Genomic DNA, 72,089 nt, shown 5'->3' with positions numbered 1-72,089 from the left:
GATACCAGGTGACCATGATTGATTAAAAACAATTCCATAACATTTGTCATTGTTTCTATCTCATAGATGGAAAAGTTTAGTATTTGTCTTCTTTTTTTTCTCTACTCTCTGTATCATAGCCATGTGCCAATACCACCAACTTTTGGCAACACTATCCAGCCTCATTTACTTACTCCTGTGAAGTTACTGGAGACAAACCAAATTTGCATCTTCTTTTTGATTTGGAAACATGACTAATTTTTATTAGGTGGGTTGCAGTTCAAATTTGGTGCAGTCTTTTATGTTCAAAACAATTCAAATTTGAATTTGATTTCTTTCATGACCAAACACTTGCAAAGCTAAAGACATTTGCCTCAGCTGCACTTTTTGTCAGCATGCTAGCATGCTAAGCTAAAACGAGTAACATTGTAAACTAGGTCTGCAAATCAAGGTTATTTTCCCTGTCTATTCATCCTTCAGGTATTTTCTTGATTACCAGATTAGTTGTTTGGTTTGTACAATGTCAGAAAATGTTAAAAAGTTAGTGTTTCCCAAAGCACAAGGTGATAAATGTCTTGTTTAGTCCACAACATAATCAGTTTACTGTCATGAAGGAAAACTGGAATATTTTCAAATTTAACAAGCTACAACCTGAGAATCTAGATTGTTTTCTTAAAAATTACTTAAACCAATTAATTGTTTATCAAAGTAGCTGCCAATTAATTGAACAGTTGACTCCTGAGTGATGAATCGATTAGTCACTGTGCAGATGTCTTTTTTTCCAATGCGTAGTTTGCTGGGTTTCTTTTGCACTAAATCAGTATTTCTGACATATTACCATTTGTACTTTTTGCTCTCACTGACCTCATGCCAACATTTCTGTGGCTTTACAGTTTGAATTACAGACAATAAGCACAATTCAATACTCACATTTAAAAAAAAATATGTGACAGTGAAATGACTTTTGCATTTTTTCTTGTACAAAAAGTAAGCGTGACCCCGAATTATGGATTTTGTGTCTTATTACACCCTGATCTTATCCCTAAGGCCTAGTTTGATGTGCAGTGGTATTTAGCTGTCAACAAGTTATGTCTGAGAAACATTTCCTTCTCCTTTCCCTGCTTCTTCTGTGAACCGCACTTTTAAATTCATCATCTGCGCTGCTGGATTGTAGGTTGATGTAACAACAGCATTGGACATGTCTGGATGTCTTATTGAAGTAATTAGCCTGTCTTAACCTTTAATCTCACTAAATTCCTCTGCCTCACCAGACGAGATGCCCCTGGCCTTGCTCAAAATTGTCAATTACGCCTGTCACATGGAGAATGGTAACCAAGCCAATTTCCTCTCTCCCTCTCTTTCTTCTCTTGGATTGCTTTGTCTTTCCTTTCACACTGATGTTTTTCTGCCCTCTTTTCATTCTCTCACTGCAAAAGCCGATAGCTGAAAGGGCATAGAAGTCTGCTGCTTTTGTGTGACTATAATTGCACATTTCATAATGACACTAAGCAGACATAGACACAGATAAATAGAAAGGGATAAGAGAGGGAGAGCTACCGAGTGGGAGATTGTGTCTCCGGAGTACCCTGTGTTTCCAGCTTAATTGATGACAACCACAAGTGAAGTTTGGAACATCTGAGCTCTATTCTGTCAACATTTCTAGGAAGTGAGACAGCATGGGCTCACTTGTACTGGGATGATGTTAAAGTAGAAGCTATGTTTTGTCCAAATCCCTGCAGTTGTGGGGATGGACTGTTTCATGCACATAGCAATCTGCAGGAGGCTAATTTAAAGACGTCTGTTTCCCATAGTAAACAAAGCATTTACAGCTTGTGTGGTAGCCTTCAACAAGTTTGCAGTGGAGTTGAGCTCTGTGCCAGTGACAATGCTTAACATTTAAAGGCATCACTTTTAAGTTATTATAATAAGGCAGCAGGTTCCCGGCCTTTTTATATGGTCAGAAGTCGAGGGTGAAGTGAAAAGCGACAGCAAGTGCTCCCAGCTATGAATTAAAAAAGGGAAGGGAAAAAAATGTGTCTCCTTATACTGCATGTTGCTTAATTCTCTCTCTGGGCTCTGGCAAGCCAAGCCCGATGTTAAGTGGCTTCTTGAGTTTATCCAGCGAGGTCAGAGGGAAAATAAAAACATCACGCGAGAGCTACAATTACAGCCCTCGAACATGACAAGCGTCTGTTTTTGTGCTTTTGACTGAGGGCCCACTTTTAATGGTCGGTTCTGGCTGCAAGATAAACAAACAGTCATAGGGTTAGCACAACCCCCGTCTACAAGCGCTAGCCAGCCCCAGCCAGCGAGACAGCCAGAGAAGCTAAACTCTGCTGCAGCGTTAGGCAGCAACAGCAGAAGCAGCGGCGGTTTTGGCGGCAGGGTAAATTACAGCATGGAGCAAAGCTGTGGTTTGTATACAGCATACTCACACACTCACTCGCCTTTCCTTTCACTCTTTTTCTCTCACACGCGCTCAGGCCCGCTCTGCTCTCGCCTCTCCTCTCAGGATTTGACTAAACCTTTCAGGTCAGACGCATAAATGCACAGACACATATATACCGTATGCACACATGCAGTCACTTGGGTGGGCTCTTCCCACAGGTGTCTCCAAAACAAGGCCAGCAATCATCATCGCCTCTGGCAAGACTTCCAACCTACAAACCTACTGACCTCATCAAGAGACCAGTAATCTCATAAATTATTGGTTCCAAATCCTGCGGGAAAGTCTAAGCTAATGGGATCTCATTATACGGAGCATAAAAAGAGTCCCATCAGGTGACATTTACATGTTGCATCAGTCTGTATTCTCATCCGGTTGGGCCCGAGGGGCTAATCAGAGATCAGTTCAGCTAGATATCCTCTTGAACCGACACCCTATTTGGAACGATGAGATAAAGCGTGATGAATGCTGATTGTAGGGTTACGGTAGTTGTGTCGTAATGGCACAAGTTCTGTGTGATCACATATTGTGAATAACAGACTGATGTACCCAGTAGTTATGGCCAGCTGCACCTATTAATGTTGATAATGTGCATGTCACGGATCACGTTCAGAGACTTGGATGCAGACAACAACACAGTAGACCAGGCGTTCAAACAAACAATTTATGATATTTACAATGTATACATACAGGAACTGGAAATCAGGTAACAAGTAAAGCAAACACAACAACGGGGACGCCAAACGACAATCTAACGGAAAGACAAAAAATACAAACCCACACTTGGTAATAGGAATGTAGCAGGATATTTAATGGAGAAATACAAGAAACTACAGGATGCAAATTAGCAACAGTGTGAAAGCTACAACATAATGAAGCCAAACAGGACCTGGCAGAAGGTCGCAGGTTTACGGACAGCAGGGAGGAATGGGATGGGTGGCTGGCGAGGCTGAGGTGGGGTGGTCACGGAGGTGGACAGGTGCAGCCGAACCGTGGATATGGTCCGGAAGGTTTTCTTCAGACTGTGGCAGGAGTGCAGTGGTGGATGACGGAGGCACAGATCAGGAGTTCGGGCGGCGGAGCGGGTCCCAAGCTAAGACACAAGAGAACGGATTAATACAAGTTTCACGGGCACAGAACAAAGCAGAGCAGAGCCAGGGTCAACTAGCTGTGAGTAGTTTACGATCTGGCGTCGAGTTGTTGTCTGTTGTGTGGCTTTTAAGGAGAAAGGAGGTGAGTAGTTTGCTGCAGATCACCCCCCCCCTCAGGTGGAGGCACTCAGGTGATCAGCTGATGTTCTGCACCTGTCCACACCTCATTTAGCCACGCCCACTAAGGAAGGAGAGGGAGAGAAACTGCAGCTAGGCAGGGTCAGAGGAGGAGGCCATGGCAGTCAACATTACGCTAATGCTAATTGTTGGAATAATGTCTTCTTCTGTGTGTTTTAAAAAATGGTTAGATTCAGTACTTTCTACCAAATGTTCCCTCAATATGTCCTCTGGTGTTCGAGTCAGTGTTTGTCTGAAGGAGGGCATCAAATGGGTGCATTTGGACATTACCCAAAGTGGGATTGAAACAGCAACAATGTAAAAACTAAACCTTTGGAGGGGAATAAAATAGTATCGAAATAACCTGAGGGTTGATAGAAGACATTTTGTATCAGATGTACCAATTTAGCTTTTTTATTATTATACAGCGAAAGTCTTTCTTATTTATCACTGTCTAGTTATCTGTCCAGAGTATGATCCTTTCTTGTACTGGACAATTGTTCTCTGTTCTTCTCTCATAACAATATATTTTTAGGGATCCTAAAAAGTACCTGCAGTAGGTTCTCTTTTTGCCCCTAAAATGACCTTTAACAGGGATGGTTCAGGTCGGCCGATAAACAGCCCACAAGTTCCTAAAGTGAAAAGTGGCCGACTGTAATTTCACTGACTGACTGGACATACTACAGCTGAATGCTCTGGAAATCCAGGTCAAGTTTATTAAAATATAAATGTTTTGTCCTTGAAAGTACAACTAAGAGATCCAAGCTATTGTTTATGATCAACTATCAGTCGCTGTAAGCCAGACTGCTATGCGGCTGTACTGCAAAAGGCCGCTAATGTTTTTTTTTTTGAGCAGCAGAAAGTTGTAATCTTCACTAGCTTTTCAATATCAAAACTAGACAGAGTAGTGCTTCTGTCTTTTATAAATGATCGGCAGAGTGTGCAGACATCACAGTGTGATTCATGTTTTCCAGCTACTTTCAGAGGATTGTTCTTGACTTTAATCGACAACAGCTGAAAAACTGAGCAGCCTTCTAACAGCATTGATCGTGCTCTTGATTTTTCAGGGAACAATTGAGCGCAGGTACATTTCATGTTTAAAGGGAGGCCATTGTTGCTGTGCTGCACTCTGTGAGTCATATTCTATATGTATCCATTTACATTTAATTTGACTTGAACTAGTGAGATTACATCGTTAGGCAGCAGTGCTACACCAGACATCATTTATTTAGGATTCTGGTTTATTTGTGTGAAGATGGTGAAGAAAGCGAACTCACAGCACACCGAGGAAACACTGCAGTTTGAGCTTTTCCTCTTCTGTGCCTCATTGACTTTGAATGTGTAAACAAACTCGTCTTTGAACATGGTTTCTCGTACTTTGCGCCGTGTTCACACCTGCTGCTGAGTTCCTGTAACAGATGCATCCATACTTTAGGGTCACCGTGCACACTTCTGCACAGTGTCTCGTTAGCACGGAGCTGCACATTCACACGCAGGCTGCACGGACACACAAACTCGCCACAATTAACAATGTATTTGTGCATCATTATTATGTGCATGCACACTCGGGAAAAACACAGACGTACACAAATACACACTGGCAGAAACACACCCTACACCCACACACCTGCTGCTCATCCTCCTCCACAGCCCCTTGTGTTAATGGATGGGAGTCTAATTACTACTCTCACACTGGGACTACTTTCTCCACACGTGTCTCCCAGGACATGTGTGCATGTTATTGTGTGTGTGCATGTGCGAGTGTGTCTGGGAGTGGTGGGGTTAGCTGCTGTCAGCACACAGCTCACACACACTGCTCATTAGCAGACTTTCTCTCTTCCTCTCATTTCGCCTACTGCTCGACACATTCGCCCAGAAACACGTTTGACTTCACACAAAACCCTGTTAAACACGACGCGGTGCTCAGCTGAGCATCAAAACTCGTAGTAGCAGCTAAGCTTTGCGTATACATTTTATTTTAAGATACAGTTTATTTCCTCTCTCTTTCTGACTTTTCTCTCACAGAGATATCTGGAGAAAGAAACAGAAAGAGATGATTGATGCGCCTAAAGCAAGACGCAAAACCAGACACACTTCCCCATTCAGCCACCACAGTGCTGGTTTAAAAATAACGACAGGGAACTGTGAGCTACTGACTTCTTCTCTCACGGTACTAATGCACACATCTGCATGCACATTCACAAACACAGCGCCGGTGGTGGCTGAGGTATTCCGAGTCTGTGTTTTGACACGGTCTCGTCTGTGACGCAGCCTGTGTTGTACCATAAACTGTCTCTGTACTAGAGTGACCTCCCCCACCACTTCCTCTGTGTCTGTGTGTGTGTTTCATCTCCCCTGTGGCTTTAAGACTCGAGGTCTAAGTGGAGCAGATAGGTCTTCAGAGGAAAGAGTGCTGTTGAGAACGTCTGTAGCTCACAAACAAAAGCCACCTGGCTCCTAGCAGCGGGACGGAAATGTGCTCTCCTCGGTGCTACAGTGACAAGTGTGTGCTAATAACAGGGTCCACACTCTCAAGGCCTAATGAGCCCTTCCGCTAATGTGTTGCTAATCAATCATAAATGCTGAAAAAACTTTGATGTTTGTATTTTCGGTAAACAAGTCTGTCCTCATCTGTCCAACTCATGTTTTCTGTCTGGCGGTGAGGGATGGAGCGGACATTTATTTTTATTGATACAACTGTAGTTATTCTTGTGGTTGTAGCAAGCTTGACTCTTAAGTGAAATATTTTTAAAAGTTATTATTACATGAGACTGACTTTCACTTTCAAATGCTCATTGTTTGTATGCTGCAACTTTTTTTCATTTTCATGCCAAATGCTTAATAAGTCATATTTCTTTTAACCTTCAAAACATACTTATAGTTATACATAAAGAATATGCATTATTGAAGGAAAATTGACATTTGATTTCCTTTTAGACAAACATTACTAAAGTAAATAGAACTGTATTCGCATCTGTAACATTGCAAACTTAGATTTACTGGTTGTGTGATGTAAAGCTGTAAAAACCTGTGATGATGTTTTGAGATTTTGCAGCGGTTTAGCTGCTGCAACACCATATCAGGTCCTTACATTCAACTGCCACAGAAAACAGCAAACCGTGGTGAGCAGAATCTTTGCACTGATCATGGCTTTGCTAAATGCGTGTTAGGGGAAAACACAAACAGCGGGTGAATACTTCTTTCATTTTCATTTGTTATTTGTGAAGTGAGGTGTTATATCTTTTTTGCACAAGTGCAAGTTGGTTACAGTTAAAAGGATGGTGTTTTTTTTGTTTTTTGTTGTGTTTTTTACAAATATTGCGATTACGTGTATGATATACTTTTTAAGTACTGCTTCAGTTTAGTATTCACTGTGTAATAGGTGTAAAACGTGATGGGCCTCATGAGATATCCTCAGAAGCGTGACTGTCACACAAGGAGGTTGGCATGGCTTTTTAAAACCACTGACACGACAGTTTAACCCCTGGCTTGTATGCACTGCATGACATGTATCCCTAAGCTGTGACCTTTGCTAAATGCACTGTTTCAAATTGTTAAAGAGTAATGGTGCCATATTATCTGCTTTCAATTCAAAAGTTATAGAGAGAAAAACAATGTTACGTTCAGATTGCAGGTTATTTTTCTGTGGATAGAAGTTTATGTGATGGGGTAGCACATGAGTTTAAATTTGGATCATAAACTGTGCTTTTTTTTATATTTGTGACTTCCTTGAAATACACTTAGCTTTCTTTTCACTTCCCTGTGCGTAGTGCAGCAGCTTTACCCGATGTCCTCAAAAAGTAAACGCTTAAGTATCCATCAGACGAACATCAGCTGCCAAAGTCACAACCTCTGGAGGAGAGTGTTGTACAATCAACCGTGTTGTGGTCCACAGATAAAGAGTAACAAAAAAAACAAAAAAAACCCAGAATTGAGTCTTACAGGCGGCCATGCCAGCAGAGTATAGATTCATCTCTGTCTGGCTGACCTCATCGGCTACTTGCTGTTGATTGGCTATGCAGAAGGAGGGGCAGACGGAGGGTGGGCAGAGACCAGCACCCGAGTGGACCCCCGGGCCGCTCGATTGCTCAGCCAAGTCGAAAATGTGTTCTCAGATCTTTGCCTGACATGCTGTCCTGTGGGGTTAGGCCTGTGCGTTTGTGTGTTTGGTTGTGTGGACGTCAGGGAGGAGAGGAAGCTCTGTTTGGCAGGAATTCACACTGATCATCCTTGACTGCTATGTGAGTGTATGTGTGAGTGTGTGTGGTTTAAAGGGCATGAAGGTTTGTTTCTATGAAGGAAGGCAATTTGATCTGTGACAGTTTTACACAGGCCTGCTATGAACATTAAATATCAGATTACAGGGTCATGTGTGACCATCGTATGTCATCTGTCTGGAAGTGATATGTGTGTTCATACCGTTGGAGCATTGATATTCACACAGAAAGACATTTGACGCATTTAATGTGCACTTAAGCAAAAATCTGACCTGCTTGAGTGTCCTCTTAAATGGTGGTGACAGGAATAGAGGCCGCTATGTGAAAAAAAAAAAAAAATAGCGTGTCTCTGAATTAGTGTGTGTGAAAGGAGCAGAGAACATTTTTTCAGGTGTGTGTACTTGTGTTTCATGTTGGAGTGGAAGCAGTGAAGCCATGATGCCTCCCTGGGCCTGTTTCCAACTGGAACACTGTGTCAGATTGAGCGACCTTCGGCTGACAGGCCCAGGAGTTCACTGGACCGTGTGTGTCCGTGTGTGTGCGCACGCAGCCGAGTCTGTGATTGTATGGTCATGCATGTGTGCGATTGTGTGTGTGAATAGGGTTGAATGCACGCATGTGTGATTCTGTCTGTGCGTTTGTGTGTCACATATCCCATTGTGTGTGTATGCGCGAGTGTGTTTGCAAATCTCCCAGGGTAGCAATCCATCTTGACAGTCTGTGTAGCCCCATCACATCACTGTCACGCCACTCTCTCCCTCGGACGAGTGATGGAAGGAGTCCAGAGGGAGGACGAGAGGGAGAGAGAGAGAGGAAGGGAGGGAGTGAATGACAGAGACGACGACAGATCACATCGGACTCATCAGGAAAAAGTGCTGTGACACACACTCTTCTGCACAGGGCGAGGAGGGCTGAGAGAAGCCCGTCAAGGCAAAACAAAACAAACCTAGTCAACTTCCCTCTAATCCGGGGATATTGGCTTAATTGGAAGTCTGTGCTCATTTGATTTCCTCAGAGGTAAACGGCGTGCAGCTTTCGATTTCCACGCTTTTCACTGCTGACAGAAGATGAACTTGTGCAGGGAAGTGATGAGAGCCTTCTCTTTTTTTCTGCAGACACAAAGCAAGTTAGCAGAGAGACCTCCAAGAATAAACTCTATGAAATCTCGGTACAGCAGGAAACCTTCTACACAACGTTGCAGGGATTTTACCGTTAATTCTGCAAGGTTAGCTTCAGTCTGATATATATTTCAGTCCACAACATTAGGGGTTTTTTTTTGTATTGCAAGCAGTTTCCTGGAGAGACAGTCTTCTCTGGAAAGCGTTGTAAGTTTTGAAATCAATTTTGGTAAAAACAAAATACACTCTCAGACAAAACACAAAGCTATTCTGTGCTAAAACTGACCATGCAGATATCAATTCTTAGTGCAGCTACTCCAGCTGGTTAAAACAGGAGGCTGTCTTTCAGTTGATCCCAGTGGGACTGAAGGCTGAGGCAGCCATGTCATTAAGCTAATGGGCTCAAACTTGTCACTTTTAAGGCCATTTCAGTTACCTGTGAACTTGTGAATCAAGCGCTCTTTGTGTGCACCACCGGGAAAAAAATACAGAGAATGGAATGGCCTACTTCTCCCATTTTTGGTCACAACTACTGTAAACACAAGATCTCTGAGGTCAGATATATTTGACTTGTTTGTAAGAATCGGCACTGAGGAGAAAGGGGATGTTTGTATTAATGGTGGTCATACATGTTCCTGACATGCTATACATGTACTGATGCTGCAATTTAAATGAATTGAACTGGTCACACTTAACTTCTGGAATATCTGAGTGAAAGGTGAACGCGAGACGTGGTAAAACAACAGACCATGAGAGATCTTATTAAAGTAAGAATCAACAACTTACCTTGAGTTTCAACAGTAGCCGTCTGCCAGTGTGCGGAAGGAATATAAAATATAAAAGACTACCAAAAGAATTCATTTCTGTATGTGTTTCACATACAGAAGGAAGCAGACTGGCATTGAGCTGAATACTCAGTAGGTTTGGGCACTGAGAACTGTCTACAAAATTCAGATTCCAAAGAAATCATTTAGAAATTAGAATTGTTGCTGCTTCTCGGTTCCTAAACAACTTACACTTGAGCTGGTAATAAAGGTGGTATTACCTACCATATATAGTATTGTCATCAGGTCTACTCATGCATTTGTCTCAACAAATCCTGAGCCGTTTAGCAGGTGAACACTGCAAATTGTGTGACTGTCTCATAACAAATCATCTTAATTTGGCAAATGCTGCTACACAATGCTTTACAATAATGGGATTAGACCAGGGGTGTCCAATCCTGGTCCTCGAGGGCCACAATCCTGCAAATTTTAGATGTTTCCCTGTTGATTCAATCGGTCTGCTCATCATCAAGCTCTGCAGAAGCCTGATAACGATCCTGATCATTTGAATTAGGTGAGTTGGAAGAGGGAAACATCTAAAACTTGCAGGATTGTGGCCCTCGAGGACCAGGATTGGACACCCCTGGATTAGACTATCTTAACAGTAAAGTAGTTAAATCAAATCCCTAAATATTAAAAAAAACAAACAAACAGAAAAGAGAACACCTTTGCTCTAGTTATAAATACTTTATCTAGCTCTGCGTTTCAGCTGCTAGCATTTATTTTTTTTAAAATAGCATTTCACATGCAAAGAAGTACAGGAGCACACAGTAATAACATGACAAGATCAAGCAGTCTTTATTTCTCCTCTGTGACAGCACGCAGACTTTTAGTAATGATTTTGCTTGTTGAGGCACATGGCAGTGGCATTTAAAGTGAAAGTATTGATAAGCAGAATCCGAATCAGAATCATGAAAATATTAACAATAGCCAACTGTAATACTCGGTGCAGCTTACAATTCTCTAGCTGCCTTTTGCTCTCCCTGCCACGTTGCCAACAAGCCTCAGCTGTTTACAAAGCTGTTGAACTGGTATGAAATTGGTCTCAGAGCAATATTCTTGAAGACTGTTCAGAAGTAAAAAATAATTTCTTTTTTTAAAAAGGTCGAGTAAATACACAATTAGTGTCCCAGTGTACAATAATTGTCCAACAAACAGTCTGAAGTGTCATTCAGAGCTCCACTGTCAAGAATGTAAGCTTTGGGGAGGACATGTTCTTTTTCCTTTTTGTATTTTTACATTTGTCTTTTATTATGTTTCAGGTGAAATTTCCTGCAGTAGCAGCAGGGTTTTTAGGGAAGGCAATATCGGTGAGTTTGTTGGTCCACTTTGGTTAAAAATGGAACTGTTACCATTCAGATTAATTGCCATGAAATGTTGCACAGACGTTCACGATCTCCCAATGATGAAACCTAATGACTTATGTCAGGCAGTGTGTTAAATAGGACTCTACACTGCCTTTTTTGGTGACATTTTTCAACTATAGCTGGATAGATAGCTTTGAAATATAGTGCATGTTACAACCACAATTTATTCATCTCAGGATGACTTGTGCCTTCATCAGGTCATAATCTCACTAAATTGCTAATTAAAATTAGCACTGCTAATTAGCAAACATTAGCATACACACTAAACTAAACTAAGCTGTTCAACATCAGCCTGCTAACATGGTGACTTAATCATTTTCTCTGCTGATATGGCTGCAGACTCTCAGTCATGTTAATACTAAGAGGTGATTTCAGTCAGTTCAGTCTGTCATGGAGTCATATAGAGAATATAGAGAATGAATGAATCAGAAGCATTCTCTAAGTCTTTGTTTTTTCATGAATTCAAGCAGGATTGAGTTCACTGTTGGGTGAAATATTTGTGTTGATATTATTTTCCACTTCTGTGCATTGTCTTTTCATGTTGGAGCCTCCAGACAGCTGCGAAACTATGGTGACACCTGTGCAGATCTCATTAAGGTGTCCAGCGGGGAATCTGCTCACTCAGCCTTGGCAACAGGGCTAAGTAGTGTAGCTCTCAAAGGAAACCAAATTATAGTATTGGTGAGGACATATGAAGGGAGGTTAGAAACCTGCACTGCTGCAGCTCTCAGGAGCCTAAAGCCGAAGCATTTCTGCCATGCTGAGATTGTTTTCTCATCACTGCTTAGGAAATTCTGTCTCATAAATTGCCCATAAACCGCACAATCATTCGACGAAATCCTGCCGCTACTCGCTAATACGAATTCCTTGTATTGTAGATTTAAGTTTATATTTCCCAAACGTGATGTTTGGCCTGGCCTACGCAGCACTGCGCCAGCAGATGTGATCTTAGTCCTGTTTCAGAGTAATGATTTACAAAATTGCACAGGGTAAACTTTCATGACTTCATTTCCTCTCCTAGTATGTTGTCACTCAGCTGTAAATGTAATCAGTTCCTCGTCCAATTATGTTCAAACCCAGCCCTGTCAATGCTGTTTTGAGAAGCAGGGCTGTGGTCAGCGGAGACAGTGGGGAGACTTGGCTTGTTCATCTTGTCAGCTGCTGCTTTTAATCGAACTATCTTCTGAATAGTATCCAGATTGCGCCTGCACTTCTTCATCCAATCCTTTCATGTGTTGGCTGCTTTAGGCGCACAAGGAAAATCTCCTTGATACTCGTGGCTTTTTCAACCTTTGCTCAAAATGTGGAGCACAGATGGTCAGTGTTGGCTGAGAACCAGGTCTGAAAGGAGTGCTTTAATGCTAGGATCATTCAGAACTTTAACTGAAGTGCGAGAAGCCATATGAATAAATATATGTATATATAAAAAAATGAAGGGAACGCGCATGATTTCTTAACATGCAGTGAATTAATCTCATCAGCCAGAGGACTAAATCTGAATGTGGTTTCTCGCTTTCTTTTCATCATAATTGTTTCTGTTTGTTTGGTGTGTGGCAGCATCGTAGCGAGGTTGTTTTACAGAAGTATAATGGCGCAAGCACATAATTTAAGCACTGTGGGGAAAGTGTATTTGAGATCTTCATCAGCGGAGACAAGCAGGAAAATTGCCATCACACGCCGTGATTTATTAGTTTCATTAATTTATGTTGATTTGCTTAATCACTTCGAGAGTGTGTCAGGCCCGGATCACGTCGATGTTTACAGCCCCGGCACTCAGCAAGGCGAGGTGTTATAATACTGATGTCAGATAATTAAAGTGAAGTGCTGAATGCGTAATGGTGTTAAACTGGAAACAGAGAAGCACCGCAATCAACATTTTATCAATCAGGAATTGGAATGCATCTTGTATTGACATAGCATCACCTTTTGACTGTTGTTAGTTGGCGTGGGTGTGAGCAAAGGCCTCTTCCTCACCCGCTCAGGACAAAGAATCCCATTTACTAGTGATTGAATTCAATGCTGTTTTGAGTGTTAATGTATTTACTCATTCTCTCCGCTTGCTCAGTTTGCTCTCTCCGCTTGTACAGGATTTGTCAGGAGCAAGAGATGCTGTTCTTACACTACATGCTAGTAAAGAAGTGAAAGTATTTTTAACTAGGAGCCCTGTGTCAGTTTGCCAAACACTGAGGGGTTTGTGTGAAGTTTTGTGCCTGGAGGGGTTTTTGGTTGTATCTCTGTGTGGCAAAAACAACTAGAGGAACAGCGGAGTAGTCAAAGGGGGGTGATTTTTTTCTTTTTTTTTTCTGGAAAGGTTGTGTAACTGACACTTAGAAATGTATCACAGGCGTGCCTCCAGAGACAGATAGCCTTTTGTTTTTTTTGCAGTATAAGCAGATGTGAGATGGATCAGCATAGGCGTACTGCTGCTGTTGCCACAAGGAGTTCTGGGCCCATCTACAAGAGCTCAACAGGAGCTCTGACATAATAAATATCTGCGGCTCCTCGTATGTTTCTGCTCTCCTCCAGAAGCTCCGGCTTCACTTTGAGTTGTAAGGTTGTCAAACAGCATGCCTCAGCGCGAGGCGACACAAGCTTTTATCATGATCAAATGTTTTATTTCAGCCAACGTAGATGACGAGAAACATCAGAAGAAATAATCCACCTTAGCTTATTTATCATGGTACTTGAATAATAATTTTAATGTTAGCATGAGAATGAAAACATGTGAGTAAATCAATTTACACATAGATAAAAATAAATAAGGATAAAGGAATATTCTCACCTTTGTGCACATTGAATTAAAAAAAACATATCAAACCCAGAGGTCCGTGGAGAGCGATGAGGACAAAGCTGCCACTCCACATTCTGGATTGGGTATAGCTGGTTGGCACACTGGTCTCCTCACGCACCCTACCGTCATTTTCATCTGTGCCACATTGCTTAGATGGAGGTGGTTGAGGACACAGGCTCGTAGTTGTTTTTAGCATGTGAAACTCATCTCCCAATGGGCACCTGCTGGTCCCGATCGGCCACAGCCTCCACTAGGGAAGGTCTGCAAGCGTATACGGCGACGAGAGGCCCAGGTGGCTGCAGAGCCCCAGAAGACCTGCACTAAACCCACAGGGAGAGCGACGGAAGGTAAAGGTTCCATTATCAAGGGATAATCTAGGCTCGTTATGATCCAGGGAGGGAACACACTTGGGGTTTGGTTATGCCACCAAACACTGAATTTTTTTAGGTGTTTATATGGAGGTTTGCATTTTCTAATTCTATAATTATGTTTGTCATTTTCATTTGAAAAAAATTATTGTAGTGGTTAAAAGAAAGGCGGAAACGTGTTATTTTTCGAGTTTGTCAACATGACAGCAAAGTAATGCTTTGCAATTGGCCTCTAGAAGGATGCACATAATTTGTTTTGTCTTCCAAAATGATTATAAATCACTGTTAACACAAAATCTGATCTACTGATGTTATGGTTAATACTTCCATCAGATAAAAAAATACTCATGTTAAGCTGTGTAACATGGACATGTGTTGTTTTTGAGTGCGGAATTGATCCATTACTGGCCTAGACCAATATTCAACATTTTTCCTAATACTGGTGTCATTTCCAGTAAAATAAATTAATTTCAAATTGTGCTACTTTGGCTCTGATGCAGCTGCCTCTCTCTATCTGAAGTCCTTGTCCTGTCCCACCCACAGCACTGTCTGATTGGTTACATACCACATTAATAGTCTGTCAACACTGAAGGATAAATGTGGAAAAGTTCTCTCAATTAAACTCATGAAACTGACAAAAACATTTCAAGGAAATTTTGTGTAGGAGTTCGTGTTATTCTTAATTCTGATGCCAAGATTTATGCTGCAAATGTGTAACGATACCAAAACTCAGTTATTAACCTCTGTAATGACTTATTAGTACTAGTGTTGGTCAAGAAAAAAACTATTGATCGACCTCCATATGAGACATATTGTCATTTTTCTTTAGTGGACGGTCACATTTTGTTTGGTGAAAACCTTGTTGTTTTGCCTTCAACTATAAAATAAATTGAAACCATAGATTCCATGTTCATGAAAACACAGAAACAAAGTAATCCTCCTCATATTTGATGATAAATAATATTAAATAATAAACTGCACAAATACATGCCCTCAACAAATCTTCCATCATATTGTGTGACTAATTCTGACATCTGTGTTTTCACTTGGATTTGACAATAATAGCAGTAAAATTCTGAGGGACCACTGATATAAAAGCATCACCCGGCGCTCACTCCTGCAGATTGTGCTCTCAGTCTGAGCCAGTACAGCATGTCTTCAGGCTCTATCCGCCTACTTCAGCTGGCTACTCACAGCCTGATCACACTTCTTTAATCTCATTAACCGCTATCGTTGAGAGCACATCTAAATGACTGTAAGGCAGATGATGTGGCTTAATAGAGATTGAATAGTTGTAACCTCTCTCACCTCCCAGCTATTGTAACTGCTGTCTTAGCTAACAGCTTGGCCGTAAGGCCAAATCTTCCCTCTCCAAATGCCGCCTCTTTATTCGATCATAAACTGTGACCTTTGGTGTGTGTCACTATATAAATATAAATGTGTTTTATGTGAATCTTTATGAGTCTTTTTAGCCACGCAGCGTGACTCGAGGGATGGCATTCTCCATCTGTCAGTTTATCCAGATTGAAAAATGTCAACAACTATAAAATGGACTGCCGTGAACTTTTGTACAGACACTCATGGTCCTCAGGTGATGAATTTTTACTTAGGTTCCTTTTTCTCTAGCTTCATTAGCAGGTTGACATTTTAGAGGTAACGCTACATTCAGATCAAATGGCAGCATGGTATGCTAAGCTAAAATACTATATTATACCTGCCAAACATCAACATGCTAATATTTTTTGTTGTTTGTTGTTTTTGATGTTACTATTAGCATTTAGCTAAAGACACCATAGTGTCTAAATACAGCTTCATAAAGTTGCTAGCATGGCTTTAAAATGTTTTCTTTTTATTTAGTCTTTATTAATTTAGTGTACAGATACTCATGGTCCTCAGATGATGAATCATAGTGACTTGTGTCATTCCCGTACCAGCTAATATTAAATACAGATCCAGTAGCAGCATGATACACTAAGATAATGTGGTAAATTATAGCTGCTAATCATCAACATGCTAATATTTCCACTGTGACTATGTTGCATGATACAATTACGTTTTTACTTAAAGACACCATTTGTGTCTAAATACAGCTTCATACAGTTGCTGGCTTTAGAGTGTTATCTTTTTATGCAGTCTTTATGAAATTTGTGTAGAGACACTCATGGTCCACAGATGATGAATCATAGTGACTTTGGTCATTACTGTACCAGCAGGTTGACAGTTTAGTATGTTGCATGCTACTGTTGGCATTTAGCTAAAGACACAATTGTCTCTTAATAAAGCTTCATGCACCTGCTGGACGTATAAAATCAGTGTACAAACATTCATGGCCCCAAGATGATGAATCTTACTGACTTTGGTCTCTTTCCCTCTAGCTTTATCAGCAGGTTGACATTTTAGAGATAGCGCTAAATTCAGATCAAATGGCAGCTCGATATGCTAAGTTTTATGTTAAATTATACCTGCTAAACATCAACATGCTAATATTTGTACTGCGAATATGTTGCATGCTACAGTTAGCAATTAGCTCAAGGCACCATTGTGTCAAAATACAGCCTCATGCAGCTGCCTTGTTGTCTTTATATTCAGTATTTATAAAGACACAATGTACTTGCACAGCACTTATCTATGAATTTTACAAAAGCTTATCCTCTGTACAGTTTAAAGACATCATCTGCCAAAGCCCCTTAAAATCAGCATGACCCTGGATGAGGTGGTGCTCTGCGAGTGTGGCTCTTTGAATCCCAGAACTGTCTGTTGTTTGAGAGGCTCTTCAGTCAGTTTCTAAAACATATTTGTGAGTGATGCTACAAAGAGCATGAACTAAAGTACATACTCCTGTAGGTGCTAAAGCTCCACATCGTGACCTCTGAGAGGCTGTTGATCACGTTTCGTAACAATCTCATCTTCCCAGGCCTGGAAGATGGAACGGCTCAAGTAGTTGCTCTGTCATTCACTAACAACCACTTGAACCTCGCTACCAAGGAGACCCAGGTACTCCCCAAATCCCAATTAATGAGAGAAAAGCTTGAAGAGGGTGTTCTTGACTCTGGCTGTGACAGCTTAATTGTAATTTTGGCGAGGCCCCTCTGGCAACAATCTTCTCTACTTGACAGCTCTGTGCTCCTGATTTAACTGAAAGCCCTCTTTTGCATATTCATTTAGTTACAACAGAATACAGTATAGTGCTGGAGCATATGTCCACTGAGAGGATATGCGCAGGCTTTGCTGCTGTGTATTTGTAGGCAAGAGGCCAGTATGTATCTACTCACTGTGTTTTCACAATGGATAAGAGTGAACGTTGGTCACAAACACAGTCATGCAGGCAATGTGACGAAGATGTGATGATGACCTTTAGTTAAAAGTGATCAGTTTATAGCAATATAGCTAAAATATTTATCATGATAACATGTTACATTTCAGTCAGTATCAGTGATTATGGATCATTTTTAATTAGCTGTTTTTGATATAGACCAGCAGAAAGGTGTATTTTGAATGTAGCTACCTTAATCCCAGTTTAACCACTTTAATATCAACGCACACAGGAAGTATAACAGTGGAAAACGCACTCAAGTTAATACATTTGCACACAGATATAATAGTAATAAAGGCTAAGGTAAAGGAATGATCTACTTTTGATACACATTAAATGAAGAACGCCAGTAAAATCAACTTTGAGGTTCACTGACCTCAATAAGAACATCAATTAGACATAACAGAAAACTTTTGAACAAAATCTGTGCTAATGTGTCACTAACAACTGTGACTGAGTATGTAGAAGTAATGGCGCCAACACAAGACACATTTTTATGATGACACTGACAAACAAAACCTCTGATATGGTGAATCAGTCCTACGATGGCAGATACACGAGTCATCCATCTGTCCCTCCACTGATCTGACATAGTTTGTGCACATCTATTGCTTCTTGCATTTTAATCTTATGATAAAAACCCCTTTGTGCCAAGTTAAAATACAGTTGAAATTAGTTCAAACAATGACTATTAATCATATGACTGATTGTTTAAAACTTTTTCTGTCGACAAGTAGGAGTGCAAGACTTCTAACCTCACATTTCTCCTGATGTGTGTAGAAAGAAAATAAAGAAATACAAGTTCTGTTTGATTAGAATTAAAGTGTTGATTTTATTGAATAAAACTGATCTTCAGTGTTGAGTTCATAGATGGATCTGCTGACGTTAGCGGGCAGCTTGTTCCAAAGGGAAGGCGTCCTGCTGCAGAGGGGTGTGCCGCCAGCTGTTTGCTTCTGAACAGTGGGGAGTGAAAGAGTAATGACACTTTCTGCACGAAGAGGGTTTAAGTATGCATATATGGAGTACATAAACAGCAATTGTAGTGAGATCATACAACGCTTTGTGAGGATGACTTCAATCAGTTCATACATTTATTGTGAGCCGATGGTAATGTGAATAATTTTCTTGATATTTGAGTGTCGTGTTGTCAACATTAATACTTCTCAGTGGATATGTGGAGCTGTAAGAAAAAAAATACCGCAGCTGGGCATTTATTGTGTATAAATGTGAATATGAGCAGCTGATTCTACGTTGTAGCAGACGGGTTTTTCCATTGATTCAAATAATAATTTACAGGGAGCTGACAGAACTGTAACTTGGTCAAGTAAACATATTTATTTATTGGGTATATTTGTGTAGTTTTCTTGACTACAACTAGAACTTGTTTTTTACTTGTGCTTGTCAAAGGTGTTGTCTCTACAAGCTTGTAGTTAATTAAGGTTTTTTAGACGGTGGCAGTTTTCATCATGTCTTTACAGTGTGTCCGTGGTCGGTTTGGCCAATTTCTAATTCTGATATTCAGCAATTTTGTGATGTTGGTTTCATGTTTGTTTGTTTTTTTCTCCTCCAAACCAACTTTTGATAAAACAAGTTAATTTTAAAAATGTGCTCGGCTGCAGCCACCTCTCTGTAGTCACTCTCAGTCCCAAGCAGTGTCTCACCCACATTACTGTCTGTTACCCATCACCAGTAACAGCCTACCAACACTGAAGGTCAAAGGTCGTCTTTTAGTTTAACATAATGTAAAACACAAATAAAGAGAGGAATTTCAACAAGAGTTTGTGTTGGAGTTTATTTTATTCTAAATTTTGGCCCTAACATTCTCATTTTTACTGCAAATATTTCTTGTTTTTAAGGACCGACTATTGTTCTCTTTGATTACTTATAATCAATATAGTTCCTGGCCCTGTAAAAAAGCAGTGGACCAATACTTTGTGTTGTTCCTCTGTGGCTGATGTGCACAACCTCTGTGCTGCTTGTGGAGTTTTAGCCAAAGTACTTTGCAGCTGGCACAGTTTCTTAGCTCGCATTTCAATGAAAACCGTAAGGTCTGTAGATTTATTACACCCAGAAGCCCAAAACTAGAAGCTTTTATGGTCATATAAGTAATATATTGCATACACACCTACAAGTATCTGCAAAATTGAATTATATTGTTACTCAAGTATTTTTGCATTCACCAAAATGTATTTCAGACATAGTGTGTATTTATAACACAAGGTCTGGGTTTGTTTTGGTCCTCATTTGGACCATGGACTCCACTGTGGGAAGCCTTGCAGGAGTTATTATGAATGAAAAACAGTTCTTGCATTAGCAAGTTCTTGCCCTGGTGGAGCCGCCGTGACTTGAGATCCACGTAGACGAACCATTACCATGAAGCCAATACGAAGAGGCAGCAAGGTGCATTAACAGTCGTCTTTTTAATGCTTTTGGGTGCATGTTCTTCCTTTAACAAAGAGCGCTGTATCTCACACAATTCATTCTCCTTATTAACATAATATTAGCTTCGAAAAGACTGGAGCCAAATGCATTTTTCTGCATGAATAATGTAAGTAAAAGACATGTCGTCTTCCACGCTTCTTTTCTACGCATCGTACAGCTCTTCCTGTCTGAAGTAGAAGTCTCTAAAAGCCTTTCCTGGGAGAGTGCAGTGAAGTGGACAGCAAAACAGAACAAAAGGTTATTTTGTTGAAAGAGGCAGAATGGTGACAAATTATGAACAAGTCATTACACTGAGGTGGCAGTGAAACACAATCAAACATGGAGGGTGGATCTCTGGGGGAATGTTGGAAGGTGCTAATAGCTCTCTGTCAGTGACAAAATGAATCACATTAAATTTCCCTAAAGACCAAAATCTCATTAATACTTCAGTGTGTTTCAAGTTTTAGGATTTTTGGGGGGTATTTCTGCTCTGTTAGATACAGTACTTAACAAATTTGAAAGAACTTAAAAAGACAGAACGTGATGGAAGAAACAGCGGGTGGGTGTTCTTTGTGTTAACTTAGTTTTGACTTTTATATACTACTAAACAGCTTTTGCCTCGTACTTAATTGGTTCCTGGATTATGTTTACTGGGAAAGTTTTTTCCAGTTCAGAAACAGTTCTGGTAGATAACGGCTTCAGGCTTTTTACACAGCATCCTGCATCTAATATGTGTTGAGGTTTTACCGGAACTCTTTGCCTGAAGTTATGTACAGATCATGGCCATTGTTTAGCTATTTAAAAAGTTTCATTATTTTGCCGGTAGTTTAAAATCAGTATTTCACTGAAGCAAAGGTCTTTTAATAATTTGAAGCAACACATCATGTTGCCTAAACGTAACGGTAAAAAGCTTAGTCATGCTTTACTGGCCATTAGTGGGTAGTGGAAAACAAGTTAAAGATGTTTTCACTTGTATGTGGTGTGATCACAACATTGTGGGACTGTTCATGACGGTCACACATATGCAACACATGTGCCACAGTAACTGTCCATGTCATTGGAGCACATGGCACCACTGTCAACATCAGGACATCACGTGTCTTAGTGACCACTGATAGATGCTCATTTGCGATTTCTCCATGGAGCTCAAACTGGAGCTGAGAGGAAACATCACATTCTGTGTCTGGCAGCAGCTGGATGATCCAAATTTCATGTGGCACATCATCACTGGTAACAAGAGGTGGGTCTGTGACGACCGCCAAGAGGAGAAACAACAGTTTTCATCCGAAATGTTCTAATTTTGACGAGGCAAATCAAGTTGTTTTCGTCAACATTTTGGTGCTTCAGGTGCGCCAGGAGTTACTCCCCCAGGATTGGACTGCCAACGCAGGGCTCTAATGTAATGTTCTGTGGTGTCTGCTGGAGAACATTCATCGCAAAGAGCCCCAACTGTGGTGCATGCGTGTCTGGTCACAGCGTGCTGGTTATGCTAACAACAAAACTTTCTGCTTCCTGCCCACCCTATGCACTAGATTTTGCTCACTCTGACTTCATTCGCATCCACAAAATGAAATTTAAGTTGAAGGGTTGCCACTTTACACAGTTTACACTGTTTCCTTCAGGAGACAGTGAGAGTGAACGTTCAGTGTCTTGCCTGTCCCAGACGTGCTGAAGAAACGCTCTCTCATCTCACCTGTACTACTGTGTATGTAGAGCAAAATGACAATAAACTTGATTTGATTTATGAGATTCAGTTCTTATTGCAAATAGCACTTTACACATTTACACAACATGACGTCCAGGAAGTGCTACAAGTGTTGTGGACAAGCTAGGATGCACTGTTGCAGTACAAGAGGGCCGCCTCAGAAGTTTTTGATTGCACTTTGTCAACAAATATTCATTAAAAGTGTTTCCTCATTACTTTGTTAAAAATCATAGTAACTGTGGCTGTGTTTCTTTCAGAACATATTTTCAGTTGCCTAGTAGCGGGGCATTGACTTAATTGTCAAAGATACGTTTTGTGTATTTCTCTTTGTTGGAATGCATTGATTTAATATTAGTAGTATGGTGATAGAGCCAGCAGGTGATAAGCTTGACTTAATGTTATGACTGGAAACAGGGATAATGTCTGACTATGTTATATATAAATATATATATAACATGCTATGTCTTGTTTGTTCACTTTGTTCAAAAAGTATGTGTGAAAATGGCTTCCTGCAGTCTGCTTTCAACAGAACTTCGTCAGGTTTCTTCAGTTCCTGATACTGATACTGAAAAGGTTGGTGGAAGTATGTTTGTTCTCTGAGTGATGGGGCATGCAGCGACAGAGAAGATGAAACCAAATTAATAAACGTGGTTTCCTCCCTTTAACACGGAGATCAGATTAGATATAATTAAACTACAGCAGCAACATAATATTTGTAGCATTGGTTTGGCACTCATATCCAAAGCAGTCGCATTACTGATACTGTGGTAGTTGTGGTGAGTAACAGATGAAAGATGAAGACGAGCCAAGAAAACAATAAAAAACACAGTATTATGGGAGGGTGGTGACACAAGTCCAATCTCTGCAGAATTGTCACGGAGCTTAATCATCTGCTTCTCAGTTTCTTCTTGCTTGGCTGTGAGCGAAACAGTGTAACCCTCCTCTCGTGTCTTGGATAGACTTATCAGCTGTTTGGATGCTATGGTGTTAAAGAGAACCACTGTGTGGGCCAGCACATGTTTCCCTGGTGGCATCATCAAATCCCTGTGGCTGGACTCCCCACTCTGCTTAATATCCCTTGTCAACAACTGCTCTGGGTTCAGTTCTTGCCACTGGTATTCTAATCAGTGACTATTATGGGCTAAACAGCTACACTGGCCCTGAGGCCAGCTGCTGGGCATGTTTGGATGTGTTTGGATACATGCCTGCGTTGCAACGGCCTGCCAGCATGGGGGCAACACAGTTTGATGGACCTGTGAAGAGCACAAACACACACGTGGACATGGATGTGGGTAGAAACCACTACAAGTTCTTGGGAATAAGAGGAAGCTTAGAATTAACGTAAACATTTTTAATTTTATGTCGATGAGTGAAGGCACCTTGAAGTGGTTTGGCTTTACGAAGATCCCTGCAACACACTCAGACTTATGCTCGCCTGCACACTCTCCACACTCCTGTCTTATGATTATACTTTACAGTTTCACCAGCTGGGTCATAATATAAACTTTTATATACTGTTTAAAAGCTACATTGGTCAGGCCGCCGCTATCGCTCAACTGATTGAGCTGGCGACCCATGTACTGGGGCTATAGACCTCGACACAGTGGTCATGGTTCAAATCCAGCCCATGGCCATTTGCTGCAGGTCCCTCCTCCATTCTTCTCCCCACTTTACTGTCTCTTTCTCTACTGTTCTGTCAAAAAAAAATCTAACTAATAACTTAAAAAAAATAAGAAAAAATGACTTTGGCTGACAAAAGAGCAACAACCAATCTTATCATAGAAATCCATCTATTTCTGACCCAGCATATAGCAGACATTTAATAACTGACAGCCCAAGTCCCATAATAAGTAAGTAAGTTTGAGTTGGCTAACTTTAACTGTTCATTCTTTAGGTGTTGGATATCAGATAGACAGATGAGTGCTCTCCTTCTAAAAAAAAACTTTGTGTCAACAGTCATGGCAGCATTAAACGTAAAGAGCTGTTGTGGATAATTGAGGTAACAAGACGCTGGTGGTGTAATAAAGTCCTGTTTGGTCACGTAGTGGACAAGACAGCCTTCAACAAGGTCAGTTCATGTTCTGAGGAACAGTCAGAATACCAGCAATTAGGAACAAATAGGACGGCTCCCAGAGAAACATCTCCAACATACCATAACATAGTATGTGCTTTCTCCTCATGTAAATAAACACATTTCACCTGCTGTTGCTTTATAATGGCGAAACCCGTTGTGCCAAAGACTGGAAAAGCAGTGATTTAAATCTACTTTCCAGTAATTTAGCCTGAGAAAATTCAGGATTTTTACTTTTTTTTTTTAATGTATTTAAATAGATTGTCTGTGTGCTACTTTTTAAATATTAATTTTCTCTTGATCTCCAGAGAATTTTTAATCTGTAATAACATTTTTGGACACGTGAGCAGCAGAAAGAAGCCGTCAACTTGATTTTTTAAAATTGTTGTGGAGAACTTGTTATCAGGCTTTTTACACACCCGGCATTTAAGGAGTAACATTGGTATTTATTTGCCATTTTGTTTCTGACCACCTGATGAATGATAGTCGAATATTTACTCACTTTTAGCTCAGTGTTTGGTCTCTACCAAATATCAGGCTGTGTAGCAGCTAAAGCCCCTGTATGATCAGCAGCTAGTTGTTAAATGTGTTCATCTGTTGTTTAGTTCTGACAAAGTAGTGGACATTGGGTTTAGGATCACTTTTTTTGCTGAAATATTTTGCCTGAACATGAGGTTAAACTCTTGAGCTGTAGACTGGTGGTAATACTCTGTGATTCCTTTTATGCTTGTTGTATTGTTATTACAAAAACTTAGATTTTAGTAGCTTTACATTTTTGAGAATCTTGAAGCTTAGCAGAAACAATAAGTTCATCTTGGGATGTACATTTTTTGTTGAATTTGGGACATTTGAGCACAACATTGAAGTTACCAACACATGAGCTGTTTCTTTGCTCTGTTGTGAGAGGCAGAAAGTGATGGCAGAGGGCAGCGTGCCAGCCTCAGTGATAAGTGGTCTGCTGCAGACTATGAGTGTGGAGAAACCTGATAGCAGGATGGCAGCTCTCAGCATGTTAGAGGTGAGGGACAAAGGGAGGGAGGGCATTACACTGACAGCAGCTCTGCTTTTAAGTGGACGGCTTGAAGATATTAACGCAAGATGCTGTTTGGCCGTGCGTGGTGTGTTAATGGCACATCAAGCAGAAGTGGTGCTGAGAGGAAATCTAACTAGACCAGTGAGTGAAGGTGAAACTCCATCACAGAGTCCTCCGCCGCTTCCTTTTGTGCTTTGTGAGCTTTTTTTGTTTCAGATCCGGTGAAATGTCTGAGAAAGCACAAACCCCGTTTGCAACATAGGTGGTGTATTTATCTCACAGTAACTGCAACGTCTTTCAAACCGCTCTTTGCTTTGATTGGTAAAAACATCCTGTGGTGATACTTTTATGGGCGTGTTTAACTGTTAGCACCCACTCTCACATGAATAAACACACGCAGTAGTAAAAGAATCTCAGGTCCGTTCCAGACCTCTGAATCACCCCATACATTTGAATATTTTTATGAATGATTCAGAGGTCTGATTTTCCCTTTAGCATGGCTGTTAGAAAAAGAACCCAAGCCAATCAGAGCCTTTGTGAGCAGGATTGAAATTGGCAGCCTGATGCAGTGGAGGGAATTCTTCTTTCATGATCAGAGTTATGTATTATTTTTACATATTAAAGACACCACTGCTGTGAAACTGTATTTTTATTTTTTATTTTACAATGGTTACATGTCCACATGGTTTTATTTTATATGGTAGAAGACAAATAATTAGCAAAATAAGTAACTAATAATGCCATGGCTGAGTATTTCTGTGTTTAGACTACAGATGACAGTCCGGAAACACAGACTTAGACTTCTAGGGTTTCATATGTAACAAAGCTAGGGAACCAATGAGGTCAACGTGCAGGGTTTGATTTTCTGTATTATTATTGTTTAGAATTGGTTTCCATTTCTAACATATGTGGCTGAATTACTTCAGTATTACAACTTGCCATTGTGCATTGTGGTGTAGTTTTAAGCTTTGATTATTCTTCCTTGCAGCCGTGCACATAGCAAGCTGTGGACACCAAAGATGCTTAGTTGTGATTATGCTATGTTTCTAGTTCACTTGAAGGCTGCTTGGAGGACTTTGTTTCATATATGCACAGCAGGCCAGCATCTACATATTCATGCATGAAAACCACTAACCTTAAACTTCGCCACACAGACTGTCTGCATGGCCACAAATTTTGGGTCTGCATGGGCTCTTGCAGACTTGGTCAGATGATGAAATTTACATCATGTGGACCTTAGCAGACTCACAGACACAAAAAATGTAACACTGGCCTTACTGTGTTTGAACAGATTTTTACGTAAGTTGGTATGTTGGACCTGCAGTGTGGAGAGAGAAACAGAGAATTCATAAGGTGGCACATTCTCAAGAAGACAACTGTGTAGGGGCCACCCAGTAGCTCAACCGGATAAGACGGCAACCCATGTACACAGGCCGTAGTCCCCGACACAGCGGCTGTGGTTCAAGTCAAGCCAGCAGCTCATTTGCTGCATGTCCTTCCCCCACTCTTCTCCCAACGTTTCTCTGTCTCTCTAAAATTCTCTTTCAGTTTCAATATCAAGCTACAATAATCTATAAAAATTCAGCCAGCAACACTGTACCTTTAGTGTAATTCAATCAGTGATACTGTATTTCCTCATTCTAGTTCCTTGAAGACAGTATGATAGGTTCTGAATTTATTGCAGTGGGTGGAGCGGGGTAATTAGAGCTATTGATCTGGCTAAATGATAGCCTTCGCCTAGTGCTGAAGGGCATGTGCTCAGCAAGCCCCGGTGTTATCTGATGACCCATGAAATCAATGGCCTGGCTGCAATCTCCCAGGTGATTTACCTCATTCCATTTATCTCACAGGGCTGAGTGGGTTCACGTGCACGAAAACAGCAAACAAGGTTGTGCATTGTATTGCATACTTTCCAGAAGCATGCATAAATACTACACAATTCCCTCTGAGGCATACATGAGTGCAAACACCTCATCTTGCCTACAGTCCTAAGACACTGAGTGTAGGGGCTTGTTCCCTTGGAAACCACATTTAGCTCTGGTCCACAATGAACTCAGCTCTTCAGTAGCCTGCCGAGCAACTGATGAAAAAAAGATCATTACATGGAGGAGACATTTGAAATGTCACTAAGATGTCAGCCTGCTCTCACATACTTTGTACATCTCTTTATTCCTGCTCTCTAATAGAAAGTTTACGTTGAACAGAAAGACACATAATTGAGTGCAAACCTCTGCTAATGATGAACAACTTCCAAATTGCAGTTATGGAGCCTAACCTTTACTTGTTTTTCTTTTTTCAGACAATATTACCAAAACTGAATCAACAAACTAGCATTAAAGATACAATGTAATATATAATGTGATAATGATGAGACAAAAAGACAATAGACAATTACATATTGCAGAAATATGCACTGATTGTGTTAATGAGAAAATGCCCTTTTGATGTATTTATCAAGCACTGTGTAGGCAATATGGACGAAAATGTAGAATTGTTAATGTACTAAGAATATAATTTACTGCAATGGATCACACAGCTACAGCAGCTTTAAAGGATCTAGTGATTGATTTTCATACTGTGTGGAAATAAATGATGGAGAAATGCTTTCAACAGTCTTGAAGTATAGCACATACTTCAAAAAGTGGTCTGAAGTTAAAAAGCCAAAAAATGTCCACATAGACACAAACCATTTTTCATCATATTCAGGATGATCACAGACACAGATGTCCATCCATATCCTTGTATACATGATAAAACGTAGTGTGCTGGTTATTGATTGCTGCATGATATTTGTGCAGGCGCCTGTGATGTTTACAAGTAACTTGAAATTGTTAATCTGACAGGCCACCAATAATTTGTGACTATTGATCTGACTTCTTTGAAACAGATGTCCTGTAACATGTCCTTTACAGGTTTGGATGGATATATTTTGATACTTCCTTCTAATTAAATTACCAGGTACATTTAACGCTTTCAAAGCACAATTCTGTTTCTTCGTCAGTCCAATAGTTAGATGCTTCTCTGGTCGCTGTTGTTTGTTTTTCCGTTACATTACTTCTGGTATATTACACCTGCCTATGACTGTGTGGATCCCCCTCGTACCCCTAAAACAGCTCTGACCCATTCAGCCATGGACATGGTGCTCCTGGACTTGTCCGGTGTTGTCTGACAGCAGGACGTTGGCTATATGTCCATTGGTTTCTGTGGCTTGAAGGGGCTCCGTGGATTGAAATTGTTTGAATGTTGATGTTCAATCAGATTGAGATGTGGAGAGTTTAGAGGCTAGGCTCATGGCAAATTCGACAAAAAAAGAAGTTCTGACTCTTTATTGCTGGGTGCCATAAACCAGTTGTTCTCCTGTAGTTGACAGTTGGGAAACAACGTCATCAGTTTAGAAACATACATCCGCAAATTGGAACATTACGTGTGTTCGTGTCTCTTCAACTGTAACCACTTATAGACTCTAATGTTTATATGGGTGTTATGCAACAAAATGCAACCCTGTCTCCACAAAATTCCGTTTCTATACAACTAAACGGCATTCTCAATTATGTTTTGAGGGAAATGTTTTTGTGACCTGTGAAGTGGTGGGAGAGGCGTTCCACTTGAAATAGTGACAAAGTTCGCGTTGGGCGGTTTGAGGGGAGGATAGAAACATAAGCCAGTGACCTAACGTTGGCCCAGAAGACCAGAGTTTGTTACAGGCGACAGTCTCAGAATTAGGTTTCATTGTCTCTCGTTGTTTACTCAGGTTTGCTTTTGGCACAAAAACTATCAGGTTAAGTTTAGGATAATATCACACTTTGTTGAACACTTTGACATGTTAGAAGTTAGGTAAAGGTTAGGCACCAAATTTACTTGCTTAGGGTTGGAGAAGATGTCGATGTTTTGGTTAAAATATGTCTCGATTACTGCATATTTGAAGTGAACTTCCATTTTCTGGATTACAAAAGTGACAGCATCATCCACCCCATATGATATATGATGGGTTGGCTGAAAAATAAAGCAGTAAAACAAATGGCGAAGATATGTTGATTAGAAACATATTTGTGATACATGACAAACAAGCGGCAGAAAATATGTTCCCCCCAAAACATAATTGAGAATGCTGCTTAGCTGTATAGGAATGTCATTTTGTGAAGACTGATTTTCAAAATAACAAACATGTGAATGCCAGGATTCATGGTTTCCCATCCAAACATTATATTGTAACAAGATGGTCAATGTCATTCACTTCACCTGTCAGTCGTTTTATTGTTGTGGTTGATTGGTGTTTACATGCAACGGTATCCAAGGGCTTATTCAGGTTGCTGAAATTGGGATATGATGCTAAACACAACCACAGAAACGACACACTTCAAAAATCTGATGATAACTGTGACACTCATGTCCGTGTAAACATACTCAATCACTTGGTGAAGGCAAAGTAGGCCTCGCTGTCATCACCAGGTTCTCTTTCACTCTCCAGTTGAAGGACAGGATAAGGTCAGTTTGTTGACCTGCTTTTTACAGCAGCCACTTGGACGGTAATCACAAAAAATAACACCAACCCACTAAAGAGCCTTACACTGGGCTGCCCTGTAGACCCGGTCACAATGAGTGCTGACTAAATGAGCTTATTAATCACACACAGCACCAGAGGCAGAGCCATTCTGAATTCATTAATGCTCGGCAGCGCAGTCTGGAAAAAAAAAAAAAAGAGAGAGAGAGAGGCTCAGTCGTGTTTTCGGTATCAACAACTGTGAACTCATTTCAAATTGACACTGCGTGTACAGCAAGCACTCAGATTGCATGAGCGCTTAATATTACATTCTGGGGCAATAGGTCCATAGAATACAACGACGCTTTACATTTACAGAACTCTGCAATTAACAAATCAAATTTAGTCAGGATATTCAAAACAAACTGTTGTCGAAGCTATTGTTGATATACAGTATTATTTAAGCACGTTTTAGCAGTTATTAATGATTTCATGTCCCGCTTTGTCTGAGAAATACGGTTCCACTCATATGAAACGTGTCTGAATCTTCCAAGCTTGAACAAGACTGTTGTTCAGTTCTGAGTGTTAATACTCTCAAGTCTCCTAAAAGACAAGAACAAAAGGAAAATTGGTCAAGGCACTTTGATGAGCCTGCTGTCTTTTCTCACTTCTTCACACCTGTTTACCTTTAGTACCTTAACAAATTGTCCTGATAGACAGCTGTGTTTTCAGAAGCTTTAGTCGTCACAGGTTTCCTCTGCACAGAACAGGGGCCCGCTTTCAAGGAGGGATTACCGCAAATCACCAGATAGGATTTTAAAACAAGAAATTCCTCAAGATCCGCTTTTGTGTATTTGAAATTCAGTTCTGTGTAACTCAGCTTACTGTTAATGAATTAAACACACTTTGGAGAATCATTTTACTCCTGTTTTCTGCTGGAATACTGCACCTTTTAGGCCCCTCTTTGGCTCTGTTGAACCACTGCAGAGTGGATGTGTTTTTCACCTCCACTATCTCTCATCCAAATGCGTGCGTGTGTAGGTTTATATACACACATACATACAAATATCTAATGCACAGAAGCCAAAAGGAACCTTTACCTTTTTTTGATCAGACCCTGCTCATGTCTGTGTTTGTCTCCTTTGATAAGGTCCTTTCATCTTGTTTGCATTGATTACAGGCTGACGAGTCACAGTGATACACTTAGGGGCCCTATTCATGTCTGCCCCCGCGACACACACTGGGCCCATTGTGGCGAGGAATGTCTCCTTTCAGGGCCTGAAGTTGCCTGTGAAAGCATGTCAATAATCCAGAGTCAGTGGGTGCTTCACAATACTGCCGCGACCGTCCCACCGACCGGACCACTGTGGAGATAGGCCCCAATTCTGCTCTCCTCCGTGGAAAAGTGACTGGGATGGTTGAAAGAGGGGGCAGCTGAATGGATGAAGTAATTAATCTGGTGCATGCTGATAAATAAACAGCTCCACAAAGGTGAGACCACTCTCACAAGAAGAAAAGCGCTAATCAGCGTTGAAGCTGTGTGCGATCTCTCTTCATTTATAACTCCACATACCACACCGAATATCTTGAGAGCAGCTTTATTACTTTGCACAGCCCCCCGTTGTTTTCACACTGCAGGTCTCCAAAAGGCGAGTGAACACGGCTTGTCCTCTCAGGAAGTATCAAGCTCCTTGTATACAGCCGAGGCAGAAAACCAGCTTCGGTCCGCTATAGAAACTGTGGTTTTTGTACTGAGTATTTGTTTGAGCAGAGAATGTGATATCATAAGCGGAATAAATGGGATTCGAGTCTTTAGTGGCCACTAAAGCCATTAAAAATATACATCAGTTATATTTATTTTAGAGCTGGTGTGTGCTGGAGTGGGGAGGGGGGGCAAAGGAGGCTGAAGGAATCCATTGGTGAAGCTCTTGTAGAGATGGGAGTGAAAAGAGCCAATCATTGCTCTGTAAAGAATTAAAACCACCTCTGCAAATAGCCTCAATATTTGTGCAGCGCCTCAGAGTGGGAGTTTCACAGCGTCTGTGTTTCCAGTGCAAATAAATAGTGCAGAGGTCTACAAGGGTGGACCGGCCCCCCTTATCCCAGAGGTGAAGCCCACTCCTTTGTTGCTGCTTAATCTAGGCCACTCTCTATTGAGTGGGATGAAAAGTGAATCTTTGTGTGAGTGTTTGTGTTTGTGTGCGAGTGTGCGACGCACATTCACGGCCCTCGGTGTGTCAGATGAAGCCGTACGATAATGTCTGTTTGTATGTGGTTCTTGAATCAGAGGCTCGGGCCTGTGGAGACCACCAGTGTGTTTGCCAGTTCCCAGATAACCCACATCCTTACACTGGGCCTACACATACCAATCCCAGGATGCTCGACGCAGAGCAAACTGACAAATATCACAAATATCAACACGACTAACCAACAGTTCTACTTAAATCAACAGTGCGCGCCCACTTGAGTACAGATATGATGAATGGATGATGATGTTGATATGCTAGCAGTTGATTTTGGACAGCTTTCAGTTCTGCCTGTAACTGCAAAGACATCACAGGTCCACTCAGCTCCTACTCACCAAGACCTGACCAAAGACCTGAACGCTCTGAATTATACTCAGTCTAACTAGCATCTCATTGTAAACTTCCTCCAGGTTTGTGGGTTAATTTGTTGAAAACTAAAGGTTGTTTTTTTTTTTTTTTTAGATCAGGTGGTCTTTCATTATCATCACACGAGGGAAATATGTCTTTGATGCAAAATGGAGATTGTGAGCGGTGAAATTTAAGAGATAATATCAATGCTGTACCTGCTTGTTAATTGGTGTCACACTGCTGCCTGCGCTGGTATTCTTCCTGTATTAGGTTGTCTCGAAATCTTCATTATCAGCACTGTTCAGACGAGGCGTGACTCTCAGGTCTCTTTCGGATCTTATTCATATCTATCAGTTTGCCAGAATTAATATGCATCCTGGGGTTTGGAAGGTTTTTCCACAAGTGCGTTTTGGAGGCGTTGCCACAATTTGGACCCATCAGGACTACACAGACGTTATGTGATGGTCAGACATGCATTAGAGAACGTTGTTTACTCTTTTATAGTAAAATGACAATTAGCACTGTCAATAATGGCTGTGTTTGGTCACTTAGCGTTATGCTTTATGAGCATGCAGGTCACAAACCGCTAAACTGTTACGTATAGTTTTAACGTCGACTTTTATGACTCATCTTCTTTAGTTTTTAAGTTATTAAGTACCACAAACTGCATCTAGCTGATGTTTTCCGAGTTCGTGCTAACATAGTTGTAACTGGTGAGACTGTCCCAGTGTCAGTGCTGGTAAATTAGATTAGAGCAGTGGCCAGGCATGAGGTGTTATGGTCCTTTATTCTCTCCCTTCAACCTTTCTGTGTCGTTGCAGCATAGGATCCTACAGCTTTGACTGTGAGGTCAACTCAGATCGATACTAGATATGAGCACATTGTACAACAATATAGGTTTGTCAGCTGTATAGTGAATTTTACATTGTTCATGCAATTGTTGTATAAAAGCCTGCTACTCAACCAGGATATCAAGAGGCTGTATAAACTGGAGTTTAACCAATCAGCTTTGAGCCCTGCACAGCACTATTTCAGGGCTGTTCAGAAGCTTCCCCGCTGGAGTAGATGCTTCTTTCTCCCCAGGAAACAGCCCTACAGGATAAGTTCTAGTTGTCAGAACATGCACAAAGATTTGTGCCATTCTAAAACAGCCCAGAAATCGACAACAGTTCATAGACACGTGGGTTTCTGTGAAAAATGTGATAAACAGTAAATACTTTACATGACAGTAAGAGCTACTGAGAAGAAGGTGACTTCCTCAAACTATCTTTCTGTAAAAATGTAGTGACGATGCAGAAATCTGATTGTAGCATTTCCATTTTTCTTGAGTGCTCTGATCAGACAAACTTCATAGAATCCTGAGACTTGACACCCTAAGTCATTCTTTACATATCACACTTGGCCATTTATTCATTTCAGGGTTCACAGTAATTTAAAGCAGGATGCAGCATGCAGAGGGCAGGCCCATGTTCAGATAGAGACACCTTCAGAGTCGTACCTGTGAGCAGCTAATACACCTGACTGGCATGTCTGTGGAATGTGGGAGGAAACTGGAGCGAGCTGTGGAAATACACACAAACAAACAGAAAGAGCCTGTGAGGTGAAGTGAACCACTGATCCCCTGTGCCGCCACGCTCTCAAACAAAATAACAGACGGTGCACAAAGTCGGAGGCTAAATTGCTCGTGAAAACCTGAATTCATTTAGCTGCTCTTGTCTGGGCCCATTTTTTCTTCCTACATGCAGCCTGGACTCATACAAGCATGCTGAAGGTCAGAGGTCAAATGGTGAAGAAGCAGAGCGGAAATTACTTCAGTCGAATTTTCTGTTCTTTTGCAGAAAGATTAGGGGGTAATAATAATTTTTTCCATTACTCAATAAAGAACTTTTTTTACTTTTTATTAAAACATATCAAACATATTAAAGGTTGGAGCGCTTTACCACATAATAGCTGAGGTGATATAATTAATTTTGGTGCAACCTTTTTTGACACTGCTGTGACATACTGAAGCCTCATTTGTAAACCACCATAATGTCATAGAAATGCAGCTTAGGAAGGACAGCGCTCCCACAAATATCCATAGGTTCTAACATAAACATGTACAGCATTGTTCATGTATTATGCAGGTGAAAAGTACACGCAATGTCTTACCACACTGTAAACATTTTTAGCTGTATTTTTTTTTTAACAATTTACTGTTACTTCACAAATTGTCCCTGTTTTGTTCAATTAAATGTAATAACTCATAAAAATCACAGGAAAAAAAAACTTGTTAATTTACACGTTAACTGTTACAAAACATGACCAAAACTGTGAATAGGGTCCGCATCAAAAATCTGTATTTTTGTAGGTAGTAGTTATTTGTTTTATAATTTTTACCTGTAAAATTAGACCATTTTACTGTCTTTACGTCTATTTCTATATTATTAAAATATATTATAGTCTGTTACTATTCTATATGTATTTTACAGCTCTTATTTGAAAGAAAAACACATTGATGTTAAAAGTAGAAAATGGTGAAATCAACTAATTTTACAGGTTTATCCCTGATTTGATAAATTACAGAAAATAAGGTGTAAAAACAGCAAAGATGTCAGATTTCCATTGTTTTTGTATGTATTTTTTATTCTTCTTTTTACAGTGTACACTACACAAATTTTAACCAACACTGGAATTTGCCTACACCCTTTTTACGCGCTTTATATATATTAATAATAACAACAAGGGGCCTTTCTTTTTCCTGTGAATGTCTGTTTTGTTAGTCGACATGTCAGTGTAACCAACAGTGTGCAAATCAGTTGAGCTGAGAACTAACAAAGTTCCCTCAGGAAACTTAGATTTTGGAGAAGTGCAGAGTTTATATGTTGTTAAAAGTCTGTTCCTAGTCAGAGTTCAGTGATTACGACTACTGAGATAATTCATCATTAGGAGAAGTGTTGTGTGAAAGCCTTCCTTAAAGTCTCCCAGTGAGTGTGTCGCTCACTGACATGCCCTCAGTACATGACTTATTATCCCAACTGATGTCGCCACATCTGCAGGAGGGATGCATTTGTTGCTAAGCAACAGCTAAACCTCGCAGCATGCTAGCTACAGTTCAAATATGGCATACTTTTGACTTTTGTGCACTTTGCTGTGCTACAAACACTATAAAATATTAAAAAAAAAAAAAAAAAAAAAGAATCTGAGCTGCACTAAATATACCTGAATGATTCTATCTGCATGATCTTCTAAGGAAAAACTTGGAGGTTAGCGACCTTAGTGAATAAATGTTTAGGAAAATTAAGCGATAACTGTATTTTTGAAAAAGAAAAAAAAAAAAGTCCACATTTGTTATATAATGTGATAACGTATAAAGTAGTTTGGTGCTTCCCTCAAAAAACACAATGTGTTAGTGATGTCACAAGAGGGAGAGCAGCAAAGCTGTAAATCCAGTTAAGCAATAGGAAATATGGACAGTAAGAGTAGTTTTGATACTGAGGGAGTTCAAATTGTGTATTCATACGAATATGACAGACCACAGCTTTATAATTACAAGCCTGCTGAGTGTCACAGAAACCAGGAACAGATGAGAATGAAGAAAAATAACAGCCATCAGAGAAACTAATTGGTGGTGTGAGGAGAACAGGGAGAGTGTTTTTTTCTATTATTGTGCAGCTTGATCACTGCAAAGTAATATAAAAAAAATTATAATTAAAAAAACAAATCAATTTGTTGCTGTCGAATCATATTCTTCGCAGATTTTAGTTGTAGTTTCCTTTTAAACCCTCTGTTTATGTCTGTAAATCTGCCTTACATACAACGTATTCATTAGTTGTCTACTCTGAGATAATTGTCGCTATTTTAATAACTGATGACGTGATTCGAGTTGTTTTCTTCATTTCAAGAAAAACGTCAAAAATCACTCATTCCTCATTCACCCTGTTTTAAAGTAATCTTCGTGTAGGCATATGTATACTTTAAACACTACTAAAATAGCTATTCTCTCATGTTCAGACAATTGAACATCTGCAACATGTAACAGCACCCTAATAAATCAGTACAATCAAAAATATCATACCTGGGCTACCTGCAAAGATCCCACCATTACATCTAAACCTGGAAGCAACTGAGTGGACGCCCAGATATACAAATAAATACAATTTTAGAGGAAAATGAGGGCAGAAACAGATGAGTGAAAGGAGCCAATGTTTGAGCGAGGTAAAAGCTTTGTTTTGCAGCAAATGTTTTCATGGAGGAGGGGTTGAAGAGAGAGTGTGTGTGGTGGTGGGGGGGAATCAAACTGATATTTAGCCCCTACTGGCTTTTTTTTTCTGCTTTTGTTTTATGCAGGGCTCTTTTTACCACATGGTAGTGACAGATTGTTTGAGCTGAAAGGAAAAGCCATTCGAAGCTAATTAAGCAGCCATTGCAGGCTCTGTTCGCAGGCAGGAGGGAGAGTAGCGCAGGCATTTGTCAGCGCCGCACCCAACGTGGGTTTAATTGACAACCGGGACTCCTGACTGACAGCCTTTCCAGCGCACAGCCAATCGTGGAGCTGTGCAGGAAGACAGCCGCGACGCGATTGGACGAGAAGCGGAAGGGGGGAGAGCAGAGGACCCACGTGGGGCCGGGCATAGTGAGCAACACGTGATAGGCTGAGGCGCAGACGTGTTGCAGCCTACCCAGTGCTGCTGATAGCAGAGCTTGTAGATGCTTGAGGTCTCGTTAGAAATAGGTCGATCAATTCAAGTCACTCAAAGGACACTCTGCCGCAGATAAAGCGGCATTCACATCCTCCTGCGCAGTCTTGAATGAATTTCTATGAGCTCCTATTATTCTTGGCATAGTAACGGGACGTATTTCTTTTTCTTGGCATCTCCGCTTCTCCTTCAATTGAGAGCAGAAAGTGTGATTTTCCTGTTTCAGGCTTGTTCAGGGTCACACTAGCTTCTCTTATAATCACTTATAGGCGTAGATTTTCAGAAACCTGCTATGATGTTTACATTGGGCTAGATTAGAGTCATCTTTATTGTTATTGCACAGAGCGCAAACACTGCAACAATGAAATGCAGTTTGGAGTCAGTCTAAACCAGAAGATGCAGTAAAAGTGCAGTGCAGTGCAAAAACATATCTAGCTTTAAGGGCAGATGTGCTATGATATATACAGGATGAGCAGTATTAGCAGTGTTAACAGTTGATACTGCTTGTTAGTATGCAAGGTATTGGAATATCCCAGATGCATAAGTTATGTACATAGTATATGCAGTATGGGTTTTTGCAGTATGATAGCAGGCAATATGAACAATCCAAGTATATAAGTGCTGTAAAAGCTCTGGGTAATGTAAGTGTGCTGCATGAATTACAGAATAAATATAGGGATAAATTATAGTATGAACAGTCGATATGCAAGATTTAAGATATGCAGTATATACACAGTAAGAACAGTGTGGTTTGTAATCTGTACAGAGTGATTGTTTGTATAGTTATAGCTTAATTTACTCACTGTGTTTGAACTTTTGCAAAAAAAAAAAAAGATTGCATAAAAAATCACCCAAATACAGGAAAATATGTGTTTGATGGTCAAGTCATACAGTATGATATAGTAACAACAAGGTAAATGTAGAAATGTCGCAAAAACTTTAGATAATACAAGTGTGCTAGATTAAGAACGATGTAGAGAAAGGGATAAATAACAGTATACACCATATACACAGTGTGAACAGTGCAGTGTGTATTCTGCACAGACCATGAACACGTACATAGTTAGTATGTACGCTCACTTTGGCTGAACTGGATGCAGGAAAGGCCACAAATTGTTGTATACATATCCAATAGAATGCAGGAAACTATGTGTTTGATGCTCAACATTTTCCTGGACTGTGTCAAACAAAACATACACTCAGGCTGATAATTGTTCTCATAATGTTTTTGTTAAAAATAACACACTCTGTCTCTTGGCTAGTTATTTTCCCACCAGCAGTGTGTGAGTTTTAAATGATATTTAAAAAAAAAAAAAGTCGTCGGTTTATTACGTTGCAATAACGCTGGGCTGCAACGCGCGGACGTATAAATTATTACCTTTGTTTTGAACAAGTTGTTGAACGCGCTGAATGTCACTTCAAATCCAAGATGGCGAACATGTGAGGTCACACGTCGCGAAGGGCCAATCGGAACGCGTATGTTCGGGGACACCCCACGTGGGGGACGGCAAGCCGTGATTGGCCGGGGCTGCTAAACTCCTCCGGAGAAAGCCGATTGGTCGGCGGCGGCTCTCGGCAGTCGGGTCCTCGTGTCAGTGCACAGTCTGTGTGTGGTAGAGCGCGCGGCGGAGGAACTGGGAGCCCAACGGCAGGCTGGCGGTGTTTTTCACGACGGCCGACATTTTTAATTTTTTAAACTAAATTTAACCAGTTTACTCGCTGAATAACCATCTCTGGACTTACTGGAGGAGATTCGCGCAACGCTGCTGGATCTAACACGGGCTTTCTTTGAAGTTGTCTGCGGTCAAACAACTCGTCCCAGTCGAGGGGTTTCCAGCGTCCGAGCGACGGAGCGAGAGGAACCGGGACGGAGACGCCGCTCTCCGCTTCGGGATCACCCGGGGTTTTAAAGCACTCCCAAGGGGGGCAAAGAAGAAGAAAAATAGCAGAAACGACGACGGACATTTTCTGCTCTTATCAGCCTCCGCTTACAAGTCAAGGATATTAAGCTGTTTGTGTGGATACTGTTTTTTGTACCTGTGCAGAGGAGGGGAGGAATCAGTCGAGACAAAGGTAAAAAGGGCTACATGAAGAGAGCCGCTAACAAGACGGGTGGTGAGGAGGAGGTGGTGGTGGTGGTGTGGCTTTATGGCAGCCGACTTTGAAAGCAGCAGCTCCCTATTTTCTGATCTTCCCGGACCACCAAAAACAACCGTTGCGTGTGTTCTTGTTCTCTTTATGGAAGACAACTCGTTAGATTTACGAGAAAAACCAGAGCATCGTGTCGTTGCGGGTGTGATCAAAAGTCTAAACTTTGGGATTTATTTGATACATGGGATCAAACACATTTTGCTGGCTGTTTTTTTTTCCTTCTTCATTGTAATGCAAATCGAGGCGACAGATTTAGTTTTTTTTTTGACACAAAGTGGAAAATATTTTAACATTCTTTTTTTTTTTTTTTTTTAAAGATGCCACAAAGCCCCCCACTTTATTCTCATTTTACGTAACAGATAGTGGAGCAAGTTAATAAAGCTTTAATTCGTGTTGTTTTAGGTGCTGTGAATGTGATCCAGCTCCTCAGCTGTGCCCCGTTTTCTGTTTGTTTAGGTACAAAGAAAGGCCGGGGAGGTGATACATCCAGTGGTCGGGGTCTGAGTGTGCGCCTCGCAGCCGAGAACAAGGCTTTGTCCGCCGCCATCCTGCGTATACAGGGGAGGGGGTGGCGGTGATTTACCGCACCTTCACTGGGATTACGGAGAGAAAGAAAGGGAGAGAACACACCGATTCCCCTGTGTAAAGGACTCGACATGTATCCGCAAGGCCGGCATCCGGTAAGTAGCTGTCTTTGTCACTATTTGTAAATTGATGCAAATGCACCGCCCTTCAAAATAGCCTAATTAGCTCTTCAGAGTGGAGCTGCTGATCCACACCTTACTATTTATGGTCTGCATCGGTGCTGCTGAGGCGCTTCACTCTGCCAGGAGATGGTGTTTATTGAAGATTTTGTTCAAGTCAGTAAAGTAGATCATCGCCCCCTTCTACAACCTGACTTAATTTCTCAATGCATTGTAGAGTAGTTGCATTTTTTGCAGCTCCAAAAGGTTAATTGTGCACAGAAATCTCACAACTGTGTGCATGATTATTTTTTAATCGCCCCTCAACATCCCCTGCATACCATGTTACACTACTTTGCAGACAGATTAAGTGATCCACCTCTGTCATTGCACATGTTGTTGAGTGGAAGCGGCTGTCTCCTCCCGCCAGTCAAAGCTCAGGGGAAATGAGAAGACAAACGATAAAGCGACAGAGAGAGAGAGAGAGACAAAAAAAAAACACAGTTTACCAAGAAAGAACGAGGAGGAAGTGGCAAAAGAGACATGAGACTTGTGATGATGTTATTTACACCTGTGGTTTCTCAAACCTTGTGCACTTTTCAGGCACCTCACCAGCCAGGTCAGCCTGGCTTCAAGTTCACAGTGGCAGAGTCCTGTGATAGGATTAAAGACGAATTTCAGTTCCTGCAGGCCCAGTATCACAGGTAATGACTACTGTAAACAGCACTGGCTTCCTAGAAACAATAGGAAGAGGAAGCTGCCACTGTTTTGTTCCATTACTGTAGCTTCATGCAGCAGTAGCACAGAAAATACATATGTTGTGCATTTGTTTTTGCTTTTGTTATATGTGTAACAATGTCTTGAAAGTATCGCACAAAAGGAACATTATTTTCTTTCCCTTTTCTATTCCTTTAGTCTTAAAGTGGAGTATGACAAACTAGCCAATGAAAAGACAGAGATGCAGCGTCACTACGTCATGGTAAGAGCCATAACTGTAAAGCTGTGAATCTGATTTAATGCCGTATCCTCCCTTTTGCCTCAGGTGAGCCGTCACAGGTGGTGCAGCCCTGGTGTTTTGCAAAGGCCGTGTGAGACTGTTGACTCACGCCTGTGTTTTCATTGGATAAGAAGGTGCTGGGTGGGGGTGAGTGGAGGGGCAGTTGAAACTCTAGCTGGGGTCAAATGTCCAGCTATTGATTGTCGGGTGTGACGACCCCCCTCTATGGCTCTGGGGTCCTCTTTATGACCCTCCACCACTCCTCCTTAACACACCCAACATGACCCACTGGGGGTTAATGACTAGTCTGCTGGCTTTGTGTATGAATTAGAGGGTTTCCTGTGGCCTTTTTTTTTTTTTTTTTTAACTTCTTAGCTCTCCCAGAGTGAACCATGGGGGTCACAACCAGGGGTTTTTCAGATATGGAGACACTTTGTGTGTTTTTTTTTCTTTTTTGACTACTTGTTGGGGCTAAACATTAAAACGTTAACAAGAATACTTTTTCAGAGACCTTAGAACAACTCACTATGTGAATGGAGGCAAAATCTGATATAAATCAATCGAACTGATGTTCAGTGTAATGAACTACATGTGTTCTGTTGCATCAGCCAAAAACAGTTAGAGTTAGCATGTATTTTGTTAACGGATGAATCATTTAAATGATTTTTCCATTCAAAAATGCAAGGCATATGCTGTTAACAGTCTCAAACTGGAAATTTTGCTACTTTTCTTTGTCTTCTACGATTGTTCACTAAAATTCTTTGGATTTTGGAGTGTTGTTTTGTAAAAACATGTAATGTGAAGTTGTTTTTTGGGGATTTTGTAGCCAGACAGTGAAATAATCATCAGATTAGTTTATGATGACAATAAGTCTTTAGTTGCAGTCATGCAAGATCTATAACCACTAATATTAAAATATTACCCAACCGTACTAGTTATTAACATTTTTGAGCGGTTTTGCATTTTACTTTGTTGTTGGAAACCACACTTGAGAGCAGAGACGAGTGCCTGATTTCTATCAAAGTGCTGTGAAGAGTTAAATGCAAGACAGTTTCAACACTGAAATTAAATAATGCTGCATTCAGTTCAAAGCTCCCTGATCATCAAATAGAGACAAAGAAATCTGTGCCTTTTTAAAGACAACCCAACACAAAGGTTCCTGCTAATACAGGAAAGGCTTCATTGTGTACATGGAAAAAGAACAATCTTTATCTGACAAGTGATGTAACTTAGACCTCACTCTTAGTTTGTGTGTGTGCATGCTTATCTTGTTTGTACATGAAAGGAATGACTTTAACCAAACGCAGCAGTACGTTTGTTAAATATTATTTTCCCTGCGAGGAACCAGAAGGTGGTGGGAGTAGCTATAATAAATGGAAGCTGTTTGCTGTGTGTTTGATAAACAAGACAGACAAACTACCAGACTTTAGTTTGTATCTGTTGGTGGGCTCACAAGCTTTTGGCAATCATCAGCAGATAATGTTGTTTTCAATAATAGTATTTGGCTTTCTCCTTGGTTTTTGAAGCCATAGACGGTGTTTGTGCTCAAAGACAGACAGTGCCCAGTAGAAGCAGCCAGTCGTCTGTCTGCTGTGACTGGAAAAAGTACATGAAGTTGTCAACTTCTTTAGTTAATGACAGCGTGTTTTTAATGGTTCAGACGTGTTCTGCAACATGTATTCAACTTCTCTTTTATTGTTTGGGTAAAGTGCTGATAAAAATGTCATACCAGTCAACCACTGTATGTCGTAGTCTTGTTCCACAAACAAATTGTCTGTTTCTCAGGAGAGAAAAGTCAAGTGTAACTTGGGATTTCTACTTTGTTGTGTATAATTAAGCAAAGGTATACATGTTATTGAGGATAAATATCCACTTCTTCTTTCTTTTTTTTGCATAAATAATAAGTGTTTTAAATTAAGGTTTTAATGTTTTGTCTCCTCCCCCCTTGTCTGTTTTTTTCTTTACAGTACTATGAGATGTCCTATGGGCTCAACATTGAGATGCACAAACAGGTATGTAGCCATATCAGAGTTGGTCTGTGTACAGCCAAAACACTGCTGTTTTTTTTCCCCCTAGTGATTGACGAATATAAACATACACACACACACATGCATACCTGACCTTAGTTTCTACCCTCATCCTTAAATGCCTTTAGGAGGCATACACATACTGGCTTCCTGTAGTGAAAATGCTGACAGGCTAAACAACGCGAAGGGCACGCTGCCTGATGGGGATGGTTTGATAAGATTAAAGTGAAGTATTTGGCAGACAGTCTAAGAGGATGTGTTTTTGTGTGGTTTGTCCTTCTGTCTGTGTGTGTGTGTGTGCGCACACATACATGCCTGCATTATTCTGTCTGCCTCCCCAGTGCCAGTTGGGCTAAAAGCTCATTAGTTCAGCTGCCACCCAGCACTGGGCATCATGCTGCAGTGGAAAGACTTTTACAGATGAACAGGGCAAAAATATCTGCAGTTCCCTCTTCACCACCCAAGGAGCCATTTCAGTAGAGTGGAGACAGATGCATTAAAATCATCTTAACCTTTAGAAACAGTGGCCAGGTTACACATCAGGCATCTTTGTTAGTTTGCTTCCAGGTGATCTTTCGGTTTGTCATGTCCAGAGAATTAGATTCAGGTTTGTTGTAAAAACCCTCCCTCAACCTATATACTGAATTAACTTTAAACCCCATCAAGATTTGTACCCTGCTAAAGTGTCCTTGAGCAAGACACGAACAGCTCACTAGCTGCAGCAGAACACTCATATTCCTCAGGATGAAAATAAGTGCTCTGTTCGGAGACCCTGTTATGTGTTTTTTGTCTTTCGAGTGGTGCTAATGCCATATTGGAAATGGGTGTTCTCACTTCAAGTTGGACTCAGTGTGTGTTTTTTGTAGTGTTGAAAAAAATAGCTTAATAAAATGTGACAAGAACAATTTGATCAGATAATAATCAAGAAAAAATACCACTCTCTAAGACAGTTGATTGCACAAAAGCAGCTCCGTTTGGATGTCATTTTGGCCTCCTGGCAAATTTGGTCAGTATTTTTTTTAACATTTCTTTGGCATTTTAAGGACTAAACAATCAAAAAATTAAATAAAGATTTTTCTGATAATGAAAGAAGTTGGCTGCTGCTGCTCAAGGTTTGCAGATCGATTTAAAATATATATAGACATTAAAAAGTCATTATCACACAACAGCATGTGTAGTTTTCTTCAGATTGCTTCATACCTGTAAGGTGTCAGAGTATTTTGAGTATCTCATCTGAAGACTTTAGATGTGTGCACAGGATCAGGAGTATACATGTGCACGGTTGGCTGTCGTCTGCTGTATAACTTTTGGCGATGTTTGGATAAGACATCTGCAGATCCCACACAGACTGTAGACACCACAGCCCTAAATGCAAAATCACCTCTCTCTAAAATTCAAATGACACCTGTAAACTAACCTGTAAAACAACGCTGTTTAGCTAAAGATGTGACCTGAGGCACTTTAGTCAGCCGTGTGAAACTCACATCTGTGTAGTGTGAAAAAGAGGGAAAAAGATTAACGTGATCGCCACATGCCCCTTCTTTTATCGCTCTACACTTACATTTCCATTTTCTCTGATTCAGTCTTGCGGTCTGTTTCTCTCTGTCGCCTTTGCCTCTTCAGATCTCCCTTTTCACCTCCTCTTCCGCGCCCTTATGTCTTTTCATTGCTTTCCCCTCCTCTTTGTGCCCCGCCACCTCAACGATGTGATGTGAATGATGGCCCTTGTGTCATTAGCTGTGTGATATGATGTATGAGAGTGGGAGTCTGCCAGAGAGGGAGAAAGAGAGACGGAGAGAGGTGGGGTGGAAGCTTCATGGCCCTCAGATCCAGAAGGTTAATGGCATCAGTGGGAGGGTAGCCCAGTTGGAACAGCAGCACACTGCGCAATTCATCAGGCGTAGACTTTTTTTTTTTTTTTTTTTTCGAGGCACGTGGTGTGTGTGTTTGTGCGTGTGTGTGTGTTTGTGCACAAACGTCCTAACTAGGTGTGTTTTCTCTTTATCAAGGCGCTAAACCTGCACACCCCCCCTCCACATTCTTGAGCATTTTCTGTCAGGCACTTATCAACAACAAGGAGGTTGAGGCGATGCAGGGTGGGGGTGGAGCTGGTTGTTGTGGGTGGATGCTGGTTGGCGGTGGACAAAACAAGTGGGTAAAAAGGGGCTATGGAGACGGGAGAGGAGCGGGAGGCCTCGGGGTAAATGGGTTAATCGACTTGTCCTCTCCGGTGCATCTCCTTTGTTTATCAATAAGCCCAGTGGAGTCGACGGAGCTCTCTGAATAATGCATGATTCCTGCCACCTCCCTTCCTCTCTCTCTCCCCCTTCTCCCATCCCTGGTGAACGAGTGTTTGTGATGACATCAGCGCGAGGTAAACAGACGGCCCTTAGCTGTCCCTGTTATTGGTACGAAGGGAGGGAGGCTGGATTATTGGATCCAGGCAGGCATATTACTTCGCCTGTGTTGAAGATTTATTGCAGTGTGAAAACAGATGTGATAAACTCACTTGGTGTTGTTATCGCTACAAAGCTGGATTGAAAAGAAAGGGGAATGGGCACAAACATGTGCGCACATATGAATAAATGTGGTAACACCAGTTGTGTCTTTATACACAAACACACTGTAATTCAAGTTCCAGCAGATACGCAGTTTTCCCTACGCTGCTGCTGAATAGTTGCTATGAAAGGGATCTGTGTGGCTGCCGGGGGGTAATTTGTTTTGACAGTGTCTCTTATGATGGCAAAGAGTGCAGGGTGGAGGTAATCACCCTCGCTTGCTGTCAATAAGTGATTTTAATTAGCGCAGCTCATTAGGCTGCCTCAGCAACGTGCCCTGCTGACTTTGTGGTGTCGGTGAGGTGGGGGTTGCTTTGTTTTTCACTACCTCAGTTCCCTGTTGTGGTCCCTGTTTATCTCTGTTGTACGCTTGCCTACATTTTGATTTCAGTTCCTTCTTTGGTAAATTGAAACCAAGAAGAACAGGAAAGAAAAAAAAAAGAATGAAACCCAAGATTTTTTTGTACTTGGCTGCTCAACTTTGTTGTGCCATAGGTAGCCATTTTGTGAATCTACCATACATGTCCATTTCCTCACTTGTTGAATGAATGAGGGAAATGGGGAAAGTGCTTTATCAAGGGGAGTCGTGTCCGTTTCCTGGAGGAAGAGGGTGAAAGGAGGAGCAGAGGGAGGGAGAAGGAGAGCTTGTGCAAATGAATAATTTATACAGGATTCCTGGAATTGTTTGCCAAGGTGATGATGGCCGATCTGTCTCAAAGCCAAAACAAACTGACTACGAGAACACACACACAGTCTCTCGAGGGAGGTTGACGAGGTTACTGGAGGCTGTGAGACATGCTTTATTTTGATAGCCAGGCTAGAAGAGCTGGTAGAACAGTGTTACACAATTAGCGTTTGGGTGTATGTGTGTGTACTCAACCGGCTGATGATTACATTTTTGTGTGTTTGTGTGTGTGTGTGTGTGTGTGTACATGTGTGTGTGTGTGTGTGTGTGTACATGTAAACTGCATAATTTAAAATGAGAAGTATAAAAAATATTGTCTACATGATGGTTTGAACTCTAACGAAATCTGATGTAATCTGTTGGAAAACAGCCCATTTCCATATGCTCCCCTGCAGAAAAGGATGTCACTTCCTTTTTGTGTGTACGAGCTCAAAATAGAATGACATGCACATGCAAAATATTCTTCATGCATTTGTAATGAACAAGATACCTCTAAGTGCCTCTTTCTTCCTCTGCTCTGGCTGAGAAGATAATTCAGAAACAGCCATCTCTGCCCCCCCCTCCTCCATCATATGCCACTTGTTTTCCTCGCCAATTGAATCCTCGTCAGAGACTCTGCTCTCCACTCGGGGGCTAATGCCTGGAGCGACAAACAGCCAAATGGCTTTCAACGCACCATTGACGGAGGCATGCAATGGAGAGAGAGCCTCTCCAAGCTCTGGTGCTACTAGACAACCCTGAGTACCTGTAATTGTGGAGCTGCAGTGAAAAGCTTCTGCTGGCTCAAAGGCTTCTGTTTTCAGTGGCTTTAAGTGACAATAAACTCTTTCCAGTGCCTGTCTCTGCCACTAAAAGCACTGTGGAAAATAGTGCCTCCAAAGTAAAGTGGGAGTCGTTATGAGTGCTGCGAGTCATTGGATGTGTTATCAGTGTTTTTCCCCTTCAAAATGGCTGTCAAAAAGTCGTGCAAATATGCCGTGTGCCCATTTGCCCCCCTTAACATGTGTGAACTCTGTCTGAACAGAGTGGAGTGACTAAATTTGAAAAGGAAGGATATGATGTAGCTGATAATGGCAGCGCCTCAGTTGAGGGGTTTACAGCAGGTTTCTTAGGTTGATGTGTGAGTCACGTTCTCTTAAATTGTAGCTGAGATATGAAATAGCATTAAATGGGCCACAAAAAGAAAAACAAAAAATGGACGCAAAGGAAGTCTGGCCCATTGTTTTATTTCCTGGCCCTAAAGTAATATTTCAACTTGGGGGTAAATTTCTGAGGAAGTCGGGGGTTTGGGGAACATTGAACTAAAAGAAAAAAGAAAAAAAGGAGCTCAGCGTGATCTCAGCTCTCGAAGCACCTGGTGCTCCAACTTGCCTTTCATAGCGAATCATTGAGAGAAACCTGTGTTTTTAGCACAGTGCGCTAAACAATTCAACTAAAAAGGCAGAGTGCACCTGAATTCCATGAATGTTGTTGGCTTCAAATGGCGGCTCTGAAGTGGTGATTTGCTACGAACAAATGGATGCCTTTCTGTGTGAGTGAGGGTTTGTAATGCAGTCGCTCTAATAGCTGAGTGTATCAGCATACCGCTGTTTCTACAAGCCCCATGTTGCTCCCCTTGCAGCCATTTCCAGAGAAGTGGTGTGATACTGAAACACTCGTACCCTACCATGTGTCATTGTATCCAGCCCCCGCTAATGATGATGGTTTATGAGTCTCCAAAGAGCTCCCTCCCTCTCTTTCTCGCGCCCCCACCCCTCTATTTCAGCCTCCCCCCCCAGTGCAGCCCCCGCCCCACCTCCCCACTCCCAGTTATCCCTCATTAATTTCCCGTGCCGATCAGATCGACAGGCCGAAAATTCAATTTAATGACCTGCCTCTGTGCTGCGCCTAATATGATTTTACAGGCTGTTCTGGTCAGAGCCCCAGCCCAATTTACATAACGATCAGCCGTGCCAGATAGCGTTGCCCCAGCAACAGAAGAGGGGGAAGATGAGAGAGGAAGAGGAAGGAGGGGAGGGCACAGAGGAGAGTAGTGGAGATTAGCATGAAGGGGTGTGAAGAAGCGTTTGGAGGAGGAGGGAGGGTAGAAAGCACAGAGCGTCTGAGGTCAGACGGGGGTTGTGAGATAATTCCTGACAGGCCAGCAAAGGTCTGCCCCCTCCTCTTCTTTCCTTCTCTTTCCTGCCGTCCTTTCTCAAAAAATGAAGAGTGGAACAGAGGTTGTGCAGAAAGCTACTGGCACCTCCTGTGTCCCCCTTTTCTCCATTCTTTCTCCTTCTCTCTCCTCCCTTCCCCTTTCACAGTCAAACAAGGTTAAGGGAGAAAATGAGTGGAATGCGGCGGCGTATAAAACGGCGGGAAGGACCTCTTCAACCCACACACACCTGCTGGGCCTCCACCCCTAATCTCTCAGAATCAATTAGTTCTCCTCCCCCGGTTCAGTCAAACCACATTACTTTAGTGTCAAATCAGAGGGTTTCACTTCACCATTCATCACCCCCACACATACCCCACCCCGTCTCTTTTATTCTTTCTACTTTTGTGTTCCTCTCCTCCTCATCTTCCTCGTCTGTCCGTGGAAAGTGCAGATTTTAAAAAAAGGAAATGGGTTTGGGCAAAATGTCTTGGGACCTTCAAGTGCGGTAGGCGGGCAGCGTAGCATATCCATTTGTCCAAATGCAGCGCTGTAAAGTGCTCTATGTACGAGGAGCCCTGGGGTATCATCTTACTCTGCCAGCTAATATTCTGTGGTCGATACCAAAGATGCCTCTGATAGATAGGGCCAGAGAGTTAACCTGTCTGCTTCAGCGTTCCCTACCCCCCTCTGTATGGGCCGTAATTATGAAGTATGGACCTCATTAGGCTCTCTCCAGCCAGATGGTATTAGCATATTTCAGCCTCCTAATGAAATAAGGCCTGAGCCTAATGGAGGCAGGAGAGAGGGGGAAGTAAATTTGTTCGAAGGCGGTCCCAGTTTAGTTAAGAAATACATGGTCTGTCCTGATGGATGCTGCAGACATTAGTGTTGTTTTATAGGTAATTTAACTGCTTAATTCCTCTCTTGCCCGTGGCGTGCAGTATGCTGAGAGCATGTCAATCTAATATTTTCTTTCTCTTCTCCTGCAGACTGAGATTGCCAAACGCCTCAATGCAATTCTGGCACAGATCATGCCATTCTTGTCACAAGAGGTGAGTCAACCCAGCTTGGAGCATTTTAAGGATGAGAATGTGGCTAATTTCTTTCACAATGTACTATAACTGTGCAGGAAATTGTGAGGGTGGCTATTGTGCAGGGACCCTGCCAAAGAAATGAGCAAGACATTAATTCCTTGCACATAACAATACAGATTTATTATTTAAATAATGAAAAGTTTGTCAAATTGATCATTTTAGCAGCGTTGCACCCAAAATAATGTATTTGTATTAGAAATTAAATACTAACAAGTGCATTATTTTAAGAAGCGGCACTTCGTTTTGTACTCCAACAGTTCTTAGTCAACAAATAGCCAATGAGAAACAGAACAATAGAAGTCAAGAGTTCTGCAGAAATTACAGACTTTCCTGGAGAACAACCAAGAAAGAAAATTATCCATCCCAACCCTCCTGACAAAAAAAAAAATCATATTTACTGGTTTTTCTTCACTCTGATCTGCATTTTTTTTTTTAACCAAGTTTTACCAGCTGTGGCCCTACAAGATTAATCCAGCTGCCAAAATCACCAACATGGATTTTAACTAATGTCTGAGGGATGCACAAACACTGTTGCACCAACCTTATTGGTTAATATATTCTTGATAAAATCCTTAGTAGTTATTTTTCTTTGGTTAATCATTTGTTTTCTTTGTTCTTATAAATTGGTGCCTACTATAAGATACCTTATTGTGTACAGTCCTACAGAGGCGAGGTATATTTATCAAACTTGGAGTAGGATTAAGTGACTGTTGTGCATTGTGGAGTATTTTCTCGTCTCAGCCGAGGTTTCCATTTGTAAACTTGTAGGTGAACCGTCAGTGCAGGCCAGGATGTGTTCTCTTTGAAGGAATTCTTCTCCGTCACAAATGTAATCGTTGTGTTTGTGTCTTGCAGCATCAACAGCAGGTGGCTCAGGCTGTTGAGCGGGCCAAGCAGGTGACGATGACTGAGCTGAATGCTATCATCGGGGTACGTGGACTTCCCAATCTGCCTCTCACTGTGTGTATACCCCCTTTTCTTACTTCATTTGACCTGAGGCGAGGGACAAAACTGCATGCACAGAGGAGGACCAGCACTCTGATACACACATATAAGCTTTTCAAGCGTGCTGCATTACGCTTGCAGGTTTATTTCACCTTTCTGCACTTCAGCTGAAGTGTTGCATGTCGAGGATAACCTGGGAAAGGGCAATAGATTCAGGAGGAAAATAGGGGTGAAAAGGGGATAAAAGTAGCTTAATGTATTAATCTGCAACCATTTTCCTCCTCCTGTCTGTGCCATTTGAATGTTCAGACTGAATACAAACTAGTGATGCCATGTCCTCTTTACTTGTGCAGACTTGTCCCTGTCTCTAGAGGTTTAATATGTTTTTGTTTGAGTTTGCAATGTTTGCAATGTTCTGTCAATATTGTGTTCACTGCTGTAATTTCTCTCATTGTTGGTTAACCATCACCTGTCAGCATGCAGAGTGCAGTTCCTAACTAAAGCTCTGCTCTGATTTTCTCCTGTTGGGCAAAGTCAAAGAACATCTGATATATAGCCTCACAGTCCAGACGGAGATCAGATCATGGTGTTTCTCAGATTTCACTTTGGCTGCACTGTAATTAGATAAAAGGTTTCAGCCAACAGGCTTACCCCTACCTCTGACCCAATAGCAGGAGGAATTAGAGTGGCCAGGTCAGGACAAGCATTGTGATTGCAACAGAGATTACAGGAGTATGAACTTAGCAGGTACTGAACATTTGTAAGGTGTAGTGAATAAAAGATTTAGGCTGCACTCAAGCAGTGTTGGCACAATAGAGAGAACGTGAAAATCTCCTGTTATTGCAACTTTGCATTTACACATGTAACCTGAGGATTACCACAGCTTGCTAGCTTCAAGTTGCTTCATTTACCTAGCTTAAATCAAGCATTTCTTGTTGTGTTGTGTATATGTAGCACCTTGTCAAAAACTAAAAACCAGACACTAGCAAATAATGTCAGATATAGATTCTTTTAAATCAGCCAAATTGAATCTATTAATGCTAATATTGGATTTTATTTACATGCAACTCCCACCAGTGGTGAATCTTTACATCTGGTAGAAGATGTTGTTGTAGCTATCAGAAATCACTGATCTCAGATTAGGAATTACCACATCCTGTTGAAGAACGTTTTTTCTCACTCAGCTGATCATAAATAAGGTCTAAATAACACAGTGTGCGTGTGGCAATATGCCTTCATCAGTATTCTTTCTCACTGGGTTTTTAAGTGTTTTGGACATTTATTATCCATAGTGTTTTATTTTAATCATGGTTCAATGTTTTATTTAAAAACATCTGCAGCAGTCCAGACATTAATGGAGGAAAGAAGAGGACTTCAAAAAATCTGTTATTGGCCTTTTAGTTGTTTCCACAACCCAAAACACAAGTCCACTCTGGACAAATAGGCTATTTAGTGACTTGGTCTCCCATCTGCTTTTATTTAAAAACTATAAACCAAGCTGCTTTTTAATAGCCAACATGGACCCTGATGGATAACTGACCCTATTTGATTAGCCCTCTGTAGCAGAGGTTAGTCAGCGGTTAGCTTGGCCCAGTGGTAGGGGGTCAAGTCCAATGAGAGGCGGATATCGAAATTCGATTAAGGTAAATGAGCCAGGAGCACAACCCCCAGTTTTAAAACTAATTACTTGCTGTTTCCTTTTCTTTTTTTTCTTTCCCAACCGTCTCAGTGAGATTGTCCACAACAGGAATGACCCTGCCTTCATTAAGAGTGGGCTGGGCTAGACTGAACACACACACGCGCGCACACACACACATTAGCCCACACACAGGAAAACAGGCTTTAATTATTGTAGCGAAGACATGGCAGGTGATCAATCACCATGTCCCTGTAGTGTGAGTGAAGTGCTGCTGCTGTGGTGTCATTAGAGCCTCAGATAGACTCAAGCAGCTTTCTACAGCAGCTAGATCAGAAACAAGATTGGAGTGTAGACACACAAGCATCAACACACACATAAGATAGATGTTCACACCGTACGATCCACCTGAAGCGAACGCTGTCAGTATGTCATACAGTGAACACATATATATACTTGCCCACCACTTTATTACGTACACCAGTAGAAACTAATGCCACCCAGTGCAACAGCTCTGCCATAAATTCAACTTTTACAGAGCTTGTGCATTTTCATACACATAATTCTACTTTATGTTTACTTTTGAGGTCATAGAGAGTGATGGTGCACTGGACTCTAGATCATTTAAATATCTTCCTAAAATTTTGCCCCCTCATGTATCTTAATGGCATAGAAAGAAATGTCATATAAAAGGAAGTGAAACTTGATTTACGTGACAATGTGACAGCTGTCTGATTGCAGGCGCTATGACGTACACAAAGCTATGAATTGCATTTGAAGTGGTCTTTCTATAGAAAGAAGCAAACTAGTAATTAACAATGTGGTTTTTTATAAGTGGTAACACATTGGTCCCATAATATTAAACACGATTAAACCACGAGGCTGACCTGTGTAAGGGGACTGAAAAGCTGAGACAAAGACACAACCTGGTGTCCTCTGTTCGCCACTGTTTTACATAAGCTTTGGCCAGAGGCGACATGTGATTGAGGCTGATTTGACAAGTGTCAGCGGTGCCGGCTCATTTCCATGCTCCTACCCTCATTTCCATGATTTCAACATAGGGCGAGATTGTAGTTGGATAATGGTTAACGAGTCAGTTACAGATGGTGTGCTTCCTATCACGTATCTTCTGTGTAACACGACATAAACTTTAACACCGCCTGGTTTTGTTTTTGATGTCAGTCCTATTTATTTGCTTAATGTGATCATCTCATCTTTCCATGTTTTATTTGAATATGCATATTTGCTGTATTACAGAATAAGAGGGTCCACATTGACAAATGATTGAACTTTTCAACATTCACAGATTTAACCACCGGCAGTTAACATCTGAGGTTTTATTCTAAGTTTCAGTTGCCTCGTAGATGTGAATATTTGATAGATTCAGAAGTAACTGAATATCTTTGCGTTTGGACTGTAAATTGGACAAGCATTTTTAAATCTGTTGCCTGGAACTCTTTTTATAGACCTGAAGATGAGTTGATCGATGAAAAACATCATCTGTGTCTTGTTTATCATTTCTGGCTGAATTTCTCCTCTTCCTTTCTCCTCTAACCCAGCAGCAGCAGCCGCCTCATAGTGTCTACCCAGCTTTCATGGTCAGTGTTGAGAGGAGAAGTGTTTTGAATTGCTTGCTTGCTGTCTAACATCTGTTTCGTGAAGGGAGATGATGCTTTTTGGGGATGGCACAACTTTGGTGTTTTTGAATATTTTTGGCATCTTGTCCTTCGCCTGCCTGGCTCAGGTGCCACCGATTTGACAGAACTTTGTCTTCAAGTGACGACTAACCACAAAAATGTTTAGCATGTCTCAGTCCTATTTCAAAACAGTTTTGTTCTTTTTTTCTTTTTTTTTTTTTAAATGTAGGTTGTAGTATAAGCTTTGTCGTGCCGAATGAGGAAAATATGATGAGCTACAGAAACCGCTGTAAAGCACAAAATAAGTGGGTAATGTGGCGATCATTGCCAGACTTATTAAGCCAGTCTGCCAGCTGGTTTGTGCTGGTGCTGTTGATGCTTGTTCCACCTGACAGTACTGTTCTGCAGGGAGCCAGTTTCGCCTAGTTAACTTTAATTGCCTGTTTCCTGTGGAAGTTGCCTGAGCTGCTGCGGCATTTACACATAATGAAAAAAGATAAGTGTGAAAGGAAGCCAGCTCTTTATCCATGAATATTGAATTGGAAGCAATTTATTTTCTGAATTTTTTCCTCTCTTCTCTCTCTCCACCCCTCACGACTCCCTTCCCTCGTCTCTCCTCTTCTCAGCCATAGCTCGCTAATGAGGCTTCTTGATAATGATCCCTGCACGCTTTTCCTCATTAGGCACACTCAATAGGGACGTCCCTGCCTCAATCCCTCGCTCACTCTCTCTTTCATTCTCTTGTTATTTTCTGATTCTGCCTCTCCCTCCTTTTCTTGTTCTGGCTGCCCCTTTCTCTCGTTTCGCTCGCTTTTCCTCTTTCACAACAAATAGGCTGCTTGGCACACCAGTACAATATCGATTAACAATGCCGCCCTTCACTTGCTTATATCCATTGTACGGCTTCAGGTCCAGCTCGACATAATGAGCTGACTGAATAATGGCCAGCTGCTAAATAAACCTTCAAATGTGGTGAGCCACTAGATATACCCTCGTCTAGTTTCTCCATTTTATATAATGAATGTATGGATGAAGTTGAAGTTCTATCTCGCAAGCAGAATAGCAATCATGTTTTTTTTCTTTTTGGAGAGGCAGTTGATGGATGTGCTAAGTGTTATTTAACCTTGTTTTAAAGCACTTGCTTCCCTCTTGCCTGAGTGGCTATTTAACTCCTGTCTATCTACTCTCTCCTCTCTGGCTGCCTCTCTCTCACAGACATTCATGGTCTCTTGGGAGGTGTGTGTGTGTTCTCTACTGTGTCTGTGCTTAACAGTGTTTTGCTGAAGGAGGGCATGCTTGCTTGGTTTTCCAGGGTGTTGAAAGGTTTTGAGGTTTTCAAGTGTGGACCTATTGATTTTTTAACTGTCCCAACTATGATTGAAGCACGGTGGTTTGGGTCGAATGGTGTTGTTGAGCCGAACACAGTTGTCAGATAAAGGTCACATACCATCAGTAAGAAACAATGAGCAATTTGTGAAGCAGCAGTGATAAGTGTAGCCGTGTTGTAATAAGTGCAGCGCATGATATGAAAAGGGAACCAGGCCTGTAGAGTAAAAGTGGAGGTGGTCTTTTCCATCCACGAGCAGACCTTGTCACAGAGCTGATTCAGCCAACTTTAACTTTAATCAACAGCAGTTTGGATAATCCGTGGCTTAAATCGCTTGTCAAACATCAAATCCTGTGTAGTTGCAGCTTCTCAATGTGGCAATTCAAAAACTTTTTTGCACTGAACAAAATAAGCAATTTGAAGACAACACTTTGGGTTGTGAAGACTAGTAATGGGCATTTTATACTATTTTCTTTCATTTTAAAGACAATAATTGATTGCTGAAAAGTTTAAAATAACTGTAACTTATAATAGTCTGCAGCATACTGTGCACATACTGCCTTAGCACACTCATGATTAAAAAAATATTCATTTTACTTAGTTTGTAATGTAGTAAGTAAGCTAGGATGTTGAAATTGATTGGATGTGGCACATTGCTGCCCCATGGTGCCTTAAATATATATAATAATGCATAGCCAAGTACTAAAGACCCTGAGAATCTGAAATATAGTAATAAACAGACAGAAATGTTTGGGAGATTAATGTATTCTACTGTTTCATTCATCCAACACTCTGAACCAGATGATTTGTATACTGTACATCCACAGCTATGAGCAGAGTCTGTTTTTTCCATCAGACAGCGAATGAGCTGGATCAGCTTGCTGGCAGTGACTGTCAGTCTGCTATTATGCATAAACGGTTTGGCCTTGAACTAAATGCTGTCAGAGCCAACTCTAATGCACGAGTAGAGTGTGGTCATTCATGGATTCACTTCCCAGCCGACCCACTTGTCCTCTGTCTTGTCTCCTGTCTCTCTGCGTTTGTTTACAGCAGCAGCAGCTTCAGGCTCAACACCTCTCTCACGCTGCCCATGGCCCCCCAGTGCAGCTGCCCCCTCACCCTTCAGGCCTGCAGCCGCCCGGCCTCCCCCCTGTGACAGGCGCTGGCTCCGGCCTGCTGGCTCTGGGCGCTCTTGGCAGCCAGGCCCACCTGCCTGTAAAGGATGAGAAGAACCACCATGACCTGGAGCACCGAGGTGAGGAGCACAGCCTGCCACACACACTGCCTGCAGCATTTTAGTGCTGATGGGTAATTGTACCTGCCAAGAACAGGTCTCACCAGCCAAATATATTTATCACAGAAACACGTCAATGTATGTTTTTAAATGTTTATGTACAGAACTACTGTGTGAGGAAATATTTATACAGGGTTTAGTATAATTGTCTTGGCCTCACGCGTGATGTATTTTGACGTGAAAATAGTTTGTACTAACATTAGAAAACTGCAAAGAAGGAGATTGTAGAAGTTTGAACACTACTGCTTGTGTAGAGGATAGACATATTTTCACACTTGGCGGAATGAGTCATTTATCAGAAATGTAGGTGGTAATGTTGGTCCAATGTACACCCATGTTATTACACATTAAAGTACCACTTTGTAAAAAGCCAGACATTATGAGGTTTATAAGCTATAACTTACGACTTTATGAACCATTTGTTTATTTACGAATGCTTTATGGATCAGTTAGAAGCCATTATTGGATCAGATTTTAGGTTGCCAGGCTATGAAATAGGTATTGATGATCAGTTATGAATAAAAGCTACCAAAACCAGCCAGAACTTTTCACAACTGAGCAACTTCACGTAAAGCCTAAATTATGTTCAATACTGGATTGTAATTTCTTTATAAAGCATGACTAAATTATTAATTAAGCATTAATAAAGCTATAAATGCACTCTAAAGTGTTCCTTACTAGCAAGTGGTCACAAAATTAAGTTGCTATCATGAGACTGTTCTTTGGCCTAACAGCAGGTTTATTACTGCTCTTTGATTGCAGTGCTGAGTCGCGGTGACACCCATACTAATTTGTGTTTTGCTTTTCTCTCTCCTGGCCCCTCATCTTTTCACTCGCCTCTGGCCATTCCTCTGAAAGAACGCGAGTCGAGCACGGTACGTTGACTCTCCAGCTCTCCGTCTCCTGTGTGTCTCTTGACTTTGCCGGTCTGTGGCTCTCTGTGTTTGGTGATTAGGTGTACTTTACATAGACTTAAGCCCACTGTTCAATAGAAACTCATGCTCTCTGTGTAAGAACACACACATTTTTGTACTCAGGGGGGTATAAGCTGACTGAAATCAAATAATGACGTCTGGCCAAATAAGCCAGTGCCATCTAATCCAGGTGGAAAATGACTCCAATCACTGGACGAGGATTAGTAGGCTGCTACCTCCTTTAATTTCAGCACAATTAAAAGCGACTTTGACTCTCCTTCTCTTCTTCCCTGACCACTGTAGAGAATTTACTGTTGCATGTGTCCAATATCTGACTTCTTTTCATCTCCTTTCATCTACCGTTCTCCTGTTCTTTTGCATATGCTTTGATTTTCTGCTCTGTCTTCTTATCTCAGTCATTTACTTCTTTCTGCCACTTTTTCTCCCCCCCTCCTCTGTCTCTTGCTGTCCCTATGTCTCTCTTCCTTCTCATGTTAAAGTCCTTGTTTATTGGACTGGCTTAAAGCTCTCAGTTAGCTGGAGCGTAACGCTCTGTTGGATCTGCTCGGCCAGATTGAGTTCCCATTGACTGGCCATCCTGAATGGGCCCACTCATGTCTGAAGGGAACCCAAACTCTTCCCCCTTCTCATATGGTGACAAGCGGCTGCCAATACCACCTTACCTGATCTCCCCGCCACCCTCTCCTCTCTCTCTGTTCCAGTGCGCACACATACAGAGTGTCTTCCTGTCCTGTTGTCTCAGGTCATCTGATACCAGAGTTGGAGGCAAATGCAGGGTTATTGAGACTAAGCAATCCTTGAAAAGGTCTTGGGCTCAGATACACAGACAGCCCGTAATGCCAAAGGAGATTTTTGTCTGTCAGACAGTATCTTTGCACCAAGCCAGACTAAAACTCTTAGTGGCTTTCTTTTCCACAACAGTAGCTGAACAAATTTCCATATTTTGACCCGACAAGGAGGCAGAAAGCTGAAACAGTCAGGAAAAGTCTGACTCTTTGTGTAGTGGCCAAAAAAGGGGCACTTTGGTCGAGCAGTTAATGGCACACACTTACACCACCCCCATCACAGTGTTTTTTCATCATCAGTCTCCACTCTGCTCGGCTCAGGAGGCCTTTTTTAATGTCATCCTTTTCACTAAGTTTCCAAGCTGTTACCTTTGTGTACTGCTCTTCTTTCTCTTCCTGTCATTTGCAGCCAACATGTCAGACATCTTCCTCTTTCACCACGTCTTTCTTTTTCTGATGAAGGCAGGGATTTGTTGAGCTGCCTGATAGTGTGGGCTGGCCTCAGGGTTTGCTCGCCTTTACCCACCACCCCCCGCCTCCCTGCCTGCCTTTCGGCCTGTTTGGCAGTGCCACCCTACCACACCAGCGCCCAGACTACAAAAACCCTGTTTGCAGCTTCTGAGAGAGTGCCAGCCTGTCCGGGCATTCCCACTAGTGGGGAGAACTCATTGCCACACTGCTACGCTCTCATTGCTTGCCAAGTTCCTTTCCTGTTTTGCTCTCTTGTCTTTCTACCTCTTTTTTTTCCTCATTTTCTCACTCTGCCTCTTTCATGGCTCTTTTCTCTGCTGGCAACACCCTCTTTGTCTCTTCACATTGCTCTCTTGTCCAGGTTCCCCTCAATAGTCTCATTCTTTCCTTCTCCTTTTTCAATCTGGTTGATTTTCATGAACTTTGCCGTCAGTCTTTTTTTATTTTTTTTTTGCATTTGTCACTGACCTGTCCACAACACATACACACAAGAGCAGGAGTCATGAACATGGGTTTTACAGCAACACAGTGAGAGATTCTGGTCCCTTTTGCTTTTTTTGCATGTACATGCGCGTTACAGACACTAAAGTGCAGTCAGGATTGCAGCCTGTGTTACGTTTTAATTGTTAATGTAGCTTTGAGCATGCATCTGAGTAAGCAGCACTGAGAGTCTACAAGAGGATTACATGTCAGACCGTGTGTATGTGTGTGTGTGTTTCACATTTTCTCCACCTGTATTCAGTCAACTCTACATATCACTTTGTTTGCTAGTCAGTGCTTTTGTCTTCCAGAGGTGTTTGTGGGTTTGCTCAGCTGCCTCAATTCTTTCCTCCTTGCTCCATTGCTTTTGCAGCAGCAGCGCTAAGCTGTCCCCGAATCCTCTCTGCTTTTTCTATCCCAAATCAGTCCAGTTCAGTTGTGGATGTAGTTTTACAGTCAATATAGTAACTTTTCTGACAAAGGAAAAGGCTCCTCAGTCATGTCTGGACATAAATGCACCTTTTAGTGTTTTCTGGCTTTTCTGGTTTCTGAAGGTTTGACTGATGGGCATATGTTGACAGAACTGAGTTTACTCTAAATCATGCACCCAACCAAACAAAGAAGTCTTTTTTATTTGCAAGAGTCACACAGAGTTTGTCACGATGGGTTAAGATGAAGCAAGACCAGCTCGTTTGACATAATATTTTTTGAAGACAACATTCTTCACAGTGCAACACAGCATTGTTCATAGAAGTTGGGGCGTGTCTGTACACGTTTCAGTATATTGTATACTAACTGACAATTAAATGTATGGCAGGCTCAAAGAGAACTGGAGACTGATGTTGTCTGTGTGCATGTTGTTGTTGGCAGAATAACTCGGTGTCGCCATCAGACAGCTTGCGGGCAGCGAGTGAGAAGCACCGCGGTTCTTCAGACTACGGTCTCGACTCCAAGAAACGCAAAGTTGATGACAAAGACAGCATGAGCAGATATGTAAGTGTATGTGTTTATTGTTTGTTTCTTTTTTTTTTTTTTGCAATGTTTGCATTTCTCCTGCTGTAGCAGTTGGTGTAGACTTGTTGTGATTTAACTCTGATGAAGGAGGCCACTCTTGAAAAATTGCTACCTTTCTGGACAAAAGTGTAAGCATACCAAAATGTAGCGGGATATAATTAACAACCTCTTAATGGCTTTTCATTTGATTACTTAACCACCACAGTTTGGGTATTGCTTTATTTAATGGGCCTGTTAATTTCTCATTATTTCCTTGGAGCGTCCTGGAAAGGTGTATCTAAATTTTAGATGAAATCGAGACAGAATTCACCCGGTACACTTCCAATTAATTAAATCCAATCAAACACTAATCCTTATTATCCTTGCATCTTTTAATCAGTTCACAGCACATCAGCTGAACATGCAAGGAGGCATGCAGTTTATCTATGCTCCAGATTAGAATACAATTTGATATATGAAAAATAAAGCTTTTAATGATGAATTAATATGAATTTACTGGAGTTTAAGTAGACACGGTCCCTTAGAGAAATGTCTCTGTAAATCAGCAGGTCACTATTTTTTCATAATTACTGCTAAGTTAAATAGTCCTTTGCAAGCTTTTAAGAAATAATAATTAATAATTAATGGACCTGTAAAATAAAGTGTTAACAGGTTGAGTTTCTATGTATATGCAGCAAAAAAACCAAAAACAAATCCTACAGTTGATTCATCTTAACTCCATACAATTGGTGTGATCTTTCACTTTGATGTAGTGGTCAAACTCAGCTGTACTGGTTTATGTTGACTGTAATTTTACCACTGTTAGTGTTCTCTCAGTAAGCTAAGCCTGTTCCTCCTTCATCTCAGGACAGTGATGGAGACAAAAGCGACGACTTGGTGGTGGATGTTTCCAATGAGGTGAGACTGCGTTTGAACTGAGCTGCTCTGCCACATTCTTCAGCGCGATGGCTGCACAGAAACTAAACACAGCTCCCTTTTGTCTGTAGAATCCTGAACACCTTTCACAGTGTTGCCAAAAAGTCTGTCATAATATTGGTTGTGTGCGATGAGTGTGTGCTTACTTGCTGTATTTCTTTTGCCATTCATGCAGAAAGTAAGACAAAGAATACAAAGAGAAAAGGGTGTGACAGGTGAATGAAAAGTGCATGAATGTGTGTGAGGGAGAGTACGAGCATGCATGAGTATATTTATCTGTGTTTGCACATGAGGCCCCAGTTTGTTTGACCTACATGTACATGCCAGTGGCTTTCCTCCGGTCTGTTTGCTCAGTCTTGCTCTCTGTCTGTCTCGTTTAACTCTGTAGGATCCAGCCACCCCTCGAGTCAGCCCGGCTCACTCTCCTCCTGAAAACGGTCTGGATAAATCACGAGTCCTAAAGAAAGATGCTGCCCCAAACAGCCCCGCCTCCGTTGCCTCTTCAGGCAGCACGCCGTCTTCCAAAGCAAAGGACCACGCCCATGTGAGTGAGAGGGACACAGTGCAAGACTAGAACAAAGATGAAATAAGGTTACAGTGGAGGGGGTAAAGGCTGAACTGACAGACTAAAGGGTATTTGTCAAGTGAAGTGGGTGTCTGTGTGAAAGACTAATACCTAGGCTTAGCAGTTGGCTGCTATGTGCGGCTTGAGGGGGCAGAGGGTAGATGCACTCTCAGGAAATCAAACCCTATGGCTCAGTCCTCTCAATCTCCTTTATGGCTTACCCAATAAATGGTCATTTCTCCGTCAGCCTGAGGCTGTAAATAACCCAGAGACACAGCAGCGGGGGAACTGCTGTCTCTGTCTTTTCTTGCTTCTTCTTTACTTCTGCCTCTCATTTTTTCTAATACTGAAAGCTCACTAACCAGGCTACAATTTTAGTTTTACATAAACTGTTTCATAGAGGAAAAGAATAGATTTACAATCCACAGAAATTTCCCTCACCTATAATAACACCCAGCATCTCTCTGCAGCTCATTAGTGTGTGTCACCAGGCTAAACCTCTACGTTTCTAACGCAGTGGGCAAAGAAAGGGCGGGATGGATTAATTATGAGAGAGGTGTTTGGGCCACCATCTTGTATGTCTAGCCACTTTCTAACAAGCTTGACTTCTAAGCAAAGGTTTATGCCCTAACCCCACACGCACACGTAACACAAACACACACCATGGCTGTAATGAAGTGTCAGTGTTAGATTGGATTACCTTGAGCCGTCCCCTCAGATTGTCACTTTGGATTTCCCTGACAGTGGGGGTATATTTGACTCATGGGGGATTTTGAACTCTAGTATGCATGCTGTTTTATTTGTGTGGTGTGTGTATATGACAGTAATAGTACGTAAACTTACCGGAAGAGTATGCAGAACAACTCAAAGTTAAAGAACATCTCTGTTTTAGAATGACAAGTCGTCCACACCGAGCCTGAAGTCCAACACACCTACACCGAGGAATGAGGCCCCAACACCAGGAACCAGCACCACTCCAGGACTACGGCCTTTAACAATGGGCAAACCTCCTGGCATGGAGGCATTAGGTAATAACCAGCAACTGTTTCTAAAAAAATAAATAACACAATCTTCCTCGGCAAACAGAGTTGTCATGAAATTGAATAAAATGGAAATCCTTGCTGCAATCCTGCACTCTCTTAAATTAATGATTTAGTTTTGTGTTTCCAAAACTAAATTAGGTTTTTGCAAAGTTTCTAAAGGAGTTTTTTTTTGTTTTCATCAGCTGCCCCAGCACTGCGTACTCCTCTGTCAATTGCGGGTTCTTATGCCACCCCATTTGCCATGATGGGTCATCATGAGATGAATGGATCCCTGACAAGCCCAGGCGTGTATCCGGGTCTCATTTCACCTCAGATGAGTGCTGCAGCTGCTGCCGCCTACGGACGCTCACCAATTGTAACTATTCCAGCTTCTTTACAGAATATATTAGTCAAAATGTGAATTTATTGCAGACATCTGACTCAATGATATTCCTTTTCTTCACACACATTCATTTGTTATTCCATATCCACCAGTTTGACACAACAAGCCCTTACCAGTGCCTGTATGAATCATCTACTGCAGCTGTAGGTTATGAAGTCTGTTTGCAAAATGACTTTGAGACACTTAAGCATTCATCCTGTATTTCCATAACTCATTGTGAATATTTCTGCTTGGCTGGCTGCAGCTTGTTGTGTGTACATAATGAGAAAGTACAAAGACAGCCCAGCTCCTTTACTTTGATGTTAGTTAGTTAGCATTCTAAAGGCTTAAAAAAAGGCTCGCCCCCAAAATGCAACTCCGTGTTAGAAAATCTCCCAGGCTTTCATTAGCATTAGCAAGTGGGATGTTGTAGCCTTGTGTAAAGCTTCTCTGTATGCAGTGGAGCTCAATCTGTGCCTTTCAAGGGATTTGCCTGGAAACGATGGTACGAGAGATCCTTCAGGCGTTAGCACCTACAGCTAGTCATAGACTGCAGTTTGAATATTAGCTTAGTCTAATTTATCTGTTTAGGTTAATGGTTGTTTGCTAACTGTTCCCTGTCTTTGTACATGCAGGCGGGATTTGACCCTCATCCTCACATGAGAGCTCCAGGCCTGCCAGCCAGCCTCACTTCCATTTCTGGAGGAAAACCGTGCGTATTTGTATTTCAATTTGCATTCAGAGTGTTTTGTGTTTAACGAGTTTTTAAAAACAGATTGCATCAACTTCTTAGCTCAAACTGACTGTCTTTTTCTTCTTCTGTCCTCTGCAGAGCTTATTCTTTTCACGTCAGTGCAGATGGTCAAATGCAGCCCGTACCCTTCCCTCCAGATGCACTGATAGGCCCGGGCATCCCACGGCACGCTCGCCAAATCAACACACTGAGCCACGGGGAAGTGGTGTGTGCTGTCACCATTAGCAACCCAACACGTCACGTCTACACCGGCGGCAAGGGGTGTGTCAAGATTTGGGACATCAGCCAGCCAGGCAGCAAAAGTCCAGTGTCCCAACTCGACTGTCTGGTAAGTTGTTGTTGTTTGTTACAAGTTGTGAGCAGAGAGGATGAGATGTGTTTGCTCAAGTGATTTGCACGTGTGTTATTGCTGTAGATGTTTCAAGGCTTCCAAACCAGCGACATAATGTACTCGTGTTTCATGAGGTCTCTCTGATTGGTTGCTTCATTAAGAGTTTTCTTGAGCATCAAATGTAGCCTGACTCCACATCCCATAGTAGCTTCCCCCAGATCCCAACAGACAAAGATGTGAATAATTCAGGAAAGTGTCTCACTGCTGTGCTGAAATAATCCTTGGTGAGAAAAAAAGGCCTGCTGAGTAATGATGTTCTGATTGGCCAACCCTGTCTGCCATTACCCAGCTCATTACTTCCTCCCAACTGCCTCCCGTTTCTCATTTTGATACTGTGGCTTCATGCCGTTCGGCTCAGATGGCCTCCTACACCCTTAAGGTGCGTCCAGAGTGCAATTGGGTCTTATAAAGCCATCAGGGTGCTGTTTTAATTCGACCAAGAGCTTCCACAGTCCTATTGATCTCTGTCTTCCTGCTCTCTTGGAGCCTGGCCAACAGCTGCAGCCCCACTTTTTCTCTGCATCTCTTGTTAAAGCTGACATCCACATCTACACTGTAACATGAAAGAGAGTCAGCTGCAGTCTAAAAAACTTCGCTTGTCAAAGAAAAACTGCTCTTGAGCTCTAAGTAATAAAACTCTTAAAATGAATGCATTGAAGTAAGTTGCTGATCTTTGTTGCTCAGCAGAATTGTAATTAAGTTTGTTGTTAACTTCAAATCCTCCTATTTAAACATAGATAATTAACATGTAGTAAAAATAACACATAAATTACTTTAAGTCATCAAGATTGTGACAATACTCTGCCTTTGTTTCCGCTCCAGAACAGAGACAATTACATCCGCTCCTGCAAGCTGTTGCCTGATGGCCGCACCCTAATAGTGGGTGGCGAGGCCAGCACGCTGACCATCTGGGACCTGGCCTCACAGACTCCCCGCATAAAGGCCGAGCTCACTTCCTCTGCTCCTGCCTGCTATGCACTGGCCATCAGCCCTGACGCCAAGGTCTGCTTCTCCTGCTGCTCCGATGGAAACATCGCCGTGTGGGACCTCCATAACCAGACCCTCGTTAGGTCAGTAATTTGGCCACTAATTCAAGGAATCTTTGTCTGTGTGTGTCTGTCTCTTCACTTTTCTTGACATTTCAGACTTAGTGGGTGTATTGCTGGGGACCTGGTGAAATTCAGTGTCAAGTTGGAGGTCGTGTGGATTAGCTTGTGTAGAAACATTTTTTTTTTTACAAAGCCAGACAGTCATTGATTGTCGGTGGTTGATGTAGGTTCAGTCAAGTAATTGTTGGTGCGACCCCCTTCGTGGGTGGTGTGTGTGTGTGTGTTAAATGTTTCTTCATCACTCCCATGTATACAGTAATTATTTCAATGCTGCTGTTATGGTAACATACCACTCTACCATGGATCATCTCACGTTGTTATTCTGCTGTTTTATATTTTCTGTTTTACGTTAACAGCCTTGTATGAGTAAGAAAATGTCTTATACCAACGCTACACACGGTTGTGACAGTTTGTAAATCGTTTCAATTATTCTTCCTGCTCCACTGATGCAAGAACAACATTGCCCATTATCTTAAATGCACATTTGTCACACGATGAACTGATTCCATATTGTAACTGTTTAAAGTTTAGTTCTAAAAATACTTACACAAATATATACACGGATGACATTAATTGGTGTCCTTTTGAAATTCAGGTCCTATATATCTCTGCTCGAGCACCTGACAAATAGGGCCTATTATTAGTATTAACATTATTAAACAGCAAATTTCTGGAAATGTAATGATGATGATTGATTACAAAAATCTTTACAACAATCAATAGACTAATCATTCCCACTCATCAAAACACAACTGTTAGACTGACCAATGTAGAAGGAAGGTTGGTTAACTGTCTCTTAATGGTGCTGGTTTTACCTAAAAGGATGTCAGCTAATTTGAGTTTTGATAACCCAACCTTGTCATGGTCTATTATGAAGTAGTTTGGATTTTGAGAAAGCTGCAAGCAGTAATCGGCCCATCGTGAACAGACGCTGTACTAGTTCTACAAGCATTCTTTAATACACAGCTCATTGTGGTTAATAAAACAGTTGACCACCAACAGAAGACAGTCTTATTGTTAGCGTTGGAAGGGCTTTCTCCTCTGTTCCTGACTTGATGTCTGGTGTCTTGCATCGTAGGCAGTTCCAGGGCCACACAGATGGAGCCAGCTGTATCGACATCTCCCACGATGGGACCAAACTGTGGACCGGAGGGCTCGACAACACCGTGCGCTCCTGGGATTTGAGGGAGGGCCGACAGCTCCAGCAACACGACTTTACCTCACAGGTAAAAAGAAGCTCGTAAAAAAAACAAATCCCTCTGTTCGCAGATGAATGCATGCACTGTGTCTTCCAGGTGATCCTTGGTTGTATAACTGGCTTCTTTTAAATTATTGCTGTCCTTGTTGCAGATCTTCTCGTTGGGCTACTGTCCCACTGGGGAATGGCTGGCTGTGGGTATGGAGAGCAGCAACGTAGAAGTGCTCCACCACACCAAGCCTGACAAGTACCAGCTGCACCTGCACGAAAGCTGTGTCCTCTCACTCAAGTTCGCCTACTGTGGTAAGGAACAGATAGAGTCTCCTTAATGGATGTTAAGCACATCAACAGTCCTAGGGGGAATGAAAAAAAAAGAAAAAATAGGCAATCAGTAGCATGGAGATTTGAAGATTTACCTTGCGTAGATAAAACCTATATACAGTTGTGAGCTAAATTTTACATTTTCAGTCATTTGTTCTAGAAGACCAAAATCTCTGAAAGAACAAAAATGCAAAATTGTTTGTTTTTTTGTGACAAAGACACATGTTTTAATGATTCCATGATACAAAATAAGACTTAGAGGAAATTCAAGACTGTCATTTTATACACAGTCTTTACAAGTGTATATAAACTTGAGTTCACAGCTGTAGGTCTCTACTGGTTCACAATCCGAGTGGAGACATACAAAATGTTTGTTAGCAAATTATATGAGGTGTTTGCTGTCTGTAATGACAAATAAAGGCTTTGCCATTGATTGCTGAGAAAACAGCCAACATTTATCATTAGCATTTCAAAGTCTAAAGGAGAATGTCTCACAGTATTCTGTTGCTTATCTGTCATTTTTGGTGGCCAGCTTGTAATTTTTAGTTTCTGTGGTTCTTCTGGTTGAATTCTGCCCTGCTGTTACATTCAGTAGACGTGGATTTTTATCGTTCGGACTTTTGTCAGGCTAGTAACCAGACAGCAGCTGTAGTATGTAGCTGGTTAATGGTTCTAACAAATATCTGTGCTAACAAATGAGGAAACAGTCATTTCTATGGATGTTGAAATCATTCAGTGATTAAAATGCAGTTTACTTTTGCTCTAGAACATTTTAACTGAACTCCTATGGAGGGCAGCTTATTTGTAAGAATTGCAGTAAATATTTCAGTGTCAGACTTATGTTGCTGTATACGTCTTAACTTCACACGGTAAAGGCTGTGTGCATAAACAAAGAAGCAGTTCCTTTACAAATATGTTCATTAGTGCAAGTTAAATGCTTTTTTCAGCTCAGATCATTGTGCCTGTTGGGCAGACCAGCTGGTTTCAAGTTTAGACCGAGACAAATGAGGTTTTACTATTGCTTCACTTTTCCTGCCAGAAATGTCAGTGTTCATTTCGCCTCAGAAGATCCCCCACAGCACAGACTCATATCTCTGCCACCACAGAAGTGGTTCATTCAAACGACGCTCACTGCTTCAGAGCTCTTGCTGTCACTAATTAAATCATTAGCCAACTAGTCAGTTGGGTAATTAATCAGAGGGTGATTTAAATAATTATCTGAGAGGAAGTGGGGCGAGTCTCCTTCATTATGTGCATTTTATGATTGCTGATGTACTGGCATTTTCCTCTATCAGGTTTTATGGCTATCGATAAGGTTATTACAGAGTCACATGGTAGCTGTTGTGTAAATCTCTGTCGTAAGCGCACATACCTTCAGATTGTTTTCTCAAGATGTCTGTTCTGTTTGCAGGTAAATGGTTTGTGAGCACAGGGAAGGACAACCTGCTGAACGCATGGAGGACTCCTTATGGTGCCAGCATATTTCAGGTACCTTGAATAAACACAATTAAACTAAACGGAGCAAAACAACAGTTTGTGTAACATGAGCACAACATGAAAATAGTATCCAGAATGTCTCACATTATTTCTTGCAAAGGTATTTAAAAAAACCCAAAACAGAACGAATAATCAGAATTATTAAATAATTGGTAATTGATTAGAGTGAAGTCATAACAACACTCCTGTGCAGAAAGTTTAGACATGGTACATCTTGTGTAATGATTTTTAAAAAAGAAAAATGCTGGCTGTTTGTGTTTAGTCCTCCAACTCACAGATTGTTAAATCAATGTGAATTGATCAACAGAAACGTAATCTTCAACAATCTTTTTCAAATATTACCCAGTGTCCAGTTCTGGTCTCACCGTCTCTGTTCTGTACCATTGTGTTGATTGAAGTTTGATCTGTTGGTCAAACACAACAACTCTGAAAAGTTGCAATCTGCATTTTTTTTTCCATGTTTGTCCGAATAATCAATAGTAAAATAACTGTAAGCTCTTGGAAAAAAACAATGCCCATGTCATGACATTCCTCAGTTTTCAGTCTGAGAAAGTTAAAAAATGTTCCCTCACAGTTTGGTCAGGTTTAGGAAAATGTCCTATTTTGAGGTTAAATATAATGCTTTTATAACCTGTTTGAAGCTCTTGGGTTACCAGGACAATGAGTCCTGCTCCATCTAATATAAGATTGATTGATTGATTGATTGGTTAATTATTAAAATTAATGTTAAATACATGTTGATTTCACAAACAAATGTAACTGACAATGTAGTTTGGTTGTAAAGGCTTTGATGAGACTGGGCTCAATTAGACACTATTCAGGCTAATTCAACATGAAGTACACTAAATTAGAGAACCCCATTTACTAAATGGTTTTAGACAAATACTCGTTTCTTTCCCTTCTATTCGTGTGGTTAAATAATTAGGTGCAAGATTTAAGACCAATCGCCACAAAAAAACCCCAAAAATGTCAGAAATATTTTTGAAAACCTTCCGGAGGTCTCACTGTTGACTTTTCGTGATGTTTACTTCCACAGTCGAAGGAGTCGTCCTCCGTCCTGAGCTGCGACATCTCGGCAGATGACAAATACATTGTGACAGGATCCGGTGACAAGAAGGCCACCGTCTACGAGGTCATCTACTGAGAGTCGAGGCTCTGCTCTGCTTCAGCACTTCTACTGAGATGACTTTTACTTTTTCTCCCTGACCAACCATCTGTGGACTACAACACAATGAGGCGAACTGCAGATTTCTCGACCTGTTTTCATGGGAATCGGAGGCGCCGTCGGCCTGAGGAAGCTTGTACTGGAAAGTAGTTGACTTTTTTTCTTGTCCTTTTATTGTGGAGGGTTTATTTTTGGGTTGCACATTTTTGTGACTTCAGATTTTTTTTTTCTTTTTTGGAATATTTGGGTGCAACCTGGTGAAGCAGCGCTTCATTTCAGAGAAACTCATTGCCCAGACATCTTGTGCAAAGTGTACATACTGGATTAAATAGAAGACATTTTATATATATTATAAAAATATATATATTTTCATGTCCTGGGTGTACTTGTGATGACTTTTTGGCCCACTCTGTCTTATGACCATGATATTCAAGTGGGAGATCAGAAGATAGATTAGAACTTTTTAACAGTTTTACCCTTTGATTTTCTTAAAGCACATTCTGCAGGCTGACCTTTTCAGAAATCAAACTTGGGGAGCACCTAACTTGTAAACAAGGACGCTTTGTGGAGATTTTAAAATGGCCTTTTGTCTCAGTGCTCTTACCGGATGATGTGGTCTGATCTGTAACACGGAGCCCTCCGGCTGGTTTGGACCGCTGTGGCATCAAGTGGGACACTATGATTCAGGAAAAGAGATGGATGTAAATTTATTTCATATATATAAAAAAACATTTTAAAAGTGTACTAAGTGTACTGGTCTGTCTGTGCTATCTTTCTCCCTGTTTGTTTTACCTTGTTAGATTCTGGGAGATGGGGAACGTTTAAGCTTAGCCTAACCCTTGGACCTCAGTTGGCAGCAGAAGCACCGCAACAGGCACAAACTGAATGACAATGTGCTTCTTGCTAAGTTGACGTAACACAGATGTTGAATTGCTTCATTGATTTCTTGACTGCAGACTCAACCCAAACAGACCAATCTGCGCTATTGGAATCCCTCTGCCCTTTGTATCTTATCAATATTCCTGGAATATGTTTGGTTGGCCGTGACGCGGAGGCAGACAGACATTTGACCTGATCGACTGCACACATCAGTGTGTCTCTACAGAAATGAGATATGTTCAGTGCCTGTAAACGCTGGAGAGGACGGAAGGAACGGCACTTCAATGTAAACACAACAGAAATACTCCAGTTATTAAATCAGACACCAAGACAGTGAATAATTCTGGTTTGTACACTGTGCTCCTGATCCTGTCAGCATTTCCCCACAAGAAAATAAAAAGGAGTGAAATGCACCAGTCCCTCTGAATCACACCAAAGTATGTAGCAAATGCTGTCAGCACTGAAAAGAAATGTACAGTTGTTAATAAATCAATAAAACTGTTTTTCTAGAAGTCCTTGTGGTTGTCCTGACAACATTTAATCAGGTGTTTTCTGAACATTTGCGCTGTTTGACACAACAGTTGAAGGAACTGGTCAACATTTTGGGCAATTTTGTTTTCTGCCTGTCACTAAATGTGAAGTCAGCAGATGGTTAGCTCAGCATTCAGATCGGAAACAGGTAAACGGTTAGCTTTGTTGAAAGGTAGCTGAACCCGTTTTGTTTGATCACGACACAAGTTTAAACAACAAATCTGCTGTGAGGTTTTTGGACTGCAGGTTGTTTCTTGAACCAAAATGTTGAGTTATTCCTTTAAAACGTTTGTGTTTATTAAACTGATTTCACAGTATGTAGATTTATTAGGTTTGCATTTTACTACTTTTGGGGATCAAAAGAATTAAACCCAAGGCTTCCAAACTTCTACCCAAGAACTTCACTCTTGTCAGCAGGGTTGGGTTTCGAGTGCTGGTTCCAAAATTCTTTCTTCTGTCTCTTAATGCATTTGTCGTAATAAATTGTGAGTCTCTTATTATAGTTAGTTGACAGACAGATGGGCGGTGGTTTATAAAATAAGAATACCACACTGTCAAAGATATTCAACCCTGTGAAGCACAAGCAGCTTCTCCGTTTTGTTCTGGTTTTGTTTGTTTTCACTGTCTCATTTTTCTCTGCAACATTAAGTCCTGCTCCTCTATGGAAACAGCACAACCATGACCAGATGTAGGGAAAACTCCAACATGTCTTCTGTGCAGTTGGACAGTTACAATGCCACAAATCACACACGAAAATACTTCTTACAATTTAAACTTCCCATACTCGAGCTATCCCGTTTGTCCTGTGGAAACACTGCCTGCAGTTCAGCCAGAAAGTCCCAGAATATTTGCTGCTGATCACAGCTGGGTCACTCATGACTTGTGTTGAACAAGTTTTTTACAGACTCTTGTTTGTGCAACAGTTTAATGTTTTAAAAATGAGACCTTTAAATAATGTGATTTTGACTAAATATTACGATTGGTTACATTTTCAGGTGACGCATCAAGTCACAAATGAGTCGTTCAAGATCGCTCATGAAGCTAAAAAACTTGTGATTCTTTCTGTTGAGTCCTGAGTCACTGCTGGATTCAGGGTTGAGCTGAGGAACGGAGAGTTAATTTTATTCTTTTTTTTATTTTTTACATAATTTCTTTCAAATTGTTTATGTTTGGCACATTTTCAAATGGGACAAGTAAAATTCAATGATTTTGATTAAATATCCAGATTTTTAGCTTGGATATGTTTTACTGGATGAAACCAAGAGTCACACATGATTAGTTCAAGGACCATTGGAAAGCTTAAAATACAACAGTTTCTCCCAGTTTCACAGTTTGTGTCTCTGATTAATGATATAATTTTGACAGAATTAAAAAGATAACATGGCTTCCAAACCTGTTGGTGGGTTTCGGGGTTCTGAGTGTTAAATGGTTATTCTGGATTTTTTGAAGTGTGGTTGTATGAACTATTCTACATCCAGAGTCAGTGTATTACTAACTGGAGACAGGCGCAAATTTGGCAAATATGTAATTGAGACGTAAAGAATAAAGTGAATTTGATGGATTTTTACGATTTTAGGCTTAGATTTGGTTAATTTTCCTGCCCAAAGGACATGTCGCTGATGCTGCATTCACAGACTATTGGAAAGCCTTAAATCTGACAATGTTTTCTGGTTTTAAAGTTGTTGGATCACAACATTTGTATAATTTTTTGCACATTTTTAAGCATTATTATGCCTTTAAGACTTGCAGGTGGGCTTTGGGTTACACAGAATTAAGTGTAATCAGGAAAATGTACTGTGATATTAAAAGTAGAAGTACTCAATAAAGAAG

At 41.3% G+C, this 72,089-nt stretch overlaps 1 protein-coding gene across 7 annotated transcripts; it reads left to right on the top strand.

The window, feature by feature from the left end:
• Positions 1 to 38,289: 38,289 nt before the first annotated feature.
• tle3b (TLE family member 3, transcriptional corepressor b) lies at positions 38,290 to 70,243 on the top strand. Of its 7 annotated transcripts, none has more exons than XM_008276038.1 (22): positions 38,290 to 38,747; positions 39,282 to 39,505; positions 40,112 to 40,212; positions 40,424 to 40,487; positions 42,473 to 42,517; positions 48,902 to 48,964; positions 49,862 to 49,966; positions 53,147 to 53,185; positions 55,602 to 55,806; positions 56,704 to 56,720; positions 59,387 to 59,509; positions 60,377 to 60,427; positions 60,834 to 60,989; positions 61,903 to 62,038; positions 62,236 to 62,408; positions 63,050 to 63,126; positions 63,247 to 63,496; positions 64,382 to 64,629; positions 65,747 to 65,894; positions 66,019 to 66,169; positions 67,599 to 67,675; positions 68,721 to 70,243. In XM_008276038.1, the coding sequence occupies exons 2-22, from the start codon at positions 39,482 to 39,484 to the stop codon at positions 68,826 to 68,828; spliced, it is 2,361 nt and encodes a 786-aa protein (XP_008274260.1). In that variant the 5' UTR covers positions 38,290 to 38,747; positions 39,282 to 39,481; the 3' UTR covers positions 68,829 to 70,243. The 7 variants fall into 7 exon arrangements, with proteins under 7 accessions (XP_008274260.1, XP_008274256.1, XP_008274263.1 ...); XM_008276034.1 differs by having other exon boundaries at positions 56,662 to 56,720; XM_008276041.1 differs by lacking the exon at positions 53,147 to 53,185 and having other exon boundaries at positions 49,862 to 49,936.
• Positions 70,244 to 72,089: the final 1,846 nt, after the last annotated feature.

Source organism: Stegastes partitus, unplaced genomic scaffold (genome assembly GCF_000690725.1).
Source record: "Stegastes partitus isolate 25-593 unplaced genomic scaffold, Stegastes_partitus-1.0.2 Scaffold64, whole genome shotgun sequence".
Taxonomy (NCBI): domain Eukaryota; kingdom Metazoa; phylum Chordata; class Actinopteri; family Pomacentridae; genus Stegastes; species Stegastes partitus.
The sequence above is the reverse complement of the archived record's forward strand: the minus strand, read 5'-3'. Positions and strand labels throughout refer to the sequence as shown.

Excerpts from the sequence above, each read along its gene's own strand:
- tle3b (XM_008276034.1), top strand. The coding sequence starts at position 39,482 with ATGTATCCGCAAGGCCGGCATCCG. Across the intron at positions 53,186-55,601 it reads GTGTCTACCCAGCTTTCATG|CAGCAGCAGCTTCAGGCTCA; the intron begins GTCAGTGTTGAG and ends GTTTGTTTACAG. Across the intron at positions 62,039-62,235 it reads TCCTGGCATGGAGGCATTAG|CTGCCCCAGCACTGCGTACT; the intron begins GTAATAACCAGC and ends TGTTTTCATCAG.